Here is a 72,089-nt window from a genome sequence, read left to right as displayed (position 1 = left end):
GACTTAGAATTCAGCATGTGCTGCGAGCAGGGACGTGCTGGGCCCCTGATTCGGCCCAGGAAAAAGAGATGTAGAGGCCCTCATTGCGCGCTATAGAGAGAGATCTCTCTCTATGGCGCTGCTGCTACTCAAAGATTTGCCATTTCAGATCATGGCAAGTGACAAGCCAGTGGGCCACTTACATAAGTTATATTTCGTCATTGTCGGGTGGAAACCTTGTATGTCCAAAACCATTTTAAAAATGATTTAAACTAGTGAAAACAGCCGATCTACAAGCACACAACGCCTCGCACCGCGAGGCGTTGTGTGCTTGTAGATCTGCTGTTTTCACTACTTTTGTGCGACAGCCTTGTATGATGAAGCAGGGCTTTGCTTTGCGAAAAAATGTACAAATTTGAAACTTGGAGATACGAGGTTTCTGCCAGACAGTGACGATTTACTTTGTTGGCCACGCAGCCCTCCAAAATGGCCGAATTTTTATTTTTATTTTTTTACCTAATGGCCGGCCTGGACTGGCCGGGAATGAACTGGCCGTTCGGGAGTTGTCCCGCTTTTCCCAATGGCCAGCACGTCCCTGGCTCCGAGTCTCCCAGGAGACACACTGATGAACTGTAAACCAAATATCCAGATGCCGAGAGGAAAAGACAGGCCAGCTGCAGTTGGCTGAATGAACAGAACCATACTACAGTGAAGAGAGATCTGAAAATAAAAATGGCAGAAAGGCATCGCCCACCATTCCCTCAAAACGGAAAGTCAAAGCATTTGGAGTGAAGTTCAGCGGACAGTCAATGTTTGACTTTTTAGCTGGGCCGTGGACGGTGCACTCACGTTTTGAAGAACGGTCTGGGGCAGGGACGCGCAGAGAATGTTAGAGAGGCAGGGGCTGACATTTTTAAAAGGGCCTTTTGGTAGAAATATTGAAAATAGCCGACCTCCACTCTCACAACACGTCACGCTGCGACGCGTTGTGAGCTTGGAGGTTAACTAGTTTCAGTGCGTGATACCACACTGAACTAAGCATAATCAAGTCAATACTGGAGATGTGGCATAATGGCATGGATTTCATTTCTACCAGGGGCATAGTACCGCCGATTTAAAATGAATCCAATACGGAACTAAAACTTCCTATGTTTGGCTGCTAGTTGCGCTGTTTTCCCCCGCGAGGTACCAAAAATAATTTGTCTACATTGGACCCCATTCATTTTCCCCTTTGATTTTCTAACCTTAATAAACGTTAATAAATACTGTATGGTTCCTGTCGCTAGTGAAAAACTCCCTTTCAATCACCATGATATGCGTTTTGTGCAAATATGGTCCCATTTATGTTAAAATTGAAGATACATTTGCGGGGGGAGTGGCCAACTAAACTGATACTAGCCTGCTGTGTTCTTCTTCGTGTGCTTTATTTCGGGAGGCTCAACACCACATTCTCCCATGTATCCCTGCGGTTCCACGTGACTGTTGGCAGCCAATAGCATGCCTTGTGATTCCTGGGGTACCATTAAAACAATGATGGCGACACCCATACAAGGGACAAAAAAAACGTCATTTTCGCAGCATAGAAACCAACGGCTTCGCATCGTCCATATTTCTTTTTTACAGTCTATGATTTCTACAGAGGGAGGGCAATTCTTTCAAGATTAGATGCTGCATTCAAGTTCAGTAGAGTTTGGACGAGGCAATTTCTCTTGAATGCTGCCTTCAGGTATCACCATTAGTAAAAACTGCATTCATGGTCTGGACTGGTCACTTTTTACAGACGGATAAAAGGGCAGGGGCTCAAGCCCCCTTTGATGTCTATGTGTCATGAACACCAACACACAGTGAATGAGTGACAATTCCAGCACCCTGGACAGTTCCTCCTAACAACACCTGATGTGACCACAGTTCCACCCTGAGGGCGCGTTCAGACACAAAGCATCATGAGGATATGCCCCAGCCTATTTGAGCAGCTAACGTGATTGTCAACAAAGTGACGTTCTTCCTGCGTTTAGGTCTGTCCCAGTGGTTAGTGAGCGTCTCTACCGGGTGAGAGTACAGCAGTGCTGAACCATGAACCTGAATTCAACCCTTGTGATGGGCATAAAGCCTCCTCGATCAAACAGCGAACGCCACTTCCGGGTTATTCTGTTAACATGGGAGTGGATGAGGGTCAATGCATCTGCCTTTGACTGTTTGGACGCGCCCTGACAGAGCAACAATAACAACAACGGCATGGAATTGTGGACAAAACCGTATCCAATGACAAAAATAATAATAATAGGTTTTGGTGTTGAGAGGCTAAACTTCATCAAATGTTGGTCTGTGGCTCACATGCGCAAAATATAATGGACCTTCATATGAAAAGGGTTGAAAACCACTGCCCTAAATGGATGACAACACTTCATGGCTCTTCCTCTGTACTGGAGCTCTGGTCTTCTATTTGGAAGCAACAGCATCACAGTGAACCGCATTGAAGGCAGTGAATTCCAGTGTTGACCCACCAGCTCACACGTGTGGGTGTGAGTTAATTATCAGAGCTATGCAGAACCTCCGCACTGACTTCAATGGCATTCTCACCAAGCCGGGTCCCTAGAGGGGTGATGCCATGGATGTTGCGCAGATCATGAACTGACGAGTAGTGTACTGTAACTGCACGAGTTTGTGTTTGCCGTATTACACTATTGGTCTCCTGAGAGTGACTCATCACAGCTCAGATGGATTACAGGGGTCTTCAACGTTTTCAGGCCAAGGACCCCTTAGCTGAGAGAGAGATGAAGCAGGGACCCCCAGATTCATAGTTTCATCGTTTGACAGCACAATCATCAGTGTACAGATATTTAACCACTTGAACCGTCAATGCTTAATAAACTTGACCTTTCACTACTTAGTGTGCTCTTTTTTCCCCCTCTACACCAAACCTCTTTGCCGAAAATAGCCGATCTACAAGCTCACAACGCCTTGAGTCGTTGTGAGCTTGTAGATCTGCTATTTTTGGCTAAAGTTCTCAGAATATGGACGTTAGGGTTCAAGTGGTTAATATAAAAAAGGAGTTTCTATCAAACAAAGATTTGAAGGACCCCCTCCCGGACCCCCTGTTGAAGACCCCTGGATTACAATACTGTATTCACAACGTATTCATTGTCTGAAAGCAATGTTATACCTAAAACAAGCTATTCAAAAATATCGCTTGATAAAATAACAAGCAATCGACCGAAACTTCAGGCTAAAGGATATGGTTGTTGACTACAATATCAAAATGTTTGAATGTTTGTAAACACACAGGTATTTCTGGGTAGAATGGACGTTTGGACGCTTTCACAACATACAGTATATAAAACAAAGAATACGCTCACAACGTGCCCCGCTAATAGGGATACTGGGGGTTTAAGTGGTTAAACGCCAAGTATAAAAGTTATTTTCAATCTGTCTCTGATTCTCTCAAGTTTTCCTCATGACATAAGTGCGAGGTACTGTAAAGTAACAAAGTAATTCAGGGGTGCCGAAAAAGTTATTTAGAGAGGAGAGTTTATCATCATCACTGCTGTGATGATGATAAACTCTCCTTGACACAGTAAGGAATGTAGATATGTCATGAACTGTCTCTGTCTAGTCATGTCTTTTTTTCCCCCCACTTTTCTTTAAGTATAGTGGAGAGAGACAGGAAAAAACAGAGAGAGAGAGAGAGAGAGAGTAGGAGAGTGCATGGCATGCAAGCAACCGGATTCCATACATTCTGCATCAGTTCAACTAATGTACTGTAACTGGAGGCTTCCTGAGGTCTACGCGAATCACAGGGCGATCAAAACTAATTTGGACTTCCATTTCCATCGCTCTGTTCCCAATTACAACAGCTGCAACCCGAACCTGTTTACATAACAATTTCACTGGTTTCCTGCCACATTGTGTTCATTCTATCTTCATGTGTAGATCTAGATTGCTCTCGTGCCGTTCACTTGTTTGGGTAATGTTTGTCTTTTTTATGAACTACCTGCCTGGATGTTTCCCCCTAGCCTCGCAAGCCATCCCGATTTACGTCATCACCAATGTGCTTCCTTTCTCGGTCTGGTGTCCCTCCCATCGAGTCTCTTTATTAGAATTTGGTTCTCAATTTCCAATCAAAAGGCTGCATTTCGAGCAAACCCGCCTCACACCGCTCCTGATTGGTCGAGCGGCTGCTACAGCTCTCGCATTTTGACAACAAACATGGCAGACCCCATGTCTGATGCGAGTTCACAAATCGCAAATAAAAGCTGCATTAAGCGAAGTTTTATCTGAAATCAACGGCATCTCATAACTTAAAAACGAACAACAGTTTGCACCTTTGGAATTTATGTCTGGAAAAGACGTATTTGATGTTCTCTCCCGACGATGTTTTGATGCGCTGATGACTACTGAATGGACCTGTCAGTCAAAGTAAGTAACTACGTCATCGCGTAATGCATTGTCTATGGGGAACTCCCAGACTCTCCTTTTGGAGAGTCTGGCTGTTGCGAGGCTAGTTTCCCCCTGCCTCCCGGTACCACTACTGTATGTATAATAATAAACCTATAGTCCTCCTGTGTGTTACTGAATCTGTTTGAACTGCACCTGCTCTGACTTTGTGCGCCTGCGTTTGGGTCATGCTGCCCTCTCTTCGCCGGGTGTGACAGTACATTCTGGGGTGGCAGTGGCTCATATAGAGTCTTGGAATCCCGAAGGTTCCAGGTTCGATTCCCGGCTTCTCCTGGCTACGTGTCTAAGTGTCCTTTTAGCAAGACAGGTTGGTGCCTTGCATGGTGTCCTTCGCCATCGGTGTGTGAATGTGTGTGTGAATGTGAAGCACATCGTAAAGCGCTTTGGACAAAAGCACTAAATGCATTTACTATTTACATTCTAGTCCATGTGGAGCCAGACAGTTGTAAAAATGAAAAGAGGAAAACAATGGAACAGTTGCGCACACCAACAGTGAGGAGTTGCTGACCACGGGAGATATATACAGTAACTGTTTAAAAGAGAGGAGGTCGCACAGCTCATATACCCACAATGCAATAACCTTTAATTTATTTAGAAAGACATTGCCGTTTCGACACAGTAAGTCTTCTTCAGGGTTCCTTGGTATTGTAATACATTTATTGCATTGAGGCTACGAGCTGTGCCACCTCCTCTCTTTTAAACAAACAAAAATATATAGCAGGACATTCGGCAAAAATATCAGCTCACAACGCACAAAGACTGTCAGCTCAGCTATGCTCTGCAAAGATGTTTAAGTGTGGAGCGAAAAACAGCATAGGACCTGGTACAGAGCCCTGAGGGACACGTTCAGGATGCAACATCACCTTGTCACGATCTGGTGGTGTGGTGAGGACCCACATGCAGGACGGCAAGGCAAGGCAGAGTTCAAAACCCAACCAACATTGGGTGACTGATTCATTACAATTAACCGATAAAACTTCACAATCACAAACTAAAACAAAACATGACACCAAACAATGACTCGACCAAGACTGACTTGGGAACAAGACTAATATACACAAGAGGACTGATTACACTTGAGATACAGCTGGGGAAGACAACATAGAGCCATACAAAACTAGAACAAGAACACAACACAGAAATACAAGACCTAGACAAGACATCCAGGGCTCTATTATGATCCAGGTCTTATGCCTTGTATGCCTTAACTTCTTTGCCTTTTTTTACTATATAGACTGATCTGCAAGCTCATAACGGGCAGATGTAGATCAGCATTTGAAGTATTTAATTTTTTTTTCAAAATAGTAAAAAAAAAAAGACAAAGAAGTTAAGGCATAAGGCATAAGACCTGGATCATAATAGAGCCCGCAATGTTTAATTGTGACTGTGACACACCTCCAGTCCAGAGCTGAAGAAAGCAGCTCTGAAAGTGTCCCTCCAGGAGAATATACTCCAGACCAGACCCGACCATGCATGTACTGACATTACATTATGGTGGTTCCCAACCTTTTCTGGATCAGGGCCCACTTGAAAATCTTGAAAGTGTTTTATTTTACGGCCCACCCATCTGACCACAAACAAACAGGGTTAGTAGATGGGTGGGCGTGGGCCCCTTCTCAAGTGTGGATGAATGTAGCAGTGTAGCCCAGCCTGAAGCCCATAATGGGCTTGATATCTCTTGGAATCTCTGCATTACATTTATTAGTTTGACTAGGTTCCACAGATAAGTGTTGTGAAAATAGCCGAACTACAAGTGCACAACGCTTCTCAATGTATAGTTTATGTTGGTTTGTTTACTGTCGAGTGAGAAAAAAATGTTGCACATTAAGCTAATCATGTGGGGACTCCCCAAAATATGTTTTGGGTTTTGGGAACCACCATGTTTCCTGGGTCGTTAGCTTCCCCAGACTGCTAGCTCTTCCATGGTCCCCTCAGTTTTACTCCAGAGAGTACCACCTTTCATTTGACCCCACATTTGGGGGCCTCTAAACAACGCAGAGACAAAAGTGATTTCACTTCAGCCCATATACTGGGAGCACAATGAATGAGCAAAGATGGTTGCTATGTGAAAACCTGATTTGTTTTCACCAAATTAGTAGGCCTTACACACAGTATCTGTAATCGTGTGACGAAGAGTGTCAAGTTGTTGTTTTTTGTCCCTTCCATCCAGCTGCCTGTAATTGGCATCAAAGTCCAAATTGATTTCTATACATTTCCAACTAATCTTTGACAAAGATTAGTAGGAAATGTATAGAAATGTTATTGGACAAAATGCAGGACAGCTGCAGTAATAATAACAATAAGAATTCCAGCGGATAGAGTCCCTGCTCCGCAGTTGAACCCTAATTAGCCCAATTCACGGCCCGCCCACTAAGCATCCCACGGGTGCTGAAGTCACATTTTGAAGGGGTAAATCCTACCATAGCCTATGGAGTTGGCACAGAAATCGCAAATTTAATGCAATTTCCGAATAGTAAAGTATAAAATACGGCTAGCATGATCAAGAACACAAGATACTAAACGGCACAAAGCACTATAATTTACTTTACTGTTAGAAATAATGATTTGTTGGCTTTAAGTCCAGTATAGTTTCCCCTTCGAATTGAAGTCAGCACCCGGGGAAAACTGAGAAACGGAAGTAGGTGGGCGGGCCGTGAATAAGGCTAATTAGTAAAAGGAAAAAGAAGTGGAAAAAAATCGAACCTCTGTTCGAAGTGGAGCTGTGTGTGTGTGTGTGTGTGTGTGTGTGTGTGTGTGTGTGTGTGTGTGTGTGTGTGTGTGTGTGTGCGTGTGTGTGTGTGTGTGTATTGCAGTTGATGCTCAGGGCAGGCTAGACTCAACAGCACCTCTCTGGTCACCCAGGGTTACTACATACAGGCTACATACAGACCCACAGACCCACATACCCACCCACATACCTACACACACGGCCACGTATAGGGAGCTTGTGTTCCACACAGCTCCAAAAAGGAAAACACATAAAAGCCATTTTGTGTGTAATAAGTGAAGCTCCACCTGACATAAACCAGGATCCAGAATGAAACTCAGCACAATAACCTACAGCATAAAGCAAGGAGAATATGTGAGCTTGTAGATCAGCTATTTTCGAAAGAGAGAGAACCAAAGAGGTTTAATGTAGAGGGGGGGAAAGAGCAGAGGGTTTCAGTGGTTAAATGTCTGAAAATACACATTAACGTGCATCAATCCAACACTGATGATAGTGCTGTCAAACATGAAGCTATTAGGGATGTCACCGAATAATCGATTTTCGAATATTCGTTCCATTAATCAATATTCGATTTTAATATTTCATAATCGAAAATCGAAAAAATATTATTATTTTTTTTTTTCGTTTTTTTTTTTTTTTTTTTTTTAATACTATTTTTTGGCTTAGTTAGTTAGTTTCAAACAAAATATAGAATATAGGCTAACAATAGTATTAATGATAATAGTAAATGGCCATTGATTTATTATTCACACCAGCACCAACTGTAAACTGTGTAGAGTGAAGGAGCACAGCAGAGTGGCAGCTGCCTGCTACACACTCCCCTCCTGTCTCAGACACAGGTGTGATTGATTCAGGCTTGATTGTTTGGTACTTGGTGGCCATCATCAAAGAAAAGGGAAAACAGTGCCCTCTGTATTGTAAAGCATCACAGAATCTGTTCTTGAGAGATTAGGTGAACAGTACACTGGCACACTAAAAAGAAAGATGAAGAGTAGTAGTTAGGCTACCAATTACCTGAAGAGCCATGTTGTACATAGGTAAATGTGCATTGAAATCCAGTAAAAAAAAAAAAAAAAATAATAATAATAATAATAAAAAAAAAATAATAATAATTAATTTTCGATTTTCGAATAATATTCGAATATTGCTATAGAATAATCGATTTTGATAAAGGTCCATTTTTGACATCCCTAGAAGCTATAGATATGGAAAAAGTCTATGAAGACGTTCTGCAACACAGTTGTATACAGTAGCCTATTAGGCAGTGTTGTAAAAAGTACTCACATTTTATACTTAAGTAAAAGTATCAATACAGCAATATAGAAATACTTCGTTACAAGTAAAAGTCCAGAATTCAAAATGTACTTTAGTAAAAGTATGAAAGCATTGGCATCAAAATGTACTTAAAGTGCCAAAAGTAAAAGTACAAAATGTTTGAAAATAGCAGATCTACAAGCTCACAATGTGTCGCATCGCGACGCGTTGTGAGCTTGTATAAAATAAGGCTAAAGACAAAGTGGTTAATATATGTGTTTTTATATATATATATATTATAATGTATAACTGTAAAGTAACTAGTAGCTAAGGTTTTCCAAAAATGTAGCGAAGTAAAAGTACAATATTTGGATTCGAAATGCAGTGGAGTAGAAGTAAAACTATTAGAAATTGGAAATACTCAAGTAAAGTACAGATACCTCAAAATTGTACTTGAGTACAGTACTTAAGTAAAAGTACTTAGTTACTTTACACCACTTGCTATGGGGTCCCTTACTCCCTTCTTCATCTCTCTCTCAGATAGGCCTAATAAGGGTCCTTGGACTGAAAAAAACTGAAGACCCCTGGCCTAATGTATCAATTTGAGTTTCACCCTCAAATTGATATGAATTCGTTTGAGAACAACTGACCCTACAGACCTGACTGACATACTGGTAGGCACTTCACTGTCATCTGGGGACCCCACAAAATCATGTGGGGACCCCTCTGGGGGTCCCAACCTACAGGTTGAGCACCACTGGCCTAACAGCAGGCAAGACTCTAGCCTACTGTTAGGCCTACCAACGTAATAGTAGAGCAAATCCTTTTAAATAATGAAAACTTGACTTTATGATTTAGCAATTTCCACTACACATAGGCCTACTTAATCCACATAGGCTAAACAACCACTGTTGTGGCCAAACTAAGTAGCCTAAAACATAGGGCAGGCTATCTTTAACTGGATACAATATTGCAATAATAATAGTGCAAAACAAATAATTTGGCCCTAATACAGCATGCAACAAAAAGGGTATTGAAACGAAATCTAGGCTGAATCTTACCTGAATCTGTCTTCTTTTTTAACCGAAAACGTGAGTCCAAGGCATCGCTTAGCAGGTCAGCAGCAAGAAATCTAGATTCATTTGTTGCAGGAGATAGTTCATGTGTCCCAAGTTAGTCTCCTCTGATAGCGCTACTTCCAATCCAGCCATAAAGTTAGATTTGCTTTGCGCACTTGGAGATCACAGCGGCGGTTCACTCCAGTCCAAAGCGCGTCCACTTGAAGTTCAGAGTAAAAAGGAAATGTTAGAATTGCAACAATCCATCCATCCACGCGGTATGTTGTCTGTCTCAAAGAGCCTGTGTGTCTGTATAACGGGACTGCTGGCTCAGTAACGGCTCGGGTCCCCTCCTACATTCTCCTGCTCCAGCTGCACAGTGCGTCTCTCTCATAGCATGGAGTCGTCACGGACCTCCCACCAGTCATAAAAAAAACCTGATTTATTGGGACACTTCGTCGCACGACCGTGTCGCACGCCGAAAATAGCCGATCTACAAGCCCACGGTCTGTATGCGGACTGAGCAAACGGCAACAGGTTGCGACGCAACCTGTTGCCGTTTGCTCAGAATTTTCAAGGACACGCAACCGTTGCGTGTCCTTGAAAATGTCTAGATCTTTCAGTTGCAAGACAGTTCACTTCACTACTTTTTAAAATGAATTGGGTACAAAAGGACACCAATGTAGGCTAAACAAGCCATTGCGCTTTCTTGTGGTAATTCTGCTAAATCCTTTTAGTAGACTTTGTAGTTGTAGGCTATCTGAACTGTAGCGTACTGTCCATATCATGTAGGCTACTGTCCTATATACTATTCCTATGCAAACGTCTAATAGCTTATATTCAATAAATAAATCAATCAATCAATCAATCAATCATTCAATCAATCAGAGGCTACTGCTGCTCCAAATGCCTGTTATTTTAATTAGCTGATAAAGCTTACATAATTAATGAAGGTTATATTGTTTTGATCAGAGGAGAACTATGTAGCTTAATTCAGGATGTAGCCTAAATCAAATTAATGTGTTATTGCATGATTGGACACATTGTTTATTGGTTTGGCTATGGTTTAACATTTTTTTTTTTTAAAGATTTGTTTTGGGGCTTTTTGCCTTTATTGGATAGGACAGTAGACTGACAGGAAATGGGGGAGAGACTGGGAGTGACATGCGGCAAAGGTCGCTCGGATCGGGAATCGAACCGGCGACGCCGACAGGCATTGATGCCAAAATGGCAATGCCTATATGGTATGCGCCTGGTCCACTAGGCCACCAGGCGCCCGGTTTAACAATTTTTAACCTGGCTTAATGATTTGATATAATTTAACAATTTTTAACCTGATTTAACAATTTTTAATCCCTTTGTTATATTACATATCCATGCAAAATAGGCGAAAACGTGTCCTTTTTGATGGAAGCATTTTTTTCCAAAATGTTAAAAATGCAGATCTACAAGCTCACACAAATGACACAATGCACCACGGCCTGCTATTTTTTGCCATTCTTTGTTGGACTAAAGTATATGGAGCTTTAAGTGGTTGTGGAACTGTTTACAGACCAACCCCTCTTACATCACCACACACACACACGCATGCACGCACAGGCGCGCGCGCACGCACACACACACACACACACACACACACACACACACACACACACACACACACACACACACAGTGTGTGTGCACATGCATGCTCAGAATGTGGCACAGCATTCATTGTGAATTCATTGAGACATGCAGAACAATGCATGTGAGTGTAGAAAACAGAGCCGGTATTGTAAACACATACATGGCATTTTCCTTCTGTCAAAGTATCTTTATAGTAAGCATTGCCTGTCTGTCTGTCCGTCTGTCTGGCTGCATGTATGTAGTCTACTATGTATGTATGTATACATGTATGTGTAGCCCCCATAGTTAGTACGGCCAAGACTGGGCCCACAATAGCCCTGCCCTTCGGGCTAAGCCATATTGGCACGACATGTTGCGTGTTGATCTGGCAAGTGGGAGCCTGGGGTTCAATCCCAGCTCATCACAAATCACTACATACATATTACAAGAACACTCGCCCCAGGTCAAATCCGACAAACTTGGAGCAGTAACCACTAGCTATTCCGAAAAGTAACCTCACTAAAACTATGTCTATAACCTTATTCCTAAACTTAACCTCAGTCAAATTAATACAAGAATGTGTACATGATACTGTATGTCTGCATGTATGCAAATTTATAAAATATGACCTTAAATGGAGTCAAAAGTAAACCATAAGGCCATGTGTCCATCAAAGCATATTTTCCAGCTGAAAAAAACCCTCATCAGGGTGGAGTACTTTTCCAGAGATGACAGTTATTCTACCCAAAGTAGGAGAGACGGCCCTATGACTGCCTGAAGGCCCCAAACAGTGACACAACATTTGAACTCTATACCACCAAACATCAAATAAATAGCGGAGACATAATTCTAACTCTCTAGAGATGACTGACTCAGCTCTATAGCCTCCGTAGCTGACTGGGTAGCATGCTAAAGCTAACCGTATTCATAAACATGTAATCTTAGTGTTTGGCTCCTACACTATAACGTATTCCTAAACAGAATCTCAGTAAAACTATGCCTGAACCTAAACTTATTCCTAAACGCAACCTCAGTAAAACTATTCTAAGCGTATAACCTGATTAACCTTAGTAAAACGATATGCCTAAACCTAAACCTATTCCTAACCTTAACCTCAGTAAAACGAATACTCTCGATATGAGGCGAGCGGTCCACGAAAAAAATGGCGCATCTTCTGGGGTCGAGGGTTCCGCTTACCGAGAGGCCAAGCCGGCCCATCTGGTGATCAGAGAGTCGCTGGTTCGCCTCCCTGGGCACACCTAGTCTAGTCGAAGTGCCCCTGAGCAAGACACTTAACCCCTTAACTGCTCCACAGTCAGGGAGCAGTTGGAGGTTACGTTTAATAACCCCTGTACTACCCTGTTGCTCTGCAGCGCACAATGAGCTTGTAGATCGGCTATTCTCGGTGCACGACACAGGCAGCGCAACCGAGTATAAATCAGCCATAACTGCACCCCTAAACCTAACCTCCAAATCCTAACCCTGAGCCCAACCTGAAGCTTTGCCTATAATTGCAAGTTGAATCTTTACCATGAAATATACATTTCTGTGGCTGTGAGGACTAGAAAAGAATGTCCTCACATTGTCTATTTCTCAAATTATAGCCTACTATACATCTATACTAAGAAATGGAATAGTAGCCTAATACAAGTACACACACGCACAAACACGCACAGACACACACACGCACGCACACACACACACACACACACACACACACACACACACACACACACACACACACACACACACACACACACACACACACACACACACACACACACACACACACACACACACACACACACACACACACACACACACAATGTACTCAAGGACAGTTGAAGGGAAGCATTTTAGTCCGTTCCCCTAACTAACTCTATAAAGTTGCGTATTATTATTACAACAAGGTTAATACTGGGAGGAATCAGCTGAACAGCGAAGGCTCAAATTAGCGGAGCCACAGCATGGAGTTATATTCAGTTCTATGGACATTCCCTCTAAAGCAGCACATTTCACCAGATGGCTTCAGTGCTGGAGGGACGCTCTGTGCCAAAGCCAAAAGCCACAGCATCCAGCCCCAGCCCCCAGCCCAGAGCTCCTAACCACACACCCTGTCCCGTCCTGTCCTGTCTCAGACCGGACCCACCCACATGAGCAGGGGTGTCGCACCAAATTCTGGGCCCTGGGTGCAAGGATTCACTGTGGGGCCCCTGTGCTTTAACCATTGAAAAATAGCAGATATACAAGCTTCTAGATCTGCTATTTTTGAAAAATCGTGAAACCCTATGTCAGTGGTGCTCAAACCTTTTACATATCATTTTGGGGTTAAGGACCCCCAAAATGATATGTATTTGACCATGGACCCCCATCTCAAAATGTTTAGTTCCAGAGGCAAAATTTGATTGACAAATGTTCGCTCAAAAAATACATGTATTCAAAGATTTGCACCTGCTATTTTTCAATAGCTAAAGAATAAAATAATTAAGGCCCCTCCACCTTGGGCCCTAGTAACTCAGTCCCCCCCCCCCCCCCCCTTGTGACGCCCCTGCACACGAGCGCGCACACACACACACACACACACACACACACACACACACACACACACACACACACACACACACACACACACACACACACACACACACACACACACACACACACACACACACACACACACACACACACACACACACACACACACACACACACACACACACACACGCAGGACAAGACATTCTGTACCAGGCCAATAAAATGTTGCTACCAAACCCTAGGCTATCTCAACATGTCTCTTTAGTTTTTTTAGTTTTGTTTTTTGTCCCACTACACATGTTAGCACAGTGGTGGTCAAAGTGGCCCGGCCCACCAGTGGGTATAAGCAGAACTCTCTGTATACAGCGACATAGTCGGACCTCTTTGGTGAGAACAGTTGGTACCATGCAGCGAGGCTTCTGCCATGTAGAAATACAGTATTGAGCCACTTTCAACCTGGCGTTGTCCATTCTCGGCATGTAATTACAGGAGGAATCTCAAGAAAATAGCAAGAATAGGCCAAATTTCTACTTTTGCTGTATATTATGGGAGGACTATGAGAAGGCAAGATATTTCTCTTTGAATTTCATGCACTCATGCCTTGCAGCAGTGAAGTGGTGAAAAAAGTACTCAAATGTTTTACTGAAGGTAAAGTATCAATACTGCAATGTAGAAATACTCTGTTACAAGTAAAAGTAACAGAATTCAAAATGTACTTGAGTAAAAGTAAGAAGGTATTGGTATTAAAGTGTACTTAAAGTACCAAAAGTAGAAAGTATTCTACTTTGTGGTGCGTGTGTCCCATTTCACGTTTTCAAATGTAGGGTTAACATTCACCTGTGTCGAAAGAATGAACCGTCAAACAGATCGATGCTATGTCGCAATATCGACACACTCCCCCCCAAAAAAAGCCCATGGGAAGTGTGAGGAGTCAGGCATCAGTATCCAGACTTAAACAATACATCTTTAGACATCTCAGATTTGAATGGCATTTCAAACCACGTAGTGTGGTTAAAATCTGATTAGTACATGAATCGGTTTCCATGTGGGTTTTATTGATGTTCCTCAGACTTCATCAAACCAACCTCATTCCCATCTGGAGAGGCCAACAATCTGATTGGGTCTCTCAGCTCAGGCCAAAACAGACATCAGTGTCCAAGCCAATCACTGATGAGCTCTGGGAGCTTACTCTATATTCAAGTCACCACAAATCTTTTTGTCCCTTTGTCCCGATGTGACGTGCTGTGAGCTGGCAGATCGGCTATTTCCGGCAAGAGACACCGGCATGTGAAAAAACTATAATCTAAGCCAGGGGTCTTCAACAGGGGGTCCTCAGAGTTAGTGAGGCCGCTAAATCTTTGTGTTACAGGATAATGCTGTTTTACATTAACCACTTGAACCCTAGCATCCCTATTCTGAGTTGAACATTAGCCAAAAATAGCAGATCTACAAGCTTACAACGCCTCGTGCTGCGAGGCGTTGTAAGCTTGTAGATCTGCTATTTAGAGGTTTGTAGAGGGAAAAGAAGAGCAGACCAAGTATTTGACGACGGTTCAAGTGGTTCAATGTCTGAAAATACACATTACTGCAACAGTTTACAGTTTACAGTTTAGGCATTTAGCAGACACTTTAAATCCAAAGCGACTTATAATAAGTCGCTTACAATAATACATCACTATAATAAGCAAGATAATATGTCAGAACATCACAACATCAGACGACATATTGTCAAACAAGTCTAAGCTGTCTAAGAAATCTATGTTTTTTATATATATATATAATCTGCACACAATTTTATACAATATGTAGTGGGGGTCCCTGCTTCATATCTCTCTCAGCTAAGGGGTCCTTGGCCTGAAAACATTGAAGACCCCTGTTCTAAGCATTAATCTCGCATTTACTGTATGTTATTACCAAACTGTGGAAAAACTCCCTATTGCAGTCAGAACTGCAGACTCACACCGAATGTCTAATCCGCAAGCTACTTAAATGTATAAGTTTTGACAGTATATAGAGGGTATGCGCGTGACATCATCATCATACCCGGAAGTTATGTGGGAACGCCTACTGAGTGGCAAAAAACTACTTATAGTCGAACAGAACCCATATAGTCGAACAGAAAAGTCATATCTGATTCATTAAACAATGTTAAATAATGTTAAACTCACTGTTCCACTCACTTTGCCACTCGATTTGCCACTCGATTTGCCATTCACTTTATACATGTGCATACCCTCTATTGTTTAGACTGATGCAAGGTTCTTGGTTTACCTGCTGATTTGATCCTAGATTACTGAGTCACTGCGCTGTCTGTCTGCATTTGATGTATGATTGCATTGCTTACTGCAATTTGTAAATTGTACCACAGCAACCAATGCAGATATAGGTCGGTCGGTCGACGACGTCTGTAATCTCTGTACACACAAATCCAATTGGATCACTTGTTATGAGCAAATAACAGTGTGTAAAGTGGGTCCTAAAAGATCAGGATTGGGGAAAGGAATGGGATCAAGTGGTGAGAACAAAGCCCAGTGTGATCCCTGGTACACACAGGGACATCCCGAAGGCCTTCTGAGGCTCAGCATAAATGAAAGTGTGTAATTTTGGAGACATTCGCCAGACTTGACACGCTAATGACAGAGTCTGCATTCAGGGCTGGGCTGTATGATAATCCATGGTAATACTGTGGTGTGTGCGTGTGCACAGACTGCATGCACAAGTGTGTGCGTGTATGTGTGTGAGCGTGTGCGTTACTATACTTGTGAGGGTCAAATGATTTGCCCTCTAGGGCCTAGAGCACTGTTTCCCAAACACTGGGTCGGGATCCATTTGTGGGGCAAGACGCAACCTACTCAGGCCAAAAACGAATATGTTAAAATAAATAAATAAAGTAACATTACTGCCCTACAAGTCTGATGTACGCACAAGTAAGTGTGTGCGTGCGTGCGTGCGTGCGTGCGTGCGTGCGTGCGTGCGCGCATGTATGTGATTTCCTAGGGCTGGATATTAGATGAATGAAAAAGAGGACAGACATGCATATCCCAGACCCAAAATTGTGTCAGGTGCTGAGCAACAAAATTGTTATAAAAATAATAATAAAACGCTTGCACACAGTGTGTGTGTGTGAGCGTTTTATTATTTTTATAATTCATATTCCTGGATATTAGATGATGTCATTAGTCCTTGGGGTCAACGATGTCATTGCCACAAGGACAGATGGTCCAGTATAGTGACAGTATGCAGACTGTGGTGCTGCTTGGTTTGGAGGCTGTGGTGCTGGTTGTTGGGTGGTGGTGGCAGAGTACTAAAATAGCAAAAACAGTGGATCTACAAGCTCTGAACGCGTCTTTTGAGAGCTTGGAGATGAACTATTTTCATTTGTTTGGGGGCGAAAAGAGTAAAGGCCTGTTCATACTCTCTCCGAAACTTTCCAAAGTGCAGCTTTCCAAACTCTAATTCGGTGTAATGGTTTTCAGAAGTTCCGAGTGGCGTCATTTTGTAGTTAAACTGGATCTTTCCGACAAAAAGTTCAGTGCATTTTTCTTATCCCTAATTTTAAATAGTTCAAATAGATGATCTACAGCGAGAGATTGGCTATTTGAAGTATTTTAGTGTATTTTTCAAAATAGTAAAAAAAAGGCAAAGAAGTTTAGTGATAAGGGGTAAAGCATGGACAATAACACAGCTGAAAATGTTTGAAAATGTTTTTTCTATGATCACATTCCCAGAATAGGGATGCCACGTTGAAAGTGTTTAATTAATGAATGGTTGCATGTGTAGCAGAGTGACTCACTCTCTGGTCAAGACAATGGAGTTGGGGACAATAAGCATTAATTAACTTAATAATATAATAATTTAAGGTTGAATTTGAACACCAGAGGCTGGCAATTGCCATCCCCTGATGCCCCAAATTTCGCCCTTGGGTGGAAGTGGTGGTTGGGTGGAGACAACCAAACTAAAAGCCTCCTTTACCAAATATCCTCCTGGTCCCGTCCCTGCGTCTCCTTTCCTCAAACACTCATCATGAGCACACATCTAATCATGGCATGATGAGGAGTTCAAGCAAGGGAAGGGAAGGGAAGGGGGGGAAAGAGTTGCAAGAGGAGCTATTTTCTCCAGTCAGTCTCTCCAGCAGTGACTGACTGGCCTGTTCATTCCTAGTGCAGCTGCCTCCATGCAGCAGACATAGTTTGAACCTCATCCATATTATGGGAATGCCATTATTAGGTGGGAAAAAAACTTTTAAAAGAGTTTAAACTAAACCAAGTCAAATATTTTCAAGGACTTAAAAAAAGCATGCCTTCCCCCCCAGGGCCCCCATTTACCCAGAGGTAAATGGTGCATTTAGCGCCTTCATCATCATGCACTTTGCATTACACACACACACACACACACACACACACACACACACACACACACACACACACACACACACACACACACACACACACACACACACACACACACACACACACACACACACACACACACACACACACACACACACACACACACACACACACACACACACGGCAGAGGAAATCATGCAAGGCACCAAGCTGCTCATCTTGAGCATTTGGGGGTTCAGTGTCTTGCTCAAGGACACCCAGGCGGAGCCGGCCAACCGGGGATCGAACCGGTGACCCTCCAATTCCCAAGCTCTACCTCTCCTGAGTCACTGCTGCTGAGGCACGAATGCATGAAATGCAAAGAGAAATATCTTGCCTCCTCAAACCGGCTCTCCCTTTATGCAGCAAAAGTAGAAATTGGGCCTATTCTTGCTATTTTCTGGAGATTCCGCCTGTAATTACGGGCCGGGAATAGACAACGCCAGGTTGACAGTGGTTGAATCTGTGTTATTACACCCTCCCTTTGTCACTGTCACTCTACTTATACTCTCTCTCACACACACGCACGCACGCACGCACATGCACAGTCCAGTCCCTCCAGGAGAGAGAGCAGAGAGCTTGAAGCAGACATATACCCATGCAGGCTCTGGAATGTCAGCGTTTACATTGGCAGCTTCATGTGGCTAAAGGACAGAATGCCTGCCATTCAGCTCTGAAGCCACATCCCTCAGAAACCCTTAGAAAGTGAACACACACACACACACACACACACACACACACACACACACACACCCATACACACACACACACACACACACACACACATTTCTATATACTTGCGAGGACATCAGCATTTTAGGATAGCATTGAAAAGAGCTATCCGATCTACAAGCTATCTGATCTACAAGCACGCAACGCCTCGCGCCGCGAGGCGTTGTGTGCTTGTAGATCGGCTGTTTTGAATAGCAAAAAAAAAAACAGCAGATCTTTGTACAAACTCGGCAATATTTTGGTGCATGACACTTGTTCGCAATTAAATCAGGCACAACTCCAACCCCTAAACCTAACCCAGGGCTTAACATTAACTTTTTGAGGCACTTGTCCTCTGGAAAAGTAAATTCACTTGTCCAGGCACAAATGTCACTATAAATTTCACAGTCATTTCTTTTTCAGTTTTAATTTTTTTATTTGACAAATAAATAAGACCCCACTTGGCCCCTTCCGCTCCACAGTCTGCATACAGCACAAAGCTGCTGGGAGCGTCACAGAAAAAGTGAAACCAAGAGCCACTTGTCCAACAGGACAAGTACATTTTTAACTAGAAGCAGTGCTCTTCCGAGCACAGGTCTCCACCAGGCCTTGCATCCTGGTGGTGCTACTGTATAATAGGCCAATGTAAAAAGGGTGGCATATGTTCTTCACCTTAGCTCTTTCATGGCAATCGGACACTGCATGCATGATTTGAAGCATTGTGTTCCAAAAATGTGTTTTGCTAAAGTCTACCTGCTGGTGGCGCTATAACAGGCCAATGTGAAAAAGGTAGCATTTGTTCCTTGACCTAGTGGGAATATGTGTGGCAAATTTCACGGTAATCGCAAGCTGCGTTGATGATTTGAGGGATTTTGTTAAAAAACGGAGCAATCCTGCAAACTTTGGAAGCCAATATTAGCCAATCAGGATGGAATATGAAATATCAGACGGATCGGACTTGATCACATGACTATAGAGATACTGTGTACCGATTCGCGTGATTTTTGGATAAAATCTCAAGGAGTAATATTCAAAAATGTGTTTTACATAAGTCGGCCCAAAGGTGGCGCTATAAAAGGCTGATATGAGAAATGCATGGCAAAGGCTTATCCTTAGCCTCTAGGGAGTGCGCTTACAAAGTTTGAAACTGATCGGTGGAGTTATAGGTAAAACCACAAATCGGCCTGTTATAGCGCCACCATGAGGCTGATTTCAAAAATTTGAAGTGGCATTTCTTCCTCAACCTAGTGGGAACGTGTGTGCGCAATTTCATGATAATTGCACTTTGCGTTTGGGATTTGAGGCATTTTGTTCAAAACGGCTCAATCCTACAAATTTTGGAAGCCAATCTTAGCCAATCAGGATGGAATATGCAAAATTGGACAGATCCGTGTCGATCACATGACTGTCGAGATACTTCCTACCAATTTGTAGGATTTTTGGACAAAATCTGTAAGAGTAGTGCACAGAAATGTGTTTTGCGAACATCGGCCACTAGGTGGCGCTAGAAAAGGCCAAAGTGTGCTCACTTTGGCAGTGACCGGGCAAACGGCGACTGAGATTTGGTGCACACAAACTGCGAGGACGCACGCACGGATGCACGGACGCACGCACGGACGGACGCACCGACGGATGGACGCACGGACGGACGAAGGGGAAAACATACTCTCCCTCATGCCTTCGGCTGGTGGAGACAACGAACTTGTCCATAAAGATGTATTTGTTGTCCCGGACAACAGGACAAAGCCTCAATGTCATGCCCAGCCTTACCCTAATGCCAAGCTGATTCTTTTTACCAATTACAAACCTAACTAGGGGGGATTAGTGTATATGTTACCGGATGTTTGGGTAACTCAGGACGTTCTATGTAAGAGCGCTTGTTTTGTCGTTCACCACACACCAATCACCACCAGGTGGCGACGACAGCCATTCACTAGTGAAGGCGCTGACGTCACTCGTTTGCGACTATTTGCGACTTTATTTACTAGCCTAGCCTAGCCTAGCCTAGCTTAGCCATTAGCTCCATTGTAGTCACTTGGACAGGGCGTTTATCGTGGGCTTGCCCAGGCCTTACGGCCTGGGCATAAATATAACGATTGCATTCACCACGGCTTCGTAACTCGCGCGGCGCTCCGCTGGCCTGCGCGCCGCTTGCAATGTCGTGGACAATCGAGCGGCTCCGTTCCGCCCCGTGCTGCACGACGAGTGCTCCGTTTCTCGACCGTCCTGTTTCTCTAACAAACCGTGACATATATAATTGAGTACCTGAGACGAAAAACAGTCTAAGTCCATATTTTAACATTTTGAATATAGATATCTTTTTGATTTACCAGACTGTAAACCACAAACCAAAGGTTTTTAATCTGTTAAATTCTTAATGCACTCCCCCCTCATTTTGTTGAATTAGATTTTTACTTAACTCATATATATTAGGAATTATAAGACATAATACTTGTGGAAAACACTATAATCAGTATATCTCCAACAGTTTGTGGAACAACAGTATATAAGTCCGTACAAGCAATATTCAGCAGACAAAGGGAGCAAATAACATTAAAACAGACAATTGAACAAAATGAGTGGGGAGTGCATTAACAGATTAAAAATGACTAGTTTGTGGTTTACAGTCTGGTAAATCAAAAAATATCTATATTCAAAAATATATTAAAATATAGACTTAGACTGTTATTCGTCTCAGGTACTCAATTGTTTATCTATAAAATCAATTCTCTTGAGAGGAAAACTCAAAACAAATTCAACTGGTTGGACATTTGGTCCTCACAAATATAGTAAGTCACGTAAGACAAGTATAAGTAACACATGCACGCACACTAGGAAGAAGAATACACACGTGAACGCCCACACATTAGTGCTCAGACATGAGAGAATGGGTAAAGTGCACTTCCAGATGTTGTTTATACAGCTTGTCCAGGTTTCCCTACAGTCTGGTAGGGATGCCTGCTGCCTGCTTCACTTCCATGTTAATAACCCACTGCAGGGTTCCCACACATTTTTACCAATCAATTTCCAAAACTTTTCCAGAATATTTAACCCAATTTCCAGGACTATATAACAATAATTCAGCTCAATAACAGGTCGCTTACTCCTATGCGCAATGCCCAAAGACAGGTAGTGTATGCCAGTGGTTCTCAACCTTTTCAGGCCGTGAGTCCCGAAATAATCATGTTTTAACTGGGGACCCCGGCACCCTGACGAGCACCAAGAGTTGAGGAATTTTGTATAACACGGTTCTATTGTGAAAATAGCAGATCCGATGTAGATCGGCTATATTTCTGCCTCTAATATTTGACAATTTGGCCCATGTTTAATTTGTCATTTCAGAGGTATTAACAAAATCAATAACCAAAGACAATGCATAGCTATTTTTTCCAGGACCCTTGATAAATTCCAAAACTTTTCCATACTGGAAAAATATTTTTCTAATTTCAAAATATTTCCAGGAATTTCATGACCGTGGGAACCCTGTATACCATAACTAAAACATTCACTAGGATGTATTACATGCATGTACTACTTAATTTGAGTTGGTGTGATTGCTAAATGCCACAAACATCCGCCTCTAGTATTTATTACTGCACATACAGTATATGCATCATGCGTTGGTTAATAATTCAAATGAGTAAAGACAATGTTTTCTTTCTAAGCATTGTCTTAGCAATGTCATTAAAAAAATGAAAACCTAAATTGAATGTTTGCATTTAATTGGTCCTGTACAGTCAAATAAATAACGTGTACTGTTCTCAAATAAAATATGTGAAGACTGGGAAATATCACTCCCTTAACTGTAATATATCATCACAATAATACAGTTAAGGGACAATTTAGCTAGACCTATAGCAAATAATACCTAGGCACAAATTGACAGATCATTGACTGATTCCAGAAAAGCGTAAAGAGTACAACAGTGCCCTCTAGTGTACAAAAAGCGATACAACAATGTAGACAATCTCTGTTATGACTTATGAGTATAAAAGCATTGGCCTTAGTCAGTCAGAATAACACTTTTGACCACAACAAATAGAGTAAAAGCGATAGGCTTATAGGTTCCACTCTAAGCTATGAGGGCTGCTGGGTTATGCTGGGGACTCTGGACAACAGGCGCATTTCTGCCTAATAGACCCCATGGACAGTAAATTGGAATATAGGCCAAATAAATATAAGTAGGAAAATGAGCCCAATGTTATTTAGGGCGGAGTTGTCCTTTCAACCCTATTTCGCCGATCTAGATGCTGTTGTGAGCTTGCAGATCTGCTATTTTCAAAAGATTTGAATACATTTTATACAGGTTACCATGTGAAAAGAGACATTCTGCATAACTTTACTCAAGTAAACATTCTGACTACCGGACTCTTAATTGTAACAGAGTGTTTCTGCATTCCAACACACTGCAGAAAGATCCACACAGAACATCCAGCCCCCGACGTCCATGTTTGGGCACAACTGAGGTCATCATCACTGTGATGTCAGAGATCCACATGTGAGCCACGCCACATTGGACCTCGTCTTGATTTTATTCTCAATCAAAACCTTTGGCCACGCCATATGGACCCTTTAGGAAAGGGTCCTTATTCTGAGGCTAAAACATTCTGTGAAGAAAGCCTGCTTGTAGATCGGTTGTTTTCTGGGCCGATTTACAAGCACACCGAATGAAAAACACTGTGAATAAAATTGTGGGCCGAGTATAGAGCCCTGGGTGAGCCTATGAAGTAGGCCAAATTAGAGTCCGCACCGGACTCAATACTGCAACGCAGCGCCGCGTTGCAGTATTGGCGTAACTCTAAATTGACAAATGTTGATGGTGACATCACCAATTCTTGGTGACGTCACTGACAACAAGTACGACCTATAGATAACAAGGCGCAAGTTGGCACTCTGCCGAGGTGCCAACATGCCTACCCATATAAATAACCTAATTTCCTTCAGTGCTGTTTGTACTTGAAAGTTGAGATCAAACGTGCAAATTTGAAGTTCAAATGATGTCGGCCTCCTGCTAGGGACAGTACAGAACTGAACCCATCCCAATACTTGAGCGCTCTGCTGGCGCACAAGTAGGCCATACATGGACACGAGTGCACAAGACGCAAGTTGGCACCTCGACAGAGTGCAGTCTAGTTATTTCATCAACCCAGTGATTCTAAACCTGTTAAATGTAAGTATAAGGACCCCCAGTTAGATGTGAATGTCATCTCTGAGAACCAGTGGTTCTAGTGTTGGTCGTTCTCAAAGTTCTTAAATTCAAGGACCACCATATCTCTTCAGAGTGTACACCCTCAGGGGGACTGCCCATAAGTCCTACATCTCATTAGTCCTAATTTGGCTAGGGTTAGGTTTTAGGGTTAGGTAACATTCACCAGATTCTGACTAATGGCATGTGGGACCAATGAAATGTCGGACCAATGCCATGGCACAGGGACGTGCTGGCCATTGGGAAAAGTGGGACAACTCCCGAACGGCTGGTTCATTCCCGGCCGGTCCAGGCCGGCCATTAGGAAAAAAATTAAAAATAAAATGTCGACCTTTGTTCCATTTTGGGGGCAGGGCGGCCAACAAAGTAAATCGTCACTGTCGGGCAGTTTCAAATTTATATATATATTTTTGCAAAGCAAAGCCCTGCTTCATCATACAAGGCCGTCGCACAAAAGTAGTGAAAACAGCAGATCTACAAGCACACAACGCCTCGCGGGTGTGCTTGTAGATCGGCTGTTTTCACTAGTTTAAATCATTTTTTTAAATGATAAAAACAAAACAAACAGTTTTGGACATACAAGGTTTCGACGAAATATAACTCATGTAATTGGCCCACTGGCTTGTCACTTGTCATGATCTGAAATGGCAAATCTTTGAGTAGCAGCAGCGCTATAGAGAGAGATCGCTCTCTATAGCGCGCAATGAGGGCCTCTACAACTCATTTTCCCGGGCAGAATCAGGGGCCCAGCACAACCCTGCCCTCATGTAAGCCAGAAGGTCCCGGGACCTCACTGAGTTTGACAACTCTTTGACACTTTGATGTTTGTTGACATCAGGTTGCCATGGCTACCCGATATTTTGTGTGTAAAAAAAGAAAAAAAGAACCTTCATATTTGGTCCCGATATGACAACGTCATATTTGACGACACGAGATTACGAGGCGAGCGCGTTTAAAAACCTTCGCCTCGCTCAGTGAAACCTCAAGGCAGCAGTGAGCGAAGATATGTCGGCCTTTAGAGATGCCAGCGAGGCGGTCGAGGACGAGATCAACCCACGCACTTCCAACAGGGGGAGCCCAGCCAGCCACGTGTCCCTGGATTTGGGGTCGAGCTTCTTTTCCCCAGCGGGAAGGAAGTCGCCAAGGTCTCAGAGCACAGGGAAACCCAAGGAGAAAGAGAAGAAGCCGCACGTACAGGCCGCCAAGTTCGCCAAGAGGAAGGTGACGCAGTTTGTGACACTCGCGTCACTGGCCGGGGGGAAGGTGAAGACCAAGTCCAAAGTCTGGGGGTGTTGGCAGTGGACGTTTTGGCAGGTTTTATCAGGCCTTTTACTGTGCATTCTTGGCGTTGTGGGCATTGTGATGATAGCCCTTCGAGTTGAAATTGATAAATTAAAATAAAATGTTGTAATACGAGGAGGCCCTATTGATATTTTGCGTAATACGAGCCCCTATTGAAAAATAGCCAATAAATTGGCTATTTTGGCACCTTTCTAGCCCTGAGATTAGGGTTAGGCATAGTTTTACTGAGGTTAGGTTTAGGCATACAGAGGTTAGGTTTAGGCCTACATAGTTTTGCTGAGGTTAGGGTTAGGTTTAGGCATACTTAGTTTTTTACTGAGGTTAAAGTTAGGTAGCCAATAAATTGGCTATTGGAACACTTTTTTCTATTTTATTTAATTACTTATTCATTAATTAATTTATTGCAGTTTTTTTAAAGAGTCGCCTAATAGAGCTCAGCAGTCAAGTCCCGTTGGGGGGCCGCTCGATCTCCATTCCGACATGTCGCCATTCCCTCATTGACTTCTAATTGTCAGAGTGGCTGCACTTCCTGTTTTGTAAGGCCGATATCTTGGACAATGTAACGTCCAATCAGACAGGACTGGTCATGATTCACTTGACATCATGATATGTAAGACGAAATTCAGTTCCCAGTGGATTCCTAGAGACCTGTGTCAGTGCGATCACACTTGCAATTTCCCAGAATTGCACCTTTTCTAGTTAGTGATGAGTTTTACAGAGGTTAGAGTTAGGGTTAGGCATACACAGTTTTACTGAGGTTAGGTTTAGGCATACACAGTTTTACTGAGGTTGGGTTTAGGTATACACAGTTTTACTGAGGTTATGTTTAGGCATACACAGTTTTACTGAGGTTAGGGTTAGGTTTAGGCATACATAACTTTATTGAGGTTAGGTTTAGGCTAGTCTCGTGTGGCCAGACTGTTGCGTGCGTGCTGATGAGTGCGGGATAAACCGGATGTGACGCACCCGCTCCCTTGGTGCAGTAGCGATAACAAGTCCTACTGGAAGCGTTATGTCTCCTTTCAATATTTTTTGGGGTGTTATTTCGCCTTTCTCTGGTGTTGGTGTTACTTCCATGATGTTTTCAAATGTTTTCTTAAACTATACACGCATAACATGAATGAATATGCCGTTCGAATTACTCTGTGCTAGTGTGTTTCTGTTATCTTTCCAATGGGACTACAGTTCAGTGCAGCAGTGGCTACGCCGTTTGGGAATTGTAGTTCCAGACTCTATATAGCATTCGGAGATTGTGGAATAGTTGTCTGGCTACGCAAGACTAGGTTTGGGCATACATAGTTTTACAGAGGTTAGGTTTAGGCATACATAGTTTTACTGAGGTTAGGTTTAGGCATACATAGTTTTACTGAGGTTAAGGTTAGGTTTAGGCAAACAAAGTTTTACTGATGTTAGGGTTAAGTTTAGGTATAGTTGCAAAAACAAGAACTGTCAATCAGCGACTACCAGCAAAGCTGTGGCATCCATCAGCACACAGCTTTGCTACCAGCAAGCTTTTTGGTGTTCGTTTTTGTCCATTAGCTAAACATTTGTAATTTGTTGTACGTAGTCTCTAGCTCTGTATTAGGGATGGGAAGATAATCGTTAATATCGTTTATGGTCATAAAAAAACACTCAATAATCGTATAGTGGAGATTCTAATATATCCTCCATCATGCACTAGGATTAATTCACCTTTTATTTGCCGAGCTGCATATCCAGTACCATTTAAACCCTAAGGTTAACCCTAACCCTGGAAATAATACTAATACTTGATACAGTATTTTTTTCACTCTCTACCAAATCTCTTTTCCAAAAAAAGAGCCAATCTACAAGCATTGTGAGCCATCCCTACTCTGTATACTTTAATAGTTATCGATGGAGTCTCTTGATTCGCACCAGGTGGGATGATTGCATAGGAAGTATACTTTATTCATATTTTTTGAAGTTGTCTTTATTGGGATGTTATTCTTCTGTACCTATCTTTTGTACTTCTTCGCTCTTTATCTATAACTTCCACTGCTGTGCTGTCTCCGTCAATTGTCAGTTCTCTTACTTCTACTCCACTACATCGCAGAGGCAAATATTGGTACTTTTTACAACGCTACAACTATTTGAGCACATTAGTTATTAGTTACTTTGCAGATTTAGATTGATATCGATCAGAGCAATGGTCACCATGTTATGGCCATTTGAAGAGTTACTTACCGAGTCCTCTTGCACTTCAAGGCGCGTATAGAGCCAACCATAACAGCCAGGTCTCTCCATCTGGGTCCGTCGTGGGCAAGGTGTTGAGCTTGTGCCAAAGTCACACTACACCTTGACTATGGAATCCTTGCATGGTATCGCGAGGCCCCAATTGCCTTAAAGTCAAAGCTCCAAACAGCCCAGAACAAACTGATTAGGGTCCTTCCTTCTCGGGCCCACCTCACCGCTTATCACTATATAAGCGTGGGGTGGCTCACGGTAGCTGACAGAGTACAGCATTTTGCAATGGGCCTGGTGTACAAGATACACTACACCACCAAGATACCCATGTACCTGACAAAATACTTGAATACGTGAAGGATGTCCACTATTACAACACCGGAGGCAGCTCCACAAATCACGTTCAACCCAGATTTGACAACAAAAAAAGGTTCAAATTTTGCCTTAAAAAAAGAGTGTAAAACCCTAACTTCCTTCAACATCGTTCTGAAAGGTCACCTACAAGCTGCTGCTACTCGAAACATGTAATAAGACTAAGCCCATTCTTACCTCCCCTTTTCCACTGTAAATATCTTTTATTTTTATTTATTTTCTCATTCTTTTTCTTCTTTATAACTGCTTGTTTTTTCTTTTTGTTATTGATATCCTATTGTGTTCCATCCGTCTTCCAATGCTATGAGATACATAAAGGGTTCCTGTGTAAATAAGCCGTAAAGCTTACTAGGATCTCCTTTTAGTTGGCTGACCTTGAACTGTACAGCCATGAAAATGTACCTTTTCCTATGTAACCTTCTAATAAAAAGATGAGTGTTAAAATGTTTTCATTTACTCTAGCTGCTTTCTATCATTTTAGGGATATTAGAGATGTTGATATCAGTGGGTGGGGGCATGCTTACTAGTGGCTAAATGTGTCACAGCCATTTCTTTATTACTATTTACAGTAACACTACTAGCCCCCGTAAGTCACATCTGCCCATGAAATATTGCAATGCATCTTGGGAATATAGGTTTATTTTGTCTAAAAAGACATTTTGTCACTTGTACACATGCCCCCACCCACTGAAATCAAAATCATTAAAATCGCTAAAACAAGTCTTTTCAGGCCATTGAATTGTGCAGTGGCTGCGATACTGAGCTACCGGGTAGGATAAATGATCTACTCAGCGCTGTTAGAAGTTGTAAATCAGGGGACCAGAATAGTAAATCTTAATTTCCCCTACTGCCCCCACTTTCCCCTAAAACCTACTGCCATCAACGCATTGAATGGTGACAACGATTATCTCCATTCAATGGTCTGAAAAAATCCCATTCAGTGCGTTGATAGCATTCGAAGCCGCTGAAATACCACGTGTGTCTAGACCAGAGGTTTTCAAAGTGGGTGGTGACGGGGCACCCTGGGGTGCCGCGATGGCAGTCCAGGGGTGCCGCAAGATCATTTGATAATATTTGGAATTTATGAAAAAATATTTAGTATCTTTTAAACTTGAAGTACAAAGTTATTTTCAGTCAGTTCTAACCAAAATGGCTATTATCTCAACGTTTTCCTCGCAACATAATCACTAAAATATCGTCACTGTCAGGCAGAAACCTCTGTCGCACAAAACTTGTGAAAACAGCCGATCTACAAGTGCTTGTAGATCTGCTGATTTCACAAGTTTAGTACATTTTATAGATGATAAATACAAAATGAACGGTTTTGGACATACAAGGTTTCCACCCGACAACGACGATATGCTATACTGTAAGGGTGCCTCGGATTAAAAAAATATTTATGGGGTGCCCTGAGACAAAAAAGTTTGTTAGAGTTAGACTCTAGTCTAGATTCTAGAAGCATGCACTGCACATAACACCAAACACCGAATGTCCAAACACACAGACAGGCCGCGTTTGTCAGAAATCAAGGGATATTTATTAACAGTGTGGAGGTTCTTAATAAAACAAGCACTGAACTCCATCTACGTTCCTTACTACAAAACGAAACAAAAAGAAAAGTCTTTATGCCACAGTCTGTTTTTACTATTAAACAATAGACCTTGTTATAAATTGTCATTCATAAATCTTGTTGTTATAAATTGTCATTCATAAAACGATTGTTGAGAAAATGAGATGAAAAAGGAGATATTATGCAAAATAGAAGCTTACAAAAATACACTGTTTCATGAAGAACATTTTGAAAAATGCAGTCAAATATTGACCAATATGTTTTTCTATACATACTAAGATAAAATGTGGTCTAATATCTAAAAAAAAAAAAAAAAGTGTATTTTTTTTTCCTTTTCATTTTTCTTTTTTTAATTAAAGCTTCTACACAGCCTTAAAAAATATGTATAAAGGAAGATAATTTCAACCATTCACATGATAAATTCGATTAGGGTGAGAGGTTTATCTCTCAAGTCAAGATATAAGCATGATTTTATACTCTTGTCATACGTACCTAAAATAGCCAATTTACAAGCTCACAGCGCGCTGCGTCCGCAGCGCGCTGTGAGCGTGCAGATCGGGTATTTTCAGCACACGACGCCGGCAAACGGCAGAGCATGAGGGTTCCGTGTCCACACAAAGTGTTTCATAACCGCAATTATTGTTTAAACGCAATTATTTGAGATAATCGCAATTATTTTGGCATAATCGTCATTGGTCATAATCGTTTCCATGTTAGAAATAGCAGATCAGCCATTTCCGCTATTAAAGAAATATATAATACTAACATATACAATTATTATATGACAGTAATCTGCCCTGTGCAGTTTGTGATTATGAAGCCTAAATGGCAAACAGAAATTAAGTTTGTGTTCATATTCTTCAATGCCCAAAAAACAATTAAATCGTTTGTGTTTAATCGTCAATTTGTAATCATGACAACTCTCGGCGGGGGGGAGGGCATCTTGCTTTGGGACATCGTGCTTCGCGTGTTTTCGGACGCAGCGTTCATTGACGGTCCGCAAACGTTCAAACTGATCCAACTGTGGTCTGACACCTGGGTCATCTTTACCTGGGTTGTCAGACACAGATCAAATGACACCGGCGCTCCTCTCCAAAAGTTGAATTATTGAAGCACCCAGGGAACTCCGCCAAAGGAAGGGAAAAAAATGAAAACTGGGCGCAGAATCGTGATGCTCGGGTACTAGTAAGGAACCATAGAAAGGCATGTCAGACAGACTATAGGCACTGCCGGCTCAACGAAACACTTTCTGTGGACAGGAGCCCAAAACCAGGTGTAAAAAAAAGGAATAAAGTATGGCGTACACACACACACACACACACACACAGTATAAAAGCCGTTCGCACTTTTCTTAATGACTGGTTCTGGTCACTAGCGAGAGCGGCTGGGACTGGGTTAAGGCATGGTGGTGGGAGCTGGGCACGGAGGAGACGGGAGGAGGGTTGTTGGGGAGGGGGAAAGGAGGACGAGAGGAGGAGGAGGGGAGGAGCCCCGGGGGAGTCTTCCGGCCGGACGAGGAGCACATGGCGTGGGAGGAGTAAGAGGCAGAGGTGGAGGAGGTGGAGGAGGCAGTGGAGGAGGAGGAGGAGGATCTAGCCAAAGGAGGAGGACCTGAGATCTTATTGTTGGCGTTGTTGGACATGAAGGAGGAATGGGAGTGCAGGTGGCTCTGGTGCTGCTGGTGGTGAGGCTGGTGGTCCCTGTGCGGCTTGGTGGTGAGGGACAGCGGCTGCACCTGCTCCGAGGCGGCGGTGTACTCGTGTGCGGCGGTGTGCTCGTGCGTGTGGGTGGGCGCCGGGGCGGCCGGCGAGGCCAGCGCTGTGGTGGGAGTGGCCGGGGAGTCCAGGGAGGAGGCGGGGCTGGCCTGGGACAGGTGCGTGTGTGTCAGGTGAGGATGGTGGTGTTGTTGCTGCTGCTGGTGGGGGTTTTGGTGGTGGTGGTGGTGGTGGTGTTGAGACGCGCCGTGCTGCTGCGGAGGCTTGTCCTGAGGTCCGCACGACAGCGAGGACGAAGAGGACGCCGGCGCGCACGGCCTCTTGGGCTGCGGCGGGAACAGCTCGGCAGACGCTGGCGATTACAAAAAAAAACGTTTGGGGTTTTTGTTTTTTGTTTTTTTTTTGTTTTTTGGGGCTTTTATGCCTTTAATGGATAGGACAGTAGACTGACAGGAAATGGGGGGAGAGACGGGGAGTGACATGCAGCGAAGGTCGTCCGGATCGGGAATCAAACCGGCAACGCCGTCAGGCATCAATGCCTATGTGGTATGCGCCTGGACCAGTAGGCCAGCAGGCGCCCCCAACGTTTGGGGTTTGAGTTTCTTTTTTGGGGCTTCGCTCGTTCCGCCCGCAAGTTTTAACCCATTTAGTCCGGGAATGCATTATTATTTCTTTAATCATTATTTTATGCTTTAAATATTTAAAAAATAGCTGAAAGCTTTTAGAACATTTTGAAAGTCTACGTCAGTGGTTTTCAAATATTTTCATGTCAAGGACCCCTAGAATTATATGTATTTGGCCATTGACCCCATCTCAGTTAGTTATAAATGTTCACTTTAAAAATATATATATTCAAAGATGTTTCAAAAATAGTTCTACAAGCTAGCTGTGAGCTTGTATATCTGCTATGTTTCAATAGCTAAAGTATAAAATGGGGTTAAAACGTGTTTTCAACAGCAGCTTGTTATAATATTTCTACTAGCGATGTTTCTACTTGCCCGACTGCCCGTCCTTTGGGACGATATCAACATCTGCAATTAATCCCCATTGTGGACATGCCATCGAGCAATATTTCTGATAATCAAAAAATGTTGTGTAAATGTATACATGCAAACGTTTTCACTTAATCTTACCTTCTGGTATCATGTCAGTCTTCATGTTGATATCCCTCTTTCTCTTCTTCCTCTTACCCTGCACACAATTAACATGTTATGTTAAGACTCTACATTGGACTTCCGCTGGATTAACCAGCGGAAAACAATTAAAACAATAGTGGCAAAGATGTTGGCCTTCAACATAAATTTCAATCATACATACAGTGTTGCATACAAATTATTGTAGTGGTTCTCAAAGTGAGGTACAGGGACCCTCTGGGTTACTTCAGGGGGTTCTAAATGGACCCTTACAGGGCTGTAACTCAGCAAAGTGTACAAATGGAACCAAACTGTCCCTTACGGTTCTATTTGGTTCCATTTGGTACACTCTCGGATGAGTCATGGTAGACCTTGAAATTTAAAATGTTTGAGAACCACCGTTATTGCAATAGCATAGCCAACACGTACTAGTTTCTGGTTCCCCAACCCATATCACATCCAGTATATGCGTGTGAATAACGCTGGGATCTTCAACAGGATGGGGGGGGGGGGGGGGGGGTCCTCAGAGTTACTACAGGGGGGCCGCCAAATCTTTGTGTGATAGGACCATTATTTTAAATGAACAACTTGAACCCTCGCCTCCCTATTCTGAGGAAAACTTCAGCCAAAAAATAGCATTGAGAGCTTTTAGATCGGCTATTTTTGGCAAATAGGTTTGGTGTAGTGGTAAATAAAAAGAGCAGACCAAGTTCAGAGTGTAAGGTCAAATGTACTAAGTATCGATGATTTAAGTGGTTAAATGACTGATAAAACATTAACACGATTGCAACATAGACTTGACAGTGCTGTCAAACAAGTCTATGAATCTACCTATGAAATTGGGGCAAACCACCAGAGGGAACTGTGAGGTACCATTCAGACAGAGTGTGTTTGGTAAAACAGTCCTGTCTGTTAGAGCTTCCCATCACTGGAACAGTAACAGTACTGAAGTAAGAGAGACTTCAAACTATCTGACCTTCAAATTGAACCTTAAGAGGTAGCTTTAAGCAAATCAAATTTGTAATCATGGGTAATTATCTGCTCCATCTGTCACTGGAGTTACTCATAATTAGCTATAATTAGTCCCCTTTACTATTTACTATTTTACTATTTGCAAATTCAACCTTAGGAAGTAGCTTAGAGCAAATCAAATTTGTAATGATGGGCAATTACCTGCTCCATCTGTCACTGGTGTCACTCATAATTTGCTGTAATTATGTCCCCTTACTAATTTTAGTGTATTGTACTGTATATACAATACAGTACAATACACTCCAAGTTTACAGCCAGCTCAGGGACTACAGATGAGCTTATGGCTAACTCTGGCCCATTTACATTGACGTGAAAACTGACATGTTGATTAATGTGTTGTCCCTGATAAATAAAACAAATAAATACATACATAAATAAATAATCTCCAACACAATTTTATACAATATGTAGTGGGGGGACCCCTGTAATAATGTATGCATTAGAGCTGTGAACTCACGTAGTTGTCTCTTGCTGACCAGCCGGGGTAGAGCTGGGAGTGCAGCTGTCTCTCCTTGCGGGCCATGTCGTAATACTTCGCCTGCTCCTCCCGGGTCAAAGAATGCCACTGAACACACAGAAAATACACTGGTTGGTTATCGCAATCAAAGACACACTTAGGTGCTTAAAGACCTGAACATTCTAATGGTTTTCTGAAAAAGTTATGTTTCTATAACAGTGGTGCTCAACCTTTTCATGCAGAGGACCCACAACAATATGGTTTTGTGATGAGTCATGACTCTTGTGGGGTCCATTTTTAGCCCAAGGAATGTTTTTCGTGCAAAAGTAATGCTTACAGTGGATGGATTCAGAATCATGAAAAAAAAGCCCTAGTTGGACCCCTCACATGCTACTTAAAGAAGTTTCTTTGGGGGGTATTTTTTTCCTGTATAGTAAGTGAATGAGTAAGTGCAAGAAATCATTAAAAATTAACCCCATGGGATATTAGTTGGCCACGGCAACAAGAAGAAATCATAACTAGACACCAAAAGGGTCCTAAAAAACAGGTTTAGAAAAAAATGTGTTTGGGTGCTGGCGGAGCCGGTCTCCTGCCCTACTATGGCTAAGTTTTACCTTGCATTTGAAAACTCCATCCAGAGACTACATCACAGAAAAGGTAAATGGACATTTGGCCGTGGGAACGGTGCCAGTCGTTCTGGGCCCACCAAGAGAGAATTACCAAGAGTTCATTCCACCTGACTCTTTCATTCATATCAATGACTTCCCAGATGCCAGATCATTGTCAGGGTATTTGTTTCAGTTGGACAAGGATGATATGAAGTGGAGAAAGTTCCTCAAAGCTACACGTCATCTTCTCTCAACACAGAATGAGTTCACTCTACCCATTTTGTCTTGCCTGTGACCACATTTCACGGGAAAATGGTTATAGCGTTGTACATAATCTGCATGACTGGTACTTTTCATACTAACACTGCCAGGTTTAGTGCAGGATGCACCTCTTTTGGTTTATTTTATATTTTTTGTGTTTTCCTAATGTTTTAGTATTTAAAGTACGTTATTACTACTACTACCATAGATTGTGTTGTGTTGATTTACTTTTCATGTTCTTGACATTGATGATATTTCATCACATTTGATTGCATTTTTACCATGACACCTTTTAGACCCAAGTTCAGATTAAAGATTTTCTCTTTTGCTCGTCGTAACCATCAGTCGAGTTGCAACCGGTTGCATTTACAGTTACCCCTGTTGTTTATGCCATTATAGTTGTCTAGTTCTTGGACGTTGTATTGATTATACTTGTCTGCATGTCTCTGCCACCCCAACGCCTAAAACACATGTCACTCTGCAGCTTACGCAATACCAGCTCTCAAGTAGTTGTGTGTTTCCTTTTGACACACACGTACCGTCAGTCAGTGAAAATGCAAATTGGTTGGGCAGTTCACGTTTCGTAGCCCCCACTTCAACATTCCTACCCTTGTTCAGAGCAGTACAGCCATTGACAATAAAGAAGACCCACCTTTTTTGGAGCAGTGAATACTGTCTCCAGCTTAGTGTGTAGTGGGTCAACTCACTGTTGTGCAGCTTAGCATCACAGCGTGTGTGATGAGAGATAGAGAGGTGTGTAATCGAAAGCTATACTTCTAGAGTACAACGGTCTGTGGCAGAGAGTTAGGTTTCTATGGATTATCCACAAGTTTCCAATGTCCCATCTTGCATTGCGCAGAAGGTGCGTGGCAGTTCGGCATCACAGCCGAGTGTGATCCACAAGCTCACAATCGTTGCAACTGCGACGCAAGCTTGTATGTCTGCTGTTCTCCGGATGCGTCCCACACATAATTCTGCAGTAAATTCCCGCAGAAGCAGGTGCATAGATAAGATGTTTTTCGGCAGAGCATTCCAGAGTTCTATTGATCTATACTAATTTTTGTTATTATTTTTACCAGAAACTGCTCCTCTGGTGTTGTACCCAATACCCATGCTCAGAAGTCATTTCTAACTGTAGATCCAAGCTAGATGGCTTATCTGTGCTAATAGTGTTCACCGATCATTTCTGTTCAACCATTAGCCATGTCAGATTTTCATGCATAATTATATCTAATACTGGTCCTGAATGGACAATATCCTAGTGCCAGACGGGCTGCTTTATTCCGAGCAACCTGCAACTTTCTCAAATCCAATTGTGTAGCTGACGACCCCAGATTACATGGCAGTATTCTCAATTAGACCAAAGAACGAATAACTGATTTCATTATGGAGGGAGTGATGAAACCAGAACACTTCCTAGCCATACCGATTCCTCTTTCCATTTTAATGACAATATTATTTATATGTTTAGACCAAGATAAAGAGCTGTCAACAGTTACTCCCAAAAGTTTCACTTGTTCAATCTGTGTGGTGCCAATTGACAGCTTTAACCCATTCAGAACGGGTACACATTATTGTGTATCATTATTTTATGCTTTAACTATTGAAAAATAGCAGATATACAAGCTCACAGCGTTTGCCAGCCTTTTGTATGAACTGCAGAGAGTTTTTTAAGTTGCTTGGTTTAGTATTTTGATTTGTCATTGATATGCATTTTATGAGACATGTCTCTCATAGATCTATATGCTATACATACCGTATTTTCCAGACTATAAGGCGCACTTAAAAGCCTTTAATTTTCTCAAAAAACTACAGTGCGCCTTATAGTCCAGTGCGCCTTATATATGGATCATTCATTGACATTGACATTCCCTTTAGCACAGCTCCATCCATTGGATGCATAACGCAGCGGTAGCGTCTATTATGTGCGCCTTATAGTCAGGTGCGCCTTATATATGAAAACAGTTTGAAAATAGACCATTCATTGACAGTGCGCCTTATAGTCAGGTGCGCCTTATTGCCCAGAAAATACTGTACTTTAAACACTTTAACCTTGGTGTCCTGGTTTTGGGGATGTCATTATTGGCAGACATTTCACACACTGTGGCTTAAGTGTAAAACAAGGCTTAAACCTCAATGTACAGTATCACACTTTTTAATTGGCTGTCTTCCATGCCATTGGCTTGTTATGATCTTCAAGTGCTTAAACAGTGAACTGTGAATATTTTACCATGAACAAGACAGCATTATTGACACTGGTTCAACTAAAAGAGGTTGGAAACGCCAATGAAGCTTCAATAACAGACAGGGCTGTGTACAGACATTTTGCGGAGCAGGGGTTCAAGCAAATGAAGCAGGGAATCATCACACACTGTCAGCATTTATTTTTACATTTAAATTTGCAATCACAATATTGGCAGAAACACAGACCAAAAACCTTAACCACCCTAAACATAAAATATGGTAAGAAATAATAGAATAGTAAATGGTGCATTTATATAGCAACTTTCTCGAAAGTGCAATACATTCACATGCACATTCACACACCGATGACTGTGCAGGAAGCTATATGCAACCTGCTACTAGGTTTGGTGTGATAAAATCATTTATGTAATATAAAATGCTCAAGTTGAATTATTCTATGTTTTATAGAACATGCAATTTCTTGACACACACATTTGCGAGGCTATGTCAGTGAAAATAAATAAAACCAGCTAAAACCAGCAACCATCATAAGCTGGTTTTTGCAGGGGTTTCTTTTTTTTTTCCAGCAGGGTAGCCGTACTGTCAAGATGTCTGTTGCTACCAGATCCTTGAAAGTGAAATATCCATTTAATTGGGTCGTACCTCTCCATATTCCTTAATGACCGAAGACAATCGTTTGATTTTTATCACCGGGTACATGCTCAAAGGCAAAAGGTCTATCCACAGATACTCCGGAGACAAAACCTTGGTGGGTTTATGGAGCCACAGGTATCTGTTGAAATGACTCTCGTCCTGCCACACTGCCTCTATGCCTTGCTGGGTGTCCAGCTCGATGTTGTGGCCGCATGTCGACACCAGATGATGGACGTAGGCCAGCTCCCCCCCAAATATGTTCGCTTGGTAGTAGTAGTCACCTTGGTGGGGGGCCATGTATGCCTTCGAAGCATTCCCACGTTCGTAAGTAAACTCGCTGCGCTCTCTGTAGTAGAAATCTGGGTGTAGCCCTGCGACGAGTTGCCCCAGTGTCTCGGCTCCAAAGTGAGCATGGAACTTCATGTCGACATCAAAACAGAAGATGTAGTCGGCGTGGCGGTGAAGCCCTGTTTCTATTAAAGCCTGGATCTGTCTCATCCTGCTGGCTGTTATGTCTTGCCAGCGGTCCAGCCCCTGCACAGACCTGACCAACAGCTCCCGGCCAGCACCCATCTCCACAGAAGTGACCGCGTCCGGCTGGTCCGTGAAGACGTAGTAGCGGACATTATAGCCCACAAAAAAGTGGCGTTCGGCCGTCTCCAGAAAGTCCTTCAGGAACCGGGTGTACTTGCCGTAGGCGAAGACGGTCGTCGCCACGGTGATGTTGCGCGGTCCGTAGATGGCGTCTAACAGCGGCGTGTCAAACGTCATGTCCCAAACTATCGGCGCTAGCCACGGCGTCACCGTTACAACGTCAGTACGCTGCGGGTTTGGAAAGTTTGGTTTCTTCAAGGCCCGCCCTCCCCAACCGAAGTCCACAGATGGCCCCCATCTTAACCACACTAAAGCTAGCCCAAGAATCAATAGTTTCTTCTTCGAGCACCTGCAGATTTTACAACAACAACAACACAAACAACACATTTTTACCCCAGGAGCATCCAGCGGACTCTGATCTCCCAACTAGAAGAACTTGCTGTGCTCTCCTCAACACATAGCCATCTGCAGTAGAAAACAGACTTAACAGGTTTGCCGGTACAGGCAAGTGATGTGCATTAATGCCATTCCAGGTGCACCAATCACTGTGAACGGGCTGGTGAGTCACAACAACGTGACATGAAGAGGAATGATGCATTCCACAGGAAAATGTGCCGCATTTTCGGGCCTGCGAGAACACTGCTAGACCGGTGCATACACAGTATGCAAAAATGACTGAAGTTCCCACAATATCTACAGTAAGGCCAGAACAGGAGCCATTTTAAGTATCAGGTTCCTCAGTTGTGGGACCTCCTCCCAGTTTATGTCTGTTGAAGCAGACACCCCACTTCAACATTCCTATCCTTGTTAAGAGCAGTCCCACCATTGACAATAAAGAAGACCGACCAGCTGTGTAGTGGGTCAACCCTGTCTGTCCCGTTCAGCAAGACCTGCGGCAATACCGCTGGGTGACCAGAAGTGGCACTGTTGCACAGCCTAGCGTCACAGCGTGTGTGATGAGAGGTGTGTAATCAAAAGCTATACTTCTAGAGTATAACGGTCAGTGGCCGAGAGTTATGTTTCTTTACTACAACGGTGCGTGGCCGGAGTTATGTTTCAGTAGTACAACGGTGCGTGGCCGTACACAGTCCACAAGTATGTTTTTTTTAAGTTATTTTGTTATGGATTAGATCAGATGTTTTCCGGCAGAGCATTCTGGAGGTTTATTGACCTATATATATAAACCAGTAACTTTGATTTTGGTGCCATTTTTGTTCTTATTTGACCAGAAACTGCTCCTCTGGTGTTGTACCCATGCTCAGAAGTCATTTCTAAGATCCAAGCTAGATGGCTTTACAGTGCTAATAATGTTACGCATAGCATTAAAAGACTAACCGATCATTTAGCAATGTCAGATTTTCATGCATATATCCAATACTGGTCCTGTATGGACAATATCCTAGTGCCAGACAGGCTGCTTTATTCTGAGCAACCTGCAACTTTCTCAAATCCAATTTTGTAGCTGACGACCCCAGATTACAGGGCAGTATTCTAAATTAGACAAGACCATGGAACGAATAACTGATTTAATTATGGAGGGAGTGATGAAACCAGAACACTTCCTAGCCATACCGATTCCTCTTCCCATTGTAATGACAAGATAAAGATAAAGAGCTGTCAATAGTTACTCCCAAAGGTTTCATTGTATTCACTTGTTCAATTTGTGTGGTGCCTAATTGATTGCTTTAACTGAGGGTTCTTGCCCTACGTGTGTCTAGATCCAAACAAAATGGCCTTTGTCTTAGACATATTGAATACCAACTTGTTGCACTCAATCCATTCATAAATGTCTGGTGAGGCACTGCTTAAGCATCAGTTACACCTTGCTCAGATATAGCAGCACTATATAATGTTGTGTCATCACGATACTTAACATTCTTTACACACAATGGTCAAGTCATTAGTAAAAATGTAGTATAACAAAGCCCCTAGGCAGTTCCCTTCTGATGTTGCCAAACATGTTTCTTTTCTTTTCTGTCAAGAACATTCTATGGACTTCACAACAAATCTAGGGGTAAGTCATTTCAAAATCCACCCAGCCTTTTGTATGGACTGCAGACAGTTTTTAAGTTGCTTGGTTTAGTATTTTGATTTGTCATTGATATCCATTTTATGAGGCTATATGAGGATAGCATAAAGTAATAGGAAATGCTCAACGTGTACAGTCAGTAAAGGTTATCATTTGCTTACTGTGTGAATGCAAATAAGTTGTTTTATTGCGACCGTCAGGTCACAGTTACTATCAAAACCTCCACTGGGTGTCAGTCAGTCAGTCTGTCACGTCACACTTTTACCCTACTCATATCTCCGCAACCGGTGCCCCTATCCATGCCAAACTTTGCACACACACTCCTTGGCTGCCAAACCACAACCCATTTCTCACATGCCCCTCTTCTAGCGCCACCATGAGGCCGATTCTTGCAAAACACATTTTTGAACACTGCAGGGAATCATCTCACCAACATGGCATCCATAATCACCCACTCTCAGCCTTTATTTTTACATTTATATTTTCAATCAATATTAGCAAAAACACACAGACCAAAAACCTTAACCACCCTAAACGTAAAAAAGAGTAAGAAATAATAGAATAGTAAACCATTTTTATAGCAACTGTCGCTACGAGATCCTTGAAAGTGAAATATCCATTTAGTTGGGTCGCACCTCGGCATATTCCTTAACGACCGAAGACAATCGTTTGATTTTTATCACTCTGTACTCGCTTATATTCTGGGTCAATAGGTCCAACCACAGATACTCCGGAGACAAAACCTTGGTGGGTTTATGGAGCCACAGGTATTTGTTGAAATGACTCTCGTCCTGCCACACTGCCTCTATGCCTTGCTGGGTGTCCAGCTCAATGTTGTGGCTGCATGTCGACACCAGATGATGGACGTACACCAGCTCCCCCCCAAATATGTTCGCTTGGTAGTAGTAGTCACCTTCGTGGGGGGCCATAAATGCCTTTGAGGCTTGCCTGCGTTCGTAAGTAAACTCGCTGCGCTCTCTGTAGTAGAAATCTGGGTGTAGCCCTGCGACGAGTTGCCCCAGTGTCTCGGCTCCAAAGTGAGCATGGAACTTCATGTCGACATCAAAACAGAAGATGTAGTCGGCGTGGCGGTGAAGCCCTGTTTCTATTAAAGCCTGGATCTGTCTCATCCTGCCGGCTGTTATGTCTTGCCAGCGGTCCAGCCCCTGCACAGACCTGATCAACAGCTCCCGGCCAGCACCCATCTCCACAGAAGTGACCGCGTCCGCCTGGTCCGTGAAGACGTAGTAGCGGACATTATAGCCGACGAAAAAGTGGCGTTCGGCCGTCTCCAGAAAGTCCTTCAGGAACTGGGTGTACTTGCCGTAGGCAAAGACGGTCGTCGCCACGGTGATGTTGCGTGGTCGGTAGATGGCGTCTAATAGCGCTGTGTCAAACGTCATGTCCCAAACTATCGGCGCTAGCCACGGCGTCACCGTTACAACATCAGTACGCTGCGGGTTGGTCAGAATGTTTGGTTGCTTCAAGGGCCGGTTCGAATCCAGTGGCTGAAAAGCTGGCGGATTGTATTTTGGGGCGTCTCCAGGGTAGCCGGCGGCCCGCCCTCCCCAACAGAATTCCACAGATGGCCCCAATCTTAACAGCACTAAAGCTAGCCCTAGAAGCAGTAGAGTGCTCAGCAGCAAGGACCAGCGGGTTTTAGGAAATAGATTACTCTTCATTTTTCCCCTTGGTGTGCAGGGGCATCCAGTGGACTCTGCTGTGCTCTCCTCAACAACACATAACCATCTGCAGGAGAAAACTAACAGACTTAACAGGCTTGCCGTACAGGGAAGTGATGTTTGCCGTACAGGGAAGTGATTTCACTGATTTGCATCAATGCCATTCCAGGTGCACCAATCACTGTGAACAGGTGGGCGAGCCACAACAACGTGACATGAAGAAGAATGATGCATTCCACAATAATCCAATTCTCAGGAAAATCTTCTGCATTTTCGGGCCTGCGAGACCGGTGCGTCCACAGTATGCAAAGATGATGATGATTGAATGATTGAAGTTCCCACAATACCTACAGTAAGGCCAGTACAAACAGGAGCCATTGCATTTCAGTATCAGGTACCTCAGTTGCACGACCCCGCCTAAGGGCGAGGTTGTGCCATCTGTCTTGGCCACCTGTCTTGAGTACATGCACAATGTACAGACCAGACATTGTGCAAGTTCAGTAACGGCAGGGGAAGCAGCTAAGAACATAGGAAAAATCTGAGCTATCCGTGTAAAAAAATCTGTATTAAGCACATATCTAACAGGGCTTCATATGGGAATGCCCATATATGGAGGAAGACATCCCATATCTGTGTGGCTGGTTCTAATGACAGGGATCTCCATTTATGCGCATAAAAAGGGATTGTATGTATGATGTCAGATGTCATAGACGTCATAGGACTTTCGCATAACGAATAACTGAGTAAGCATGTTTGGGCTCTCACAGTGTATCTCCATATACAGTACATAGATCTCCATATATAGGTAACTGGTCCAGATGGCCAAGACATGGCGCATCGCGACACGTTGTGAGCTTGTAGATCGGCTATTTTTTGGCAAATGTTTCCACCCCAGGATAATGTATTTTGATTATCGCGATATTATACAACAGCAGAACATTGAGTATCATTATCTAACAGTGCAGATAATGAGCACTACACTACTGCACTACTGTCTCATCAAACAAAGAAATCAGCTGCGTTGGTCACGAAAGAGAGCAAGCGCTCCCTCTCCCCAACACTATGCTAGTTTTCATGTGAAGTTCAGGGACATAGTAGCTACAAATTCCTATCGAATATCTTAAATACAATTAAATGAAGTTTTTAAGTTTTTTTTAAGGGCAACAGTTGTATAATCGCAATATTACACTTGAGGGTCTGCCTTACCATGGTTATCTGGCACTTCACCCCTGCATACGGAACTCACCTTCGGCTCGTTCCTGCAGCAAGGCTGTCATGCCAAATAACCGTGATAATGCACACCCTCTTGTGTAATATTGCTTAAATATCATAAATCCCGATTTCAATGTTCATATCGTCCCATCCCTGTATCAAACATCTAACCTCGCCTCACCAAGCTTTCTGGGGGAAAGCCTGGTATTCGTTTACTAAACTGGTTGGTTGATCCGGTCTAGACCGGATGATATCTTACGTCATTTTGTATTCAAAACGGACTACACTTTGGCCGGAACTACCGACCGGAATCAGTTTTATCCCAGATAGCGCATGCGCAAAACCAGGTTAAAACCGATTCCGGTTGGTAGTTCCGGCCAAATTGTAGTCCGTTTTGAATACAAAATGACGTAGGACGTCATCCGCTCCCGACCGGATCAAAAGCCCGAAATTGGAAGCGATCCCAGGCTATCAAACATCAGACAGAGGGAAGGAGAGACACAGAGACAGCCAGACTCACCCTGCGTCCCAGGATCTGGTTGATGGCGGCGCTCTCCTTCAGCGTGCACTCAGACACCACCTTGGCACGCTGCTCCTTCATGTACAGCATGAAGGCGTTCAGGGGCTTCTTCACGTGAGGCTTCTTGTCCTCCTCTTTCTCCTTGGCTGCAGGCGCCGGAGCCTTCCTACAAACACACAGACACGTCCACAATATTTACATTTAGCCCATTAAGTTGTTTTTTTTAATAGCAGATATACACGCTCACAGCGCGGCACCGAGTGCCGTGTTGCGAGCTTGTAGATCTGCTAATTTTTAAAAAATCTTAAAAATTTGTGCAACTCTATTTTGAGCTGTCTTCTAAATCCTTCTAAGGTTTTTTGAAAAACCTATGTTTCTATGTCTGGTGTTCAAACATTAGGAAAAGGGAAATACCCGCACTCTCTGGAGTAGTTTCTTGCAATTTTATTCATTAATTGTTTAGCACAGCAGAAGTCTCACCAATAGACTGACCGGTTCAGTAACTAGTCTCTATCACCGCCTCTTCTCAAAGGGCTGACAACCTCTATACCTTGACATCTAAGTGTATATACTGTATCATGTTTAACAGTATTCAAATGCCTGGCAACTGTAGACTTCTCATCCTTATTTCTAATATTGCTCTTATGTTCTATAATTCTTGTTTTCAGCTCTCTTTTAGTTTTGCCTACATAGCAAAATCCACAGGGCCATTTCAAAAGATAAACTATATGTTTAGTCTTGCATGTTATTCCTTATACTTAAAATTTTTCGGGTCAGGAAAGCCAACCCAGAAGAAGACATTTCCAACGTAATTAAATTATCTAGTAGACATTTGAACCCCAGTGAATTGATTGTCCTTTACAAAGGTTTATCATTTGTGCCGTCTAAAAAGGCGGATTCTTTTAATACTATACTAAGGTGGAACTGTTTAAATTCTTCAGCTCTATAAAACTGAAAGCATTTTTCAACAAGGACATTAATATTGCTAATCCACCTCTCTCCCCTCAACTGGGGAGAACAGAATAGCTTACTAGAGACGTGACAAAGACATTTAAACCCCAAAGTAAATGTGTTCCCCCTGTATTTAACGCTTCAGTCAACACTTTTTGTAGGTTGGTTGATCAAGATGTGTGTTCTTTAATCTCGCCTTTAGACTCTATTAACTCATTGCATGCCAGGCCCGATAGTCCCGAGATTATTTCAATGTCTTTCCCTGACAGGCCCGATAGTCCCGAGAATTTCCGCCATTTTGAAAAAAAAAAAAAAAAAGAAAAAATCAAAAAAAAAAAAAATTCAAAATTTTTTTTGACCCCAAAAAATGTAGTAGGCATGATAGAAATCGCGAAATTGCATGTTTAACCCCCATAGCAACCCCATCTATCAAACATGGCAGCCATCTTTGTTTACATTTTAGGAAAACATAATGGCTTCTATCTCATGAATGCCTGAACGGATTTCCATTCGGATTTTTTTGTTTGAAAGCTGTGAGCAATGTGGACACACGTGGTGCATTATCTAGGCATGGGTGTGCATGATCCGTGCACTATGAATTACATGGAAGTCTATGGAGACTGGAGGCATGGTAGAGTACGAAGGTATTGTTAAATGGCGGGGAATGTGTTAATCATTGTCATTCTAACTTGTCGTCACCTCAACAGACGCTAGCTTTAAAAGACCTTTCTAATGATCAATCTATTGTGATTCGTAGAGCAGACAAAGGTGCTGCGATTGTTTTGCAAGACAGAGTTCTATACTGTGGAAATAAACAGAGCAATACTGAGTATAATGTGATGTTAACTTATGATCCTACTATTCGATTTTCACAAGCTATTAAGATTATGCTAGAACAGTGGTTCTCAAACTTGGGGATGGGACCCCAAGTGGGGTCCCCAAATTATTTTGTGGGGTTCCCAGATGATTAGCTTAATTTCATTTTTTTTCCTCACTCAATGGTAAACAAACCAACACACAGTACAAGTGTATACAGGGTATCATTCTGCACATTTATAAAGTGACAATTTAAGGACTTTCAAGACCGTTTTATTTCAGATGCAGATATTGAGAATCGAGAGACTCAGTCACCTCCTACCGACTTTACGGCCACTGACGGACCCCCATCTCAAAATATGTTGTTCCAGGGACCACCCAGAAGCAAAATTTGAGTTACAAACGTTCGCTTTGAAAATGCATAGATTTGCACACATTTTCACAACTTTTTCAAAAATAGCAGATCTACAAGCTCGCAGCGTATATATCTGTGAGCTTGTATATCTGCTATTTTTCACTGGTTAAAGCATTAAATAATACATAATAAATGGGTTAAATGGTAGGACTACAGTGCCCAGGTTCTTGACCAACTATTATTTTCTCTAAGAGTGAGAGATGTTCACAGGTAGTCGTCCACCAGGGGGAGTTGATCCTTCATTCCTGACCACATTTCAAATGCTGTCAGTCTTTGTGTCATGAGGTCTCTGCTGCCACCCAGTGGTTGGTGTACATTAGCAGAATTCAGATCAAACATGTTGGGAGACCATATATTTTCAAAACCCCAAACCAGGAACTTTAATCACTTAAATCAAAAAATACAACCACACCATTGTATAAAGCAGTGCTGCAATACTTCATTTACAAGAAGTCTACGCAATTAGAGGATGTAGAAGAATTGTTATTTTGATCAACGTTTCCCTGTTATCTCTCCTATGGCAGCACATCAACACAGCATGGAATTGTGGGGGGATTCTTTTTTTTTTTTATCCAACGATAATAGTTTTTTGTTCTGAGAGTGTAAATCTCATCATATGGTGGTCTGTGGCTCAAATGCTGAATAAATAATGGACCTTGCTATGAAAATGGTTGAAACCCACTGGTATTGGACAAAATGACACTTCATTCATAAAAGAATAAGACAGTGAATGATAGCGTATTGGGGTTTTTTCTTACCCGTACTGGCTGCAGTCTCTGGGCTCCTGCTTGACGGGCGTGTGCACGATGGCAGGGTGGGGGATGGACGACTGGTGGGCGGGGCTCAGGTGAGGAGAGAAACTACCGGACACCAGGCTGAGACCAGGAGACAACAGGGTTACAATTACTGAGAGAAACTACCAAACACCAGGCTGAGACCAGGAGACAACAGGGTTACAATAAAGCCCTTTGCACACAGGACAGTTGCTTTTTTTTTTTTTCTTTTTTTTTTTCGTTTGCTGCATGAATAAAACGCATTGGATTTGGTGTGCAATGCTGTGCGGAATCGGCACTGCGGATCCCAAAAGGAGTCATAAAAGGAGTGATGAGTTTTTTTACCGCACGCGACAAGACGCACAAATCGAACTGGGTTCGATGGAGAAAAAAAACACACGGCCGAAGCCACTCGCCGCACGGCCAATTCGGATCCGGTGTGCATGAGGTCGTAGAGAATCATTGTTTTCTTTAAAATAAATGAAATTGTCCGTTTTATCCGTGCGGATAAACGCGCCTGTGTGCAAAGGGCTTTACTGAGAGAAACTACCAAACTACCAGGCTGAGACCAGGAGACAACAGGGTTACAATTAGGGATGGGACAATAATTATATAAGCGATTCATTCACAATAATCGTATCGTCAAGATTTAATGTATTGTGACATTTTCTTAGATTAGCCTACTATTTCTTTCCATTTGATGTATTGAAGTTGAAATTGATACTGATGTATTATCTTGCTTATTGTAAATCGCTCTGAATTAAGAGTGTCTGCTAAATGCTTAAATTGTAAGTTGTGCTACTGTACATTTCAGAACAACAATTTTACTTTGCAATGTGACAAGTTGCAAGCTTGTTGATGGATTTTCTGTCATGCCCAAGAATTCTAGGGGCCCCATCTTGCACACCATACTCCTTATGCTTAAACCTTTTAGCCATCCATAACCATTTTGAAAAACAGTTCAAATTGCAGATGGAGATCGTCACTATTACAAAAGAAATGTTTAGGCATAAGGGGTATGGCGGCACGCAAGATAGGCCCCTTTTAGATGCCTAATCCTAACCTGACTCTTTTCCTAATAACCTACAATTTAAACATGAAACAACCATTACCATTCCTATGTGTGTTACACTAATATGAACCTGTGGGGACATTAGGTCCTCACAAGTATAGTAATATAAAAGTACACACACACACAAGCACACACCTTGACATTGAAGCGTTCATAGCCAGAGCAGCAGGATAAGAGGGTCTGAAACCCCCTGCAGTGATTGGGTACATGGACTGTCCTTGCCTGGGGAGGGAGGGAAAAACAAGGATTTTATAGGATGTTAACGCTCCTTTCTCCCCACACTATGCTAGGCGGCTAGGCTAGCGGTTTTCATGTTACGTTCAGGGACATAGTAGCTAAATGAGTCATTAAAAAATCTTAATTACAATGAAATGAAGTTGACGTGTTTTTTTTTTAAGGGCAACGGTTGTATAATCGCAATATTACACTCGAGGGTGTGCATTATACGGAATCGCCTGCGGCTCGTTCCTGCAGCAAGACTGTCGGGCCAAATAACCGTGATAATGCACACCCTCTCGTGTAATATTGCTTAATTATACCACGGCCACAGAGAATACTTGATACTGATTGGCTAGATGAGGGTGTGTTTGCGCGCACTTGCTTTTATGTGCCTTCAATAGCAGTCCCTTGAGTCACATTCATTGGTTCCAACAACTTTCAAATACTCCAGCCTTATACATTTTAAATTGTATGCTCATGTGTTACCGGGCAGGATTACACACTCTCATTGTAAGATAGTGGAAGAGATAATGTGGCTTGACAGACTACTTTAATAGCCTCCCTGAGGGGGAACGTTTAGCGTGTACGACGTGTTGTGTTACTTCTCGTCTCTGCACGTGTCGTGTAGTTGTGCAGTGTGAGAGTGAGTGTGTGTGTGTGTGTGTGTGTGTGTGTGTGTGTGTGTGTGTGTGTGTGTGTGTGTGTGTGTGTGTGTGTGTGCGCGTGCGTTGCTCACAGCCATCCCAGGTGGTGTGGGATCTGCCCCATGCCTCCAGGAGAGAGAGGGTAGTAGGGCGACAGCTCTGCTGGGTGGGGGGTCCGGGACATCCCTGCAGGGAGGAGGCAGCACAACACGATTCAGATGATAGTATGGTAATGATTATTATAGATCAGTGTTTCTTTTTAAATTTCAAGGTCTCCCCTTAACTCTGACAGTGTACAAATGGAACCAAATGGACCTGTTAGGGTCCGGATCCATTTGGTTCCAATTGTACACTGTCAGAGTTACAGACTTGTATGGGTCCATTTAGATCCCCCTAAAGAGTCCCACATAGTCACTTTGAGAAACACCCTTATAGATAATTAATACCAATTGTAGATACAGATAATTGCTGAGGATTAGTGATGCAGATACTCTGCGTGTCGCGTCACAAGAAATGTTCTCGCCCCCCTAAGGACCAGAGGTGACCAAAATATGTTTGCCAGGTTGAAAGTATTTACTGTAAGTAACCACTTAAACCCCAGCATCCTCGCAAAAAAATAATTGACGATCTACAAGCTTTGTGATGTGTTTTAAGCTCGACAGCTATTTTCAGCAATATTTAACGTAGAGCAAAAAAAGAAAAACACTACTATAGTGTATTTTTATAAATGTATCCACAAGTTTCCAACGTCCCATCCTGCACTGTGCAGAAGGTGTGCGTCAGTTTCCGGCATCGCAGCCGAGTGTGATCTACAAGCTCACAACGTTTGCAACTGCGATGCGACATGAGCTTGTATATCTGCTGTTCTCCGGATGTGTCCCACACATAATGCTACAGTAAATTCTCAGAAACAGGTGGATATAGATGTATTTTAAAGCGAGAATTTGTAACAAAAATCTTTCTTTCTCGGGGTCCCTGGAACAACATTTTGAGATAAGGCTCCATGGTCAAATACATATAATTCTAGGGGTTAGGTTTTGAGCCCCACTGACATAGAAGCATACGTTTTTCAGAATGCCATTAGGACTTAGAAGACATTTAGTAGAATCTGCCTCAGGTCTTAAATGGGTTAAAAGTGAGTGATCAAATGTCAGGTTTTTTGTCTTGGGTGGTGAAAGGAAGCCTACCTGCATCAGGGGAGAGGTGTGAGGGGGGGGTCCGAGGGGGGAAGGGGTCCGGGCTGTAGGACAGCAGCGGGGACAGGTGGGATATGTGGGGGTGCTGCAAGCCGGGTACCTTGTTAGACTGGACACACACACACACACACACACACACAAATATTATATCACAAGTCAGAAATTAACAACCAACTAAAAGACAAGCTGAAATGAATAGAACACTGTGACGGTGTGGTTTTCCTATGTGTGTGTACAGTAGGTCAGTGGTTCTCAAACTGCTGGTCGGGACCCCAGGGGGGTTCCCCGATGACCTAATGTGCAACATTGTTTTCTCACTCAACAATAAACAAACCAACATAGAGTTTAAGTGTGTAGAGGGGTATCTGCAGATTTCTAAAGTGACAATTTAATGACTTTTTAATACCTAACATTAGCCAAATTGTCAAATATTAGAAGCAGAAATTGTGAAAATAGACAATCTACATGCTCACAACGCCTCACAACTAGAACCGTGTTATACAAAATGTAATGCATCAACTCTTAGTGCTCGTCAGGGTGGGGGGTTAAAATATGATTATTTTGGGGGTCGCGGCCTGAAAAGGTTGAGGACCACTGCAGTAGGTGAGAGCAGGTCTTACCAGATGGGGAGGGGGAGGGGAGCGAGGGTCTGTGAGCGCTGCAGAACCTGGGACGTCCAGTAGAGGCCACTGCATCTGCAGGTACTGTAGCAGGAGGAGAGAACAGAATGAATAAATGAATGAATGAATGAATGGAGGCATCAATGAATGAAGGAATGCAGACAGGGCAGGAATTTCATGGAGGCCAAGGCCGCCGTTGCCCCTCAGTTTGGCCTTGTGCCCCTAAAACAATGGCATGACCTGAGGCTGACTGTACCAATTTCTCCTGTGTCTCTTTCTGGTCAATATGTAGACACCGGTGTCTCTTTCTTGTCATGTAGACACCAGTGACTTTTATTGAGATTCTGATGAGTCCCCATCTTTAAACTAATCCAGTGACTTTGATTGGTTCAAGGCTGAGAATGGATCAGATTGTAATCGTTTATCTATTTCACAGCAGATTAGGTTATCATCCCCAACCCTTAAAATCAACAAATTCTTTCAATGGACTAAAATCTTGTTTTATATGATGGCCTTCCTGCCTTGGCATTTGGCCTTTAGTCCTCAAAAAATGAACACCACCAGGGGGCAAGTGGCCTTGCCCCTAAAATGACGAAATTCCAGGCCTGAATGAAGTCATCAATGAATGAATGAATCAATTATGAAATGATAGATAATATTTACGCTTGTAGAATGTTAACTCCAGTTGATAACTGCCGAGTGGCAACACTGCCCAAACGTTTGATTTACTTGAAATGTACTTGGAAACTTTTGGTGTCTAGCCCTGTTATACTATCAAAAGTAATAGCATTACAGTTAAATTATACTTATTACTAAAAGGTACTATCAGGGTTGGGATCTAAAAATGGAGGAACCTGATCCAACGCAGTTATTTTATTTGTATTTTTCCATGTTTTGGATCACTATGCTCTTTGAATAGAGACCTTGTTCTTAATTTGTATCAGTCTTGGAATAAACATGTCTTCACTCATTCAAATCAGTAGTAAGGACCTAGAAATTAGTACCATCTGAGTCAGTCAGCTGACAATAGTCCCGTCTTATAAAAGGAGTGTGTGTGTGTGTGTGTGTGTGTGTGCGTGCGTGCGTGCGTGCGTGCGTGCGTGCGTGCGTGCGTGCATGACGCTGTTAATATGGTTATAATCACAAGCCTGATGTCTAGAAATGGACTGAATCGTTGTTTTCTATTTGAGGTTTGGCACTCTGTACCACTACTGATTTTTGCACAAAGACTAGGACAGTAGAGTAGAAACCACATCAGTGTAACACCTTCCCATATGTACAAACACAAATATACATTTTAATTGTAAAGAAAGAACCCATTGAGATGAGAAAATAAATGACGAATGCCACTACGTTCATGGGAAAACATTTACGCTGGGAACCCAGTCAACCCACCCAAAGAAATAGTTTTTTCTTGCTCTTCATTGTGTGCAGGGGTGACGTCTGGTCAATTATGTGTTTCAATGAAAACAGACACGCACCCAGAGTGAGAAAAAGGGGGAGTGGAAAAAAGTGGTGTCCACGCGCTCGCACGCCCGATAGGTTTCAACGCTATGCTACGCTATCGTAATGCGCACTCTTTCTACAAATGACGCTGAATTCAAGGGAATCGCTGCTCTGTTCATTCATCATGATTTTTATTTTGTCTCCTATGTAGCAGTCAAGGAAGGCAGGTGTGAAAGCGCGCTGGTGGAACAGATTGAGTGATGGCTTCCCAACACGCGTACCATTTAGGCCTAGAATTATTGAATGCTTTAACCAGTGAAAAATAGCAGATATACAAGCTCACAGCGCGGCACACTGCGAGCTTGTAGATCTGCTATTTTTGAAAAAGTCGTGAAAATGTGTGCAAATCTTTGAATATATATGTATTTTCAAAGCAAACGTTTGTAACTCAAATTTTGCTTCTGGGGGGTCCCTGGAACTAAATATTTTGAGATGGGGGTCCGTGGCCAAATACATGTAATTTTGGGGGTCCTTCACATGAAAAGGTTTGAAAACCTCTGACATAGTAGTCTCTCAAGAACAGACTAACTGAGCTCCATTTAAGTGAAAAGGACCTTTTCTTTGACGATGGCCAGCCAGATTGCTGACATAGAAACATAGGTTTTTCAAAAGAAATCTTAGAAGGATTCAAAAGACACTTATAGAATCGGGTAAAAATTCAAATTTTCACGATTTTTCAAAAATAGCAGATCTACAAGCTCGCAGCGCGGCACTCGGTGCCTGCGCTGTGAGCTTGTAGATCTGCTATTTTTCAATAGTTAAAGCATAAAATAATGAAACACAATAATGTGTACCCGTTCTAAATGGGTTAAATAAACACTGTAGGACACACACACACACAGCTTGCTTGATTAACATGTCTTCCCAGTCTAAATCAAGTCTACAGTAGCTGCTGTTGTTCTCTCCTCGTATTCCGATGATGTCCACACGACTCCACAGACAGAATGTTATTGGGTTGACAACGTAATCAAAGAATTAAGAGAGAGGTCGCACAGCTCGTGGCTGGCCACTATGAAAAACATTATTTTAATAGGAAACCATCTGACACCTGATACAGAGGTCTGTCTTCAGGGAATTAATTTGGCAGACAGACAGTGATAATGAAACCCAAGGACAAATGTAGAAGCTTGGCAAGTCTTCACATTGAGGTTTGTGCATTACGTCACATATTAGCGAACAGTGTGTGACGAGAGTGTTCTGTATTTGTTTTTGAGCGGAGCTCCTGGAAGGAGCGAAGCTACAACATCTGGCTTTGTCCAAAGTTTGCTGTACGCCCGGTGACAGATGTACAGTTGTGCTTGAAATTATTCTACCCTCTCTGACAAATGTGTTCATTAGTGTAGCCACTGTTCCTTTGACTTAGAACATGTGAACTATGCTCAAAACTGTACTTTTTGGAACATTCAGTGTCTTTGCAATTGTTTTATATCCTTTTCCTTTTTTTTTAGAAAGCAATTATCTCTTCTCTGAACTTTTCTGACCATTCCTTAAACTTCCTTAAGCCATGTTTCTAACTCTAATCAAAGTCAACAAGTCAACAAACTTCTAGTCAGGCCAGATTGCACATTTAATGCAACTATTTAAGCCCTATATTAGTCGATTGCAGTTGATTACAGATGTTTTCAGGTATAATTAAGAGTTGAATAATTGAAAGTGAAAGTGGCTTTGAAAGTGTCATTTAGCATTGAATTTGGAAAAAAAAGAATGTTACTTTTGAGCTATTTACATTGTTCTTGTATGATTTATTTATTTCATTCAGTTGTCAGTTTGTGAATGGGTTGAATCATTTTGAGCACAACCGTAGGCCAAGCCATAGACATATAAAGGTAGACGCCTCTGGGGCATCTGTAAAAAATGTATTGGCAAGTTTTTATGGAATCCTTCCCTGTGTGTCACAGAAACGGAAGTTCGGTAGGCCAAACAGATGCGGGACACTTGCTTTGGCAATGTAAACGTGTGTTCCCTCATGCCAATAAAGCTTAGTTGAATTGAATTGAAGTCTCGGAAAAGATACGCTGTGTCTGGCTGTGATTGGCCAGTAGTCACTTTGAGTGGCAGTGTGCCTTCGACACTTCCGCCAATACCAAGCTTTGCGTCCCTACTAGACTCCCTACATAATATGGCCTACATCTTTGCACAAAGCGCCCAAAGTTTGTTGCACACACAGGGTCACATTGGCCAAGCTTTGCGGGAGGCTTAATGAAATCAATGCACCGCTCACTTCACGCTAGGTGTGCTTTTCGTTATATATCTGCTGGGGGGGATAGAGACCAATAGCTAGATCTTTTGCAATGCACTACACAAGAGTATGTATGGGAAAAGTCAAACACAATCACCAAATCCTTAAGAGGCCTCGATATTGGATAAGAACGAGGCAACAGGCCCAACGTGCAGGCATTGAGAACAGCTGGTTCAGTCTATGTTCCACAATTATGCAATTGCCCTGAGTGCAGTAAGTTGCAGCGCAGCATTTTGCAGTTAATTGTCTGCACCTCATACACAACAACGCCACATTCTGTGTGTGTATAATATCTCCCATACTTTGGCAATAAAGCATTGCTGATAACTTGGCAGCATGCAACAGAAAGTCCTGTGTGTGTAGTGTGTACACACACACACACACACACCACATCTCATCTGGCAGAAATGTGCGCACGCACGCACGCATGCACGCACAAACACACACACACACCACATCTCATCTGGCAGAAATGTGCGCACGCACGCACGCACGCACACACACACACACACACACAGCCCCCCATTCTGAGGCCCAGGGAAACTCTGGCTGTGAGTGTTAACTCAAAGCAGCTGTTAGAAATACCATATAGATGAATGCACACACACACACACAATGAGAACACACATGCACATGTATCCATTCTATGCGCACACACACAATGGGAAGCGTGAAGTCACTGTTCTGTCCTCGCTCGGGAGCTAGGGATTAGGATTAGGAGACATCGCCGAGGAGGTTAGGAGATAGGAAATAAAAGTGCCTCCAACTGAACAACATGTGTGTGGTTAACCCCGCCCCTCCATCCAGCTGGCAATAGAACGTGGTGTGGCGACTGAGAACTTTAATCCATGCCCATTGCTGACATCAACTATATTTGTGTGCTCTGGTACTATTTCAGGGTTTATAATGATGATAATAATAATACCAATATCTGGTGACGTGCGCAACCCAAATATATGCAGACTTTTGGGTTATGCGGAGTGGAAAGAACTGGCTTCCTTTTTTTACAACTCTAAATTTTTATCCCACAATTTTTTCACCCTTTGCCAATTGCTAAGTGTAATCCTGGGCGATACTCTCCCTCTGCCAACCTGGGAAGAGCAACGAACTGCGCTCATGCTTCCGCTCATGGAAGGGGGCAGAATTGAGGATGCTACGATTATCTTTGGGAGTGACAAGGGTCGACAGCATCAGAAGATTCAGAAATGACTACATTAAACCGAGGATCAGCCCAGGTTATTTGGTCTGAGGACAAAACAAGAGATATGCGAGGCTGCGATGGTTTGGACATGTGCAGAAGGGGGGATGAGGGGTACACTGGAAAAAAAGGATGCTGAAGATGGAGCTTCCAGGCAAGAGGAGAAGAGGAAGGCCAAAGAGGAAGACGCAGAGAACATAAGCAGATGGAAACAGATGAGCGACTGTGGCGACCCCGATGAGAAGTAGTAAAGTTAGCAGAATGAAGATTTATAGTAAGACGATAGAGGATTAATAGCATGATCTTGTTTCCTTGTGGTACATTACAGCTAAACACTGGCAACAAGCCCGTTCAAACTGACTGCTTTATCAACTACTGCGGTGGTTCTCAACCTTTTCAGGCCGCGACCCCCAAAATAATCATATTTTAACTGGGGACCCCCCACCCTGACGAGCACTAAGAGTTGAGGCATTACGTTTTGTATAACATGGTTCTATTGTGAAAATAGCAGATCTACATGCTCACAACGCCTCGCATTGCGAGGCGTTGTGAGCATGTAGATCTGCTATTTTCACAATTTCTGCCTCTAATATTTAACAATTTGACCAGTGTATAATTTGTCATTTTAGATGTATTAAAAAATCCTTAAATTGTCACTTTAGAAACATGCAGATGCCCTCTCTACACTTAAACTGTATGTTGGTTTGTTCACTGTTGAGAGAAAATAATGTTTCACATTAAGTTGTTCATCTGGGGACCCCCTGGGGGGTCCCGACCCACAGGTTGAGAACCACTGAACTACTGCACTAAATCATCTAGGAAAATGTGAGCTAAACATACAGGCTAATAATCGGTACTTCATGTTCCTTTCTACAGCATTATGCATATTTCATTGGGTGCGCGCAGCATGTTTCAGAAGTGTTGACTGTCAATAGTTTCTTGACTGTGCGTCGGGTCTGTCTGTCTTTCCGTCTGTCTGTCTGGCACAGTCAGCTTTTAGTTGTGAAGGCAGCAACACAGTGAGAGGAAGGGGGGCTTCATCACCCCGCCTACCACCACGAGTGGGTGTTGGGTTGCAGAGACTACTTACAATACAATCCATGTAACATTAGGCAACATGTCCTCGAGATCCTAAAAGATATGGTGCAACAAGGAATCATATTGCTGGAGCAGTGGTTCCCAAACTCTTTTAGCTCACGAACCTTAAAGAGAAATCAGATCTACTAGTACTAGTAGCTTGTAGATCTGCCGTTTTCCCGGGAGCCAAACTAGTGAAAACAGACGATCAACAAGGTAACAACGCATCGCTTCTAGGGATGGGACGATATGAACATTTCATATCACTATGATTGTGACAAAAGAAATTGCGATTTACGATATTATCGTGATAATCAAAATCCATTAGCCTGGGGCGGAACATTTGCCAAAAAATAGCAGATCTACAAGCTCACAGCGCGTCACACCGCGACGTGTTGTGAGCTTGTAGATCGGCTATTTTTTGGCAAAGACATTTGATAGAGTGAAAAAAAGACTGCATCAAGTATGTATATTATAAGTACCTTTTACCAATTATAGAGGGTTTAAGTGGTACCGGATATGCAGCTCGGCAAATAAAAGGTGAATTGATCCCAGTGCATGACGGAGGACGATAGCACGATAAATTAAATCTCCACAATACGATTATAGAAGAAATACTATTTACCAGCAACTTCACAGAGAAACGATCTCACGGTCTCTTATAATAAGCGAACATGGCAACACTGGTTGCGAGAGAGAGAGAGAGGAGTGTAAATGATGAAACAAAAACACAGTGACTGATTGATGCTTCACTGCGTCATTGTAGCATTGACACCAGTCACGTCCTCCTCACCAGCGTCAGGGCGTCACTTTGTAGATTCATGCTGCTGGCTTACATTAAAAATGACTCATTAATATCAGCGGCTCCGCAACTACCGCAAACTGATATGCATTTTGGCAGCGGACCGCCCCCATCTGAAAAGATACGTGCTAGGGACCCCCATAAGCAAAGATTGTTTTGTTGAAGAAATGCCAGGATGATTATTGTTGTTAGTGTTCAATCTTTTTTTCCGAAAACAGTCGTTCTACAAGCTCACAACAACGTGTCTGTCTGAGGCATTGTGTGAGCTTGTAGAGCAGCTAAAAAATAGGGTTTAATGGTTAAACTGATTCATTTGGAATGGATGCTATATTAATTAACACATTTTGCTGGGGGGGCAACCCCCTGGGACCCCTTCGAGGACCCCTGGGGGTCCCCGGACAGCACTTTAAGAACCACTGATTTATACCATTAGTATTATGTGAATACTAGTCACTCTCATGCAATCTCTCAGTGGGCTAACTTCAGGGGACCCCGCTGTCACACCCTCAAGGACCCCTGGGGGTCCTTGTATCCGTTGATGACATGCATTATTGTGTTAATCACATTAACATCAACATTAGTTAACATAATGAATGCTGATGAACTGAATACATAGGACAACAATGGACACAAGTCCCCCAGGACCTTTTTTTTGTGTGTAAACGTGCTCGTTTACATTTCTGACTAATTAAGTATTCAATCAATCAGAACTTTGAGAACCACTGTTAATAGGTGGGTCATAAATGTGTCCTTTGTGCTGCTGACTAAACTGTCAAGACACCAACTGTCTGTATTATTGACAAAACACGACCGTAAAAGCTTGACATTGATAAGAGCAGCCACCTTAGAGGACTGTGAGGAGACAGCTCCTCACGGGGGAGATAAGGACACTTGTACGTAAGTGACACCAATGCATTTAGACCACACTGGTTCTCAAACACTGGGTCAGGACCCATTTGTGAGTCACAGACAGATTTTTATAGGTCCTTTAGGTTTTTTGTTGACTAGATTTTGTTTTTTTAATTAGTAATATTTCAAAAACATTAAGAAAAAAAAAACATCGCCAAAACGTTTTTTTCCCCCTTTTTTATTAAAAACAAAATTTTAAGATTTATTTCCACCAGTAATTTCATGAAGAAATCAAAGAAAATCGAAGAAATTCCACAAATTAGAAAACAAATAAGTAGTAAGAAGTCTAAGAAGTCTAAGAAGTAGTGAAAATAGCCGATCTATAAGCTCATGACGCGTTGTGAGCTGTTTTCACTAGTTTGGGTCCCGGGCAAACGTCTAATTTCTCTTTTTGGGTCTCGACTTGAAAGGTTTGGGAACCACTGATTTAGAAGGTTAGCTCCTTGTGGGAGAGGGGAGGGGTCTGTTCTAATCTGAACTTCTGAGTGCCCTTAGAGGTGACAGATTTATCTGTCTTTTTATATAAACCTGGAAATAAGCACTTGGAAATAAGAATCTGGTGCCTGGTCATAAATACAGTTCTGTGTTTTTTTGTAGCAACCTAACAAAGCCATCTACGATCACTCTGACACAACATGTTGCAGGTGAGGGAATCCTCACACATCCTTAAGTAGTGATCGATTGTAATTTTCTTTCACCAGTGTACTGTACTGTACACAAATTCCGGGATCTCTTTCTGTCTTTCGCCTTCACGGATTGGCCAAGCCAAGTGTGACGCTTGTGCCGCCGTCATATGATTGACGTCACGTCACAGACCGGTCTCGGTCTCTGACAACCGCATTAGTCCTTTAAAAAAACATAGCTGCGTTTTATCATGTGCCAGCATTGTCATGAATTATTATCACTCATGCATCTCCCCCCACTTAGGTTAGAGCCCGACCGATGCCGTTCTTGGTTTTTGAGGAGTCCTTCCTAGCCCACCGATTACCAATGTCTTGCCCGATATTTATGTAAAAAAGTGCAAAATCAATTCTAATAATCGATTGCATTTTTATATCGCTGTTCTAAGCAAGTTGTAAACTCAAAGCACTTTACAATGGTCCAGTCATTCATACAGCGGGATCTAATCAATTTCAAAAATTGACCTCAAAACACAGAGCTTGTGAGCTTGCAATTATTTATTGACAATCTTTTAAAACGTTTTGAAATCTTTTTGCCCAAAATAGGGACGGCCAGGTTGAAAGTGGCTAAAAAAGTCGGCAAACATTGACTGCATAATTGCCGATATACCAATACCAAAAGGTTAGTTTGCCTTTGGGTTTTTAATTCATGGCCAACGGTGTCTGTCAACGTGAACTCTTGAATCATCATCACTCAACAACAGCCTTCAAAAATCCACGCTGAGCCGAGGCTAAGCCTTTAGGCCAGGAGAGTTGGGCAACACACCACCCAATTCCTCCTCCCGGGGAACTCCCAGGTATAATAAAGGCTAGCTAATCTGCTGCCGAGTGGAGGACGTTACAGCGGAGCCGGAGTTCTAGCCATGACAAGAAGAGCCAGAACAGGGCAGCCGCATTCCTACAATAGGAAATCAAGCAGACGAGCAGGTTCACCAGGGGGGCAGGGGCGTCAAAAGGGGGGGGGTAGGACTGAGTCACTACTTACTAGGGCCCAAGGCGGAGGGGCCTTAATTATTTTATACTTTAGCTATCGAAAAATAGCAGATCTACAGGCTCGCAGCGCGGCACTCATCTGCTATTTTTTAAAAGTCGTGAAAATCTTTGAATATATGTATTTTTTTTAAGCGAACATTTTGCTTCTGGGGTGTCTGTGGAACTAAATGTTTTGAGATGGGCGTCCGTGGCCAAATACATATAATTTTGGGTGTCCTTCAAATAGAAACATCGTTTTTTTCCAAAAAACCTCAGAAGGATTTGAAATATTAAAAATGGCACAAATCTTCACGATTTTTCAAAAATAGCAGATCTACAAGCTCGCAACGCGGCACTCGGTGCCGCGCTGTGAGCTTGTAGATCTGCTATTTTTCAATAGTTAAAGCACGAAATAATGAGTACTAATGCATTCATCAGCAGGGAATCCTTGTACCCAGGGCCCAGAGTTTGGTGTGACGCCCCTGCACCAGGGGGGCTGACTGGCTGGCTGTGTCAGGGCCTGTCTTGTCCTGAGGAATCACACACCCTGCCTTATCACAGCAGGCCGTTGGCAGCCACCATGTGAGCGTGTGTGTGTCTGTGCACACACACACACACACGCCTAATCATTTGTAACAGAAGAGAATGACAAGCATTATATCTTCTAGACAATGGTGTGAGTCTTAGTCCCATGTCTTGGTGATTTATACTTACTTTATGCGCTGTGGTAGTGCGCTGAAAATAGGGAAATTGTGGCCTGTCATTTAGCTATCATGCTTTTAATTTAGTTTGACGTCACTTAGGGTATGTTCTAACAAAGAATACAGACGACGAAGAATGATGACTGCTTCATTGTAAAATTCATCTTTTATATACTAGTAAGACACCCAAGGGTGGAATGCGACCTCAGGGTGACATGCAACCTCGCCCTAAAGGGCGAGGTCGCGCCAATTCTTGACAATCTGGCCAACCACAGCGTTTCTCTGACGATTCTAGTTGTTGTCATTCTGGGGGGAGTTTGTTCATGTTTTTGTGAGGGTATCAACCCTAGGAGCTCAGCACACTCACAGAATCATGGCACACTCACAGAATCAATGTTATGCCCATACATGGAGTTCCCTGACTATGTTATGTCAAAACATGCCCATATGTGGACATTACCAAATATGGGCATTTCCAGATATGTCCTTAATATTGATAACATTGGGACAGGGATCTCCATATATGGGCATGAAACATATGTTAATTAGTAAAGCCAAGCTTAGGTTTGATGCCTTGGGATTTCTATATTTGGACATAAGTGTGTACCCAATAGGTCATCATCTGGAAAGGTAGGGTGTAAATCAGAGTAAAGCAGGCTTTTGAGCTAGTTAGGGCCAGAGATTGATGACATCAGAAATCCCCATATATGGGCATAAAGGGATTTTGCTTTTGGGAATGCCCATCTATGGCATTTTTATTTTATTTTATCCTTTATTAATAAAAATACATGTATGTATCCATATACATATGGAGTTCAATATTGATGTTTTTGGAGAAGGTATGTTGTAAATGTATGCTACTTAGTAAGGGGCCTCGGGTTAGATACTCTTTGTATGGCCTCTGGAGGTCCTTGGCGTCGGTTAGTAGTATGCCCAGCACATAAGATGTGGGACGTCACAAAGCCTGCGGCCATGTATCATTTTCCATCAGGCCTGTTGGTTTTCACGCTCCAGTGCGGCGTTCATGCGCTGCAAGTCAATGGCAGACTTGGCAGTCAGACAGACAGCCATTGACTCCGGCCTAACAATGGCTACTTTCTATGACGGTAGTCCCATATGACATGATGGACTGGACTATCTCCATATATAGTGTTATCCACATTTCGTGTAGCTGCCCTGTACAGGAAGTGATGTCACAACTCGCTGACATCACACTGACATCACAGAGGCTTCGGAAGGACGGTCACGAGGCTTCGGACACTCAAGCGACACGATTCTTCAGAGTATATGCGACCTTCGGTCGCAAAAAACTGATTAGGTTACTTACTAGCGCTAATTAGGCTACTGCTCTTAATCGATTTAAATCGATTACCTGTTGTCGAAAATAGCCGATCTACAAGCTCTAAAGGCGTCACTCTCTGCTGCGCTCTCGCTCGGCTTGTAGATCGGCTATTTTCAGTGCCCGACGCCGATGTGCGTCCAACACAAGGCTACACATCGGGCATTGTTTTGCCTCACAAATATCCCCACACAATGAAACCAGACGGGCTTACCGCTACAGCCTGTTGCTGTCTATCAAGTCAAGTCAGTGTTTATCACTGTGAACAAATGAATCACGCTGACGTCAGGGAGCCAGAGTGAAGGAGGAGCCATCCACTCAGGCCACACCTCTCCCTGCATGTGGAATATGAGGCTCTGCAGGAAAAGAAAAACCACCAACATGGAAGGAGCCAGGCCTCAACGCAAATAAGGGTACCTACCGTACCACGTTGGCAACTTTACAAGGCCGGGCTGCCCACAACAACACAGCCCACAATCATGATCACTCACAGGGACAAAGCAGCGACGGACAACACACAGAACCGCATGGGTTGTGTTGTCTGTAATGCATGCTATCGCAACAGTGCATGCATGTGCATTTCATGTACTGTCTACGAATCAAAAGAAGAGAAACATATGTTTGTATTTGCCTTTCAAGGTCGGGACAAATTATCAGCTAACCCTAACTGGGCCGATACCGATATCCAATATCGATGTTTAAAATTTGGCCGACAGCCGTTTGTTCTTGTTCTAATCCATTACCCCCGTTTTGTGTCAAGAAAACGAATAAATCATTATAACTTTTCTAACCCTTATTCACAAACTATCTTTTATTAATGAGCACAAATTCAATCATATAGATGTATGATAAATAACTGATACACATCAACCACTGGCATCAGTCATTGAATGACATCTTATTTGAAGATACACTGATGGCAGTCAAGAGTCAACAAGGCCAGTATTGGTCTATAAACGATAAATCAGTCGGTGCTGTGTGTGTGTGTGTGTGTGTGTGTGTGTGTGTGTGTGTGTGTGTGTGTGTCTCTCTCTCTCTCACCGATCGTGCGCTTGGTGACAGAGCTCCATTGGGGAGGTAGGGGCCGCTGAGGTTACTGAGGTTGGCGAGATCTGGCGAGATCATGAGGAAGGGGTAGCCGGCGTAGGGAGAAGGCTTGAACAGCCCTCCATCCTGTTGTCTCCTCAAAGCTGGAGGGAAAGTACCAGTGTTAGATGTGACTGTACTCATCGTACTCTCAAAATTCATTAACAAAGACGGACTACAATTAACTAATTAGGCATCTAGCAGACACTCTTGATCTAGTTTAAATCAGTGGTTCTCAAAATGGATTTCAGGGGCTCTCTAGGTTCCTTTCTGGGGGTCTAAATTGACCCTTACAAGTCTGTAACTTTGACATTGTACAAATGGAGCCAAATGGACCCTGACGGGTCCTGACGGGTCCAAATGGACCATTTGGTTCAATTAGTATACTATCAAAGTTAAGGGGAGACCTTCAAATTTCAAAGTTTGAGAACCACTGGTTTCGACGACCATGCAGACTTACGCAAAGGTTTAAATGTAATTTACATAGCATGTTATTCAGGCAGATACTAGGTTCTTTGTGTACTATAGTTTCAGATTAGATACATTTCCTGTATGTGTTTGTTTACCTTGCTTACTGGAAGTCTCTCTGGACAAGAGTGTCTGCTAAATGCCTACATTGTGTGAATTGTACTCTTATCCACTCCAGGGCGTATCCTATGTATGATCCCATACATAGAATGCAGACGGTGTAGTGCAGTGCATGACTGCTGAGGAAGATGCAGTTGTAGTTTTTATACATGGCATCTTAATCAAAGAAGCTTATTGTCTGAGCAGCTTCAGTGTGTTCTTCCTTTGAGACAGTGTGTAGTGACTCAAGAACCTAGGATCCCTTGTAAACCAAGAGCCTACCATCAGGACTCTTAACAACAAATATACAATTGAAATAACAATCGGTACATTGAAACTATGGGATACGAGGTCAACAATGATCCTAGCATTCGTTTATATACCATGCCATCTTAGTTACATTCTTAACATTGCGGTCAAGGGAGAAAAAAAACAAGAAACGAAAACATTGGAGCGAGTGACCAAAGACCCCCATAACTCTGAGGGTATACAAATGGTTCCATTTGTACATTCTCTGAGTTTTACAGACCTGTTAAGGGTCCACAATCGAGAACCACTGGCAATAAATGCATCGCGGTGTGCATGTTTTCATAAGTTTCTTACCTTCTATGAAGAGTTCTCTCTGTCTGGCATAGTTCTCCAAGTCAGGTCTGGAGAACTGCGGCCGCCTGTCTGCCTGCAGAGAGACACAAACAAACACAAACTCAGGACAAAGAAATTATCAGTTTACCACTTCATTAAAAAGGTAGAGTCAGTGTGATGTTATTTGGTTAAAACGGGTAAAAAAGTTAAAGCTCTATATTAGTAATCATTGCCATGTGTTTGTTCGGTAACGGGGGTATCCCCGTCACCTCCAACTATCTGTAATAAACAGAAAACACATTTGCAGGTGGGGTTGCCAATTTCTGCCAATTCTATTCTGTTCCAGTTCCGCTCATTTCTTGGTGTCATCAATTCCAATTTCACTTGTTTATCCTGTCCTGTGTGTGAGGTTTCTCTACCGATTGGATAAAATGGGCATCCCAACCTGAAAATGTATTTTCTGTTTACTTAAGAGCTGGAGAGACACGGATGATATTGTTCAGATGTTACTGAACAAACACTCTTCTCTATAGAAATGATTACAATCATCAGAATATAGAGCTATTTAACACTTAAATAAAAAAGCACCCAAACTACCTTTATACTTTTATACTATATTGAAAATAGCCAAGCCACAACAAGCTTGTAGATCTGCTATTAGGGATGCAAGTTATCATCAATTCATTAATTGGTATTTGGTTCACCTTATCGATCATCGATTAGTTGATAAGAGTTGATTTGTCAACGAACCAGAATTTACTCTTACTAGTACAAACTGCTTAGTATCAGCATAGATAGACCATTCTGAAACATTTTGTCCTGAAAAAACTGCTGTTTAACCAAACAGCTGTCTACTGTTAACTCTGCAAAGTGCAAACTAATGTTGCATCAATAAGATGTAATAATAAGAAATGTAATGAATAGTAAACTCTACTTAATGGTCAATTAATTGATGAATTGGTCAATTCGAAGTGATTAATTATTAGCATCCCTAATGGCTATTTAGGTGGAACAAGAGAAATTGTCATAATCACATGCACAAAGTATACCAGGTGTTGTTTTTTTGTTTTTGTTTTTTGGCACACTGTTTGCTAAAGCAGTGGTTCTAAAAATGGGGCCCAGGAACCCCCAGGGGTCCTTTATGCAGTTCCAGGGGGTCCCCAGCCAAATTCAGTTGAACTTCAACTTGAACCTTTTGCATCAGATCAGATCTGAAAATAGCCAATCTAAAAGCAAAGCTTTGTGAGCTTGCAGATATGCCATTCTAAAAAGAAGCAAGAAAAAAAAAGATCTTGGAATAATAATAATAATAATAGGAATATCTTTGAAACATAATATTTGCACCAAACATTAACATATTTTAAACATTTAGCACCACATATATTGTATGGGGAGGGACTCCCTGGCACCAAATATTTTCTTATGACACTCCAAGGCCAACTCAAAGTGGATTCCAGGAACTCTTGTGGGTTCCTTAGGGGAGTCTAAATGGACCCATACGAGTCTGTAACTCTGACAGTGTACAAATGGAACTAATTGGGGAGTTTGAGAACCACTGCACTAGTTAAACAGTTTAATAGTTTTATAGCTCAGTATAACAGAAAGTTCTCAAAGTGGATTCCAGGGACTCTGTGGGTTCCTTTAGAAGGGGCCTAAATTGACCCATACATGTCTGTAACTCTGACAGTGTAATTGTACACTGTCAGAGTTAAGGGGACACCTTGAAGTTTGTGAGGAAAGAAATGATTTAATAGTTGATATGTTATACCTCAGTATAACAATAACAGTGTACACTAGTTAAACAGTTTAGTTCAGTGGATTCCTTAAGGCCAGGGTCTAAATTGACCCATACAAGTCTGTAACTCAAACAGTGAACAAATGGAACCAAATGGACCCCTTAGGGTGCATTTGGTTCCATTTATTCACTGTCCGAGTTCAGGGGAGACCTTGAAATGTGAAAGTTTGAGAACCACTGCACTAGGAAAGTTTGAGAACCACTGCACTAGTCAAACAGTTTATTTAATAGTATTATACCTCAGTATAACAGAAAGCAATAGTTAAATAAACTGTGTAATTTTAGTTGTGTATTTACCTCAGTAAAACAGTAACATAACAGTAAACAATAGTTAAACAGTTTATTTCTAGTTGTCTTTACCTCAAAGTCCTCTGCGCTGCTGGTGTTGTCAGAATCACTAGTTAACAGTTTAGTTCATAATATAGTTTTCTACCTCAGTATAACAGTGTACACTTACTAGTTAAACAGTTTAATTAATAGTGTCATACCTCAGTATAACAACAATAAGAGTGTACACTAGTTAAACAGTTTAGTTAATATTGTTATACCTCAGTATAACAGTAAACAATATTATAGTTAAAACTGTTTATTTCTAGTGTTGTTTTATTTACCTCGGAGTACTCTGAGCTGCTGTTATACTCTCCCCTGCTCAGACTAGTTAAACAGTTTATTTAATAGTGTTAGTATGCCTCAGTACAACAGTAAAACAATAGTTAAAACAGTTTATTTAATAGTGTTAGTATGCCTCAGTATAACAGTAAAACAATAGTTAAAACAGTTTATTTAATAGTGTTAGTATGCCTCAGTATAACAGTAAAACAATAGTTAAAACAGTTTATTTATACTGTTATTTACCTCGGAGTCCTCTGAGCTGCTGGTGTTCTCAGACTAGTTAAACAGTTTATTAAATAGTTTTAGTGTACAGTAGTTGTTAAACACTGTTATTTTATTTACCTCAGAGTCCTCTGAGCTGCTGGTGTTCTCGGACTCGTTGACCAGGCTGGACTTGACGTCGTCCAGGTCCCTCTCTGCGGACACGTCCCGGGGACAGCTCTTGTCCTCCTGCTCGCCCTCGTCCTTAAAGCTGATCAGCTCGTCGTTGGCCCCCAGGTCGTCCCCTCCTCCCCCGTTCATCTGAGGCATGTCTGCGGCCACTGTCTAGTGTCTGTATCCCCCTCTCGAAAAAAGAACCAGCTAACTATTAATTAGCCCTGAAATACTAGTGTTGTTGTTGTTGTTGTTGTGGATATAGAGATCCCTGTGGTAAACCACTATGGGATAGTTTTGGGGGGGGGGGGAGGGTGGGTTCTTCCAGCAAGTATGTAAAGCTAAAAAAGAAAAGAGGGGAGAAAAAAAAGAGAACCCCTACTACTAAAACAAAAACACGTATAGCTGCGTTATAGCACAGCTTTTTGTTGGCTTGGGGGTTCTTTCTTGTCGATGTTTAAAAACGACAAAAGGGAAAGAAAATAACTCTTGTCCAATGTCCTGGCTCTGGGACTCTTGAGTCTGGGACTTCAACTACTACTAGTACTACTACTAGCTAGCCGGTGGCTAGCTGCCTTCTTTCCCAAGCTACAGCTAACAGTGACTTTAGAATAGCATTCGATGCTACTACTCTTCTCCTCTCTCCAGTCTAGTCCCGACAAAACAGGGAGGATTCCTGAGCTGTGCTGCCCGGGAGAAGAGCTCCGTTCTCTAGTGTAGTGTGGTGTAGTGTGGCGGCTCAGCGCTTCTTCTAGCGCCGCTTGCTTGCAACAAAGAAAAGAAAAGTAGTCCTCAAAAAGAAAGAATTGCGATAAGAATAACATTCACCAGGGCCCGGAGAAGACACTCCACTCCGTCCACAGCCTGGTTAGAATAGTCATTTTTTTTTAAAGGCTAGCTTTTGGGGGAAATACAAAAGAAAAAACGTGACTTAAAGTGAATTGGAGGAGCAGGAGCGGCGGCGGCGCTGCACGCTGCGACGCCAGCAGTAGCGAGAAAAGTTTGCTGCGATGAATCCCCGAGACAAAGTGTTGGTGGAAACGACCGTGTTATTCTTCGCGTATTCCATCGTCGTTTAAAGTCCCCCCGTCGTTTTTTAATCCATCTTCGTGGTAATGTCCGCGGCACGACGTTTTATTAAAGAAGTGGTCGTTTTTCCCTTCCGCATTGTTAGCAAAAAAGAGAAAAGAAATTACCCCCTAAAAAAATCTGTGCTGAATCGAGAAGTTTTTCTGTATTGTGGACTCGGAGGCGTGGGAACCATTCCACTGGTGTTTTACTGAGTGGAAGTACAAGGAGGAGGAGGAGAGATGAAAAAAGACAGTTCCCAGACCAGCCAGCAGGGGGCGCCCCCCCATCACCACCGGCCCTCCTGACGACACACAGGCAGCGTCACTGACCCGGGATCAGCTACAGTCTATGGCTATAGCACGCGGGCCCTTTAACGGCCTTTAACTGGATTTAACCGTAGCATTTAACACGCTGGATGTGAGCCGTTAAAACCGATCTGCGGTCAGTTGTTGTGTGATTGTGGAGATACAAGTTGATCCCACTTCTACACACACAGGGAGACGAGGGGAGGAGGGAGGGAGTTTAGTCTTTTTTGTGCCCGTAAACCATAAGCAAGACCCGAATTAATTTCTACTTGCAAAAACCTTTCAGATGGTGTTGTAGGAGTACTTAGGAGAGGAAAATGTTTTGTTTTGTTTTTTGTAAGGTTTTACGAAAATGTTGACATTTGGATTTGGCTACTGGGTCTGTCTAACCGGTAGCAGAATTTCCATTTTTACTCACTGTCAGAATAACATGACAAAAAATGTATTAAATACTTCACTAAAACAACTTGGGGTTCGTATATGGTTATGGTTTATTATTTGGCCTCAGAACAGTATAATATTTGGCCTCAAAACAGAAAACAGTCCAAATGTAGCCAAAAGTTATAAATCATGCTCTAATGTACATTTGGGGGATATATTTCACAATAATAACATAATATGTACATGTTTTAGACATTCTAATGATCACCAAAAAATATTACAGGCATATTTTACTTGTGAGATGTTGTTCGTCCAGAGATCTTGAAGTTGTGTGTGAATGTCAGCCTCTGTGGGGGGTATTTATATGCTAATATCCTGGCCAATGGCATTGTAATACTAAACAATAGGATCCAATGGTGATGTTTAGGTGAAAAAAGAACAGGAAAACTAACTATATATATTATTACCCTTATTATTATTATTATTATTTTATATTTTTTAATCAAATATAAATGTAGCCAAAAAGCTACAGTGGGTCTTGCAGGGTTAGGAGCCATGTGTAGTTGGAATAATAATATTGTTGTTTTATTTGAATCCTGAAAAGTATGGTAAACTGTTTTGGACATGGATTCAGTTTCTGGTTTCCACCTGACAGAGAAGATATGATATAGGCCTACCTATGTAATGGGGTCCCAGCTTTGTCTCTCTCTCAGCTTCACCCTTAGTCAAGTCCTGCCCGTTGTCCTGCCCCTCTTCGCACTTATTGGTTGCTGCGTCTTGGTGGGACACTCGGTGGGACACTCCATCCACTACCATTTTAATTCAGTTGCTTCATATTGTTATTCTGTGTGTTCAATTCTAATTTCAAACTTGGTTTCAGTAAAATGGAGCTGCTCAGTGGCAGTATAGTGACTCAGCATGCTTTTAAATGTTTTTATTTCTCCAAAGATTATGTTTTACCAAATTCAACATAAAAAAGGCGGGACAAGGCAGATAGAGCCTGCTGGTTGGTCAGTCAGGGACCAACCAGAAGGCTAACAAAGGGTGGCCTGAAAAACATTGAAGCAGCAGATCGATAGACCTTCATTGATTCAGTTGTCACAGCAGCACCACAGTATGAAACACAAATAAATAGTTCTAAGCTAAAACAAAATCATAAATAAAACTAATGAGAAACAATTTCACAATTTCTGCCTCTAATATTTGACAAATTGGCCAATGTTTAATTAGTAATTTTAGAGGTATTGAAAAGTCCTTAAATTGTCACTTTAGCAATGGGCAGACACACACTAAAAACTGCTGGGTAGATTCATCTACCCAAAATCTGAGTAAAAAATGGTTTACCCATTATGGGTTATTATAATGGTGTTTGTATGTATAATGGGTTGTTTTGTACAGCTCATACATTACCCAGCTGCTGAGTAAAATTGTTTTACTCAGTATGGGTAGTTTTAAACTTAAGCTGGTCACCTGGTATGCAAAGCATGCTGGGAAAAGCATTTCTCTAGGTTTTCAGGGATATTTTCTAAGCTTTTGGTAGCTAAAAATGCTAAATGTATCATATCCATGTGTCTGCCTTGGCAAGCTGACTGTCATATGTCAGAATTTCATTTGTCAGTTTTTGAGCCAAAACCCTAACCGTAACTGCTAGGCTGCTAGCTTATGCTTGAGCTCCCTCCCGCTGCTGTTTTGAATAAGAAGATCTCATGATAAGTTTGAGGTTATTATGTTGATCTACTTTAAACTTCTCTGATTATGGCTTTTCAACATTGTTGCATAATTTACAATTATGTACCTTTATGTTGATATTGTTATCCTTGGAACAATTAATTTGAGAAAAAAACCCTGAAACAAATCTTATCTTATGTTAAATAATATTAGCATGGTCATTTACGATGAGTAAAATATACTTCCCACATGTGGATAAAATATATACTAAATAATAGTGGTTGACCCAGAGTGAGTAAAAAATTCTACCCAGATGTGGTAGAATATCTTACTACGGTGCTGGGTAGAAAGGACCTACCCATTTTGCTGTGTAAGATTTACTACTGTTGGGTAGGGCCAATAGTTACCCAGGGGTGGGTTATAATGCAACCCAGATCGGGTTATTTTCAACCCAGCCGTTTTTAGTGTGCACCCTCTACACCAGGGGTCTTCAACGTTTTCAGGCCAAGGACCCCTTAGTTGAGAGAGAGATGAAGCAGGGACCCCCACAACCTTTTCATAGACTCCATATAGTTTAATTGTTTGACAGCACAATCATCAGTGTATTTTGGATTCATGTCAATTTGTGTTTCTGGATATTTAACCACTTGAACTGTCAATACTTAATAAACTTGACCTTTCACTCTGTACTTAGTCTGCTCTTTGCCAAAAATAGCTGATCTACAAGCTCACAACGCCTCGCAGCACGAGGCGTTGTGAGCTTGTAGATCTGCTATTTTTGGCTAAAGTTCTCAGAACACTAAGGTTCAAGTGGTTACTATAAAAAAAATAAAAAAAATATAAGAATAAGGTTTTTACCACAAAGATTTGGAGGACCCCCTATAGTAACTCTGAGGACCCCCTGTTGAAGACCACTGCTCTACACTTAAACTTTATGTTTGTTTCACATTAAGCTAATCATCTGGGGTATGATCTGGGTGCTATGATACAAGGCAGAATACTTTGATAATATTTTAAATTCAGTTTAACCATGTCTTAGACCCTCTATACTCAGACAAATGGACCTGAGTTACATTGTACTTTGTGTGTTCTTTTTCGATCTCCTCACCAAAAATAGCAGATTTATAGCAGATCTATCCATCACAATGTGACGCTCTGTGAGATATTTTTGGTTAATATTCCCCTGGAGAAGGCTGGGGTTTAAGTGGATACATTATTTTCAATATGTCTTAATGGAAACCGATGTGCTCTCAATTTTTTCTTGTGACATACTGTATCTTAGGGGAAAAGATTTACATATTTATATACTGTACTATGACATACTGTAAGGTGCAATAAAGTAACAATATGATTTATGGGTGCCATGGATGAAAAAGGCCTTTAGAGGGGTGACCTGAGACAAAAGTGTTTGAAAACCACTGCTGTAGGGATTCAAAATGAAGTAGAAAAGATTTATGCAAGCCAAGGTTCAGCCTGGCCCACTGTACTTGGACTGACCTGTATTTGCATGTTTGTTTAGCCTAACTATAAATGTAGTCAAAGTGTACGTGAATACGCCTCTCAGCCTGTGGATATATTTTCAAGTTACCTTAAGGTTGTCTGTGTGTGTGTGTGTGTGTGTGTGTGTGTGTGTGTGTGTGTGTGTGTGTGTGTGTGTGTGTGTGTGTGTGTGTGTGTGTGTGTGCGTGCGTGCGTGTGTGCGTGCGTGCGTGCGTGCGTGTGGGTGGGTGTTGTGAAAACGTATAGTTAAAACCATCTTACTTCTTGGTGTTCTTGCAAATGTATTGACTTTTAAAATACTTAAAAATAGCAAATATCTACAAGCTCACAATTGCAACACATTGTGACCAGCTGGTAGATTGGCTATTTCCACTACATTTGCACAATGGTGTACAATTATTATGTATATCTTAGGGCATGAGTGGATAAAGATCGTGGTCCATTGGCCTGTTTTGTTGGCAATCGTACACGATCCACAGACAGCAGTAGCCTAACTGTAGTTCATCTTGACTTCTACAAGTGCAGGGGAGAGCAGTTACTGTAGGTGGAGCAGCTGTACAATGAATGA

General features: G+C 42.4%; 3 protein-coding genes across 3 annotated transcripts; all 3 read right to left on the bottom strand.

Moving 5' to 3' along the window:
• Positions 1-29,728: 29,728 nt before the first annotated feature.
• LOC308298980 (transcription factor 7-like 1-B) lies at positions 29,729-67,262 on the bottom strand. Its single transcript, XM_080742698.1, has 12 exons — positions 66,564-67,262; positions 63,836-63,908; positions 62,621-62,769; positions 50,157-50,240; positions 49,528-49,645; positions 48,433-48,526; positions 47,613-47,699; positions 46,391-46,507; positions 43,451-43,616; positions 33,707-33,814; positions 32,218-32,275; positions 29,729-31,436 (listed from the first exon to the last, which is right to left on the bottom strand). The coding sequence occupies exons 1-12, from the start codon at positions 66,750-66,752 to the stop codon at positions 30,721-30,723; spliced, it is 1,959 nt and encodes a 652-aa protein (XP_080598824.1). The 5' UTR covers positions 66,753-67,262; the 3' UTR covers positions 29,729-30,720.
• LOC308299085 (histo-blood group ABO system transferase 2-like) lies at positions 37,408-39,276 on the bottom strand (the record flags this gene model as incomplete). Its single annotated transcript, XM_080742810.1, has 2 exons — positions 37,408-38,356; positions 39,260-39,276. 2 exons carry the CDS (start codon positions 39,274-39,276, stop codon positions 37,408-37,410), a joined length of 966 nt encoding a protein of 321 aa, XP_080598936.1.
• Positions 40,657-41,718, bottom strand: LOC308299084 (histo-blood group ABO system transferase 2-like; the record flags this gene model as incomplete). The annotated part of the gene is made up of 1 exon (XM_080742809.1): positions 40,657-41,718. One exon carries the CDS (start codon positions 41,716-41,718, stop codon positions 40,657-40,659), a length of 1,062 nt encoding a protein of 353 aa, XP_080598935.1.
• Positions 67,263-72,089: the final 4,827 nt, after the last annotated feature.

Source organism: Nannobrachium achirus (assembly GCF_963921795.1).
Source record: "Nannobrachium achirus genome assembly, chromosome: 15".
In the NCBI taxonomy this organism is placed as follows: domain Eukaryota; kingdom Metazoa; phylum Chordata; class Actinopteri; order Myctophiformes; family Myctophidae; genus Nannobrachium; species Nannobrachium achirus.
The sequence above is the reverse complement of the archived record's forward strand: the minus strand, read 5'-3'. Positions and strand labels throughout refer to the sequence as shown.

Bases quoted from the DNA above. Each gene is read 5' to 3' on its own strand.
- LOC308298980 (XM_080742698.1), bottom strand. From the start codon at position 66,752: ATGCCTCAGATGAACGGGGGAGGAGGGGACGACCTGGGGGCCAACGAC. The intron at 48,527-49,527 runs GTAGGCTTCCTT...TCCTCCCTGCAG, and splicing joins ACACCTCTCCCCTGATGCAG to GGATGTCCCGGACCCCCCAC. The intron at 47,700-48,432 runs GTGAGCAACGCA...CTCCCTCCCCAG, and splicing joins CCACACCACCTGGGATGGCT to GCAAGGACAGTCCATGTACC.